The sequence below is a fragment of the Peromyscus maniculatus genome, chromosome 6 (assembly GCF_049852395.1).
Source record: "Peromyscus maniculatus bairdii isolate BWxNUB_F1_BW_parent chromosome 6, HU_Pman_BW_mat_3.1, whole genome shotgun sequence".
Taxonomy (NCBI): Eukaryota; Metazoa; Chordata; class Mammalia; order Rodentia; family Cricetidae; genus Peromyscus; species Peromyscus maniculatus.
This window is the reverse complement of record NC_134857.1, coordinates 86,698,382-86,770,470: the sequence shown is the minus strand read 5'-3', so window position 1 is coordinate 86,770,470 and position 72,089 is coordinate 86,698,382. Positions and strand designations below refer to the sequence as shown.

The window sequence follows — 72,089 nt, the reverse complement described above, 5'->3', positions numbered from 1 at the left end:
CAATTGAAGTCGTCTGTGCATTTGGAGAAATAAAAGTAATCATCAGATAAGTATTTTTTCAAGTGCAAAGTCAGACTTTCAAATTTTGTTAGATATTTATTTTATTTTTCTTTGTATTTATTTTACAATACTATTCAGTTCTACATAATAGCCACAGATTCCCTTGTTCTCTCCCTTACTGCCCCCTCCCCTTCTCCCCAACCCACCCCCTATTCCCACCTCCTCCAGATCAAGGTCTCCCCTGAGGACTGGGATCGACCTGATAGACTCAGTCCAGGCAGGTCCAGTTTCCTCCTCCCAGATTGAGCCAAACATCCCTGCATAAGCCCAGGTTTCAAACAGCTAACTCATGCAATGAGCCCAGGACCTGGTACCACTGCCTAGATGCCTCCCAAACAGATCAAGCCATTCGACTGTCTCAACTATTCAGAGGGCCTGATCCAGTTGGGGGCCCTTCAGCCTTTGGTTCATAGTTCATGTGTTTCCATTCATTTGGTTATTTGTCCCTGTGCTTTATCTAACCTTAGTTTCAACAATTCTCACTCATATAGACCCTCCTCTTTTTCACTAATTAGACTCCCAGAGCTCCACCCGGGGCCTAGCCGTGGATGTCTGCATCCAGATTCCTCAGTCCTTGGATGGGGTTTATGGCACAACTATTAGGGTGTTTGGCCATCCCATCACCAGAGTAGGTCAGTTCTGGCTATCTCTCGACCATTGCCAGGAGTCTTTTGTGGGGGTATCTTTGTGGATTTCTGTGGGCCTCTTTAGAACTTTGTTTCTTCCTTTTCTCATGTGGTCTTCACTTACCATGGTCTCATATTCCTTGTTCTCCCTCTCTGTTCTTGATCCAGGTGGGATCTCCTGCTCTCTTTCCCTCGACCCTCGCCATTCATTGCCCCCACTCATGTCCAGACTGTTCATGTAGATCTCTTCCATTTCTCCGTGTCTTTCTTGGGGTCCCGTTTTCCAGGTAGCCTCACTGGTGATGTGAATAGCAGTCCAGTCATCCTTGTTCCATATCTAGCATCTTCCTATGAGTGAGTACATACCATATTTGTCTTTCTGAGTCTGGATTACCTCACTCAGGATCATTTTTTCTAGATCCATCCATTTGTCTGCAAACCTCATGATGTCATTGTTTTTCTCTGCTGAGTAGTACTCCATTGTGTATATGTGCCACAATTTATTTATCCATTCTTCAGTTGAAGGGCATCTGGGTTGTTTCCAGGTTTTGGCTATTACAAACAATGCTGATATGAACATAGCTGAGCAAGTGTTTTTGTGGTATGATTGAGCATTTCTTGGTTATATGTCCAAGAGTGGTATAGCTGGATCTTGGGGGAGATTGATTCCCAGTTTTCTAAGAAAGCACCATATTGATTTCCAAAGTGGTTGTACAAGCTTGCATTCCTACCAGCAGTGAAGGAGAGTTCCCCTAGTTCCATATCCTCTCCAGCATAAAGTGTCTTCAGTGTTTTTGATCTTAGCCATTCTGACAGGCATAAGTGGTATCTCAGAGTTGTTTTGATTTGCATTTCCCTGATGGTTAGGGATGTTGAGCAATTCCTTAAATGTCTTTCAGCCATTTGAGTTTCCTCTGTTGAGAATTCTCTGTTTAGTTCTATAGCTCATTTCTCAATTGGACTGTTGGTCATTTTGATGTCTAATTTTTTGAGTTCCTTATATATTCTGGATATCAGTCCTCTGTCACATGTGGAGTTGGTGAAGATCTTTTCCCATTCTGTAGGCTGTCGCTTTGCCTGGTTGACCATATCCTTTGCTCTGCAAAAGCTTCTCAGTTTCAAGAGGTCCCATTGATTGATTGTTTCCCTCAGTGTCTGTGCTACTGGTGTTATATTTAGGAAGTGATCTCCTATGCCATTGCGTTCAAGACTACTTCCTACTTTCTCTTCTAGCAGGTTCAGAGTAGCTGGATTTATGTTGAGGTTTTGATCCACTTGGACTTAAGTTTTGTGCATGGTGACAGATATGAATCTATTTGCAGCCTTCTACATGTTGATATACAGTTATGCCAGCACCTTGTATCTTCATAGGCATTTCCTTCTTTAAGTTGGGAAAGTTTTCTTCTATAATTTTGTGGAATATATTTTCTGTGCCTTTGAGTTGGTATTCTTCACCTTCTTCTATCCCTATAATTCGTAGGTTTGGTCTTTTCATGGTGTCCCAAATTTCTTGGACATTTTGGTTTATGACTTTGTTGGCTTTAGTGTTTCCTTCGACTGATGAAACTATTTCTTCTTCTGTATCTTCAATGCCAGAAATCCTCTCTTCCATCTCTTGCATTCTGTTGGTTATACTTGCATCTGAAGTTTCCAATCTTTTACTCAGGTTTTCTATTTCCAGCATTCCCTCTGTTTGTGTCTTCTTTATTTTTTCAATTTCCCTTTTCAGTTCTTGGACTGTTTCCTTTGTTTGTTTCATTGCTTTTTCATGATTTTCTTTCAGTGCTTTATTGTTTTCTTCCAGGACTTTATTGTTTTCTTGGAGGGCTTTATTGTTTTCTTCTAATTTGTTTGCCCTTTCCTCTAGTTGTTTACAGTGTTCTTCTAATTTTCTTGTCTTTTCCTCTACTCAAGCCTCTACCTTCTTCATGATGTTACTCATAAGGCTACTTTCTTCTGCTTCTTCCAATTTTTGGTGTTCAGGTCTCGATGTTGGAGGCGGGCTAGGTTCTGGTGATGCTGTATTGCTCTTCATTTTGTTGTATGAACTTCTGCCTTGACGTCTGCCCATCTCCTTGTGGTTCCTTCTTGGTCTTATCAGTTTACTTGTTTCAGAAAGAGCTGACAGATTCAGGAAGACTCTCTCTCTTGTCCAAAAAGGAGTTCTCTTGTCCAACTCTGGTCCAGAGGGGAAGTCGGGGGCAGGCTGGGAGCTGGGGGCCGGTCTCTAAGTCTCAGGAAGTGGCTGGGGTCTCAGGCAGATGGGCGTGGGGGCAGGGTGCGGAGATTGCAGGGGCTGCCGGGGGGCTTGGAAAAGGGGATCCCTCCCGGTGGGGCTAGAAGGGGAGCTGCCCGGTGGCCATAGCCTGGGGCCAAGTTGGGCAGGTCTTCCCGGAGTGGCTGGTGCCCAGGGATGGGGTCCGGGTTGGACCCGGATACTCACCTCTGGTCCAGAAGGGAAGTCGGGGGCAGGATGGGAGCTGGGGGCAGGTCTCTAAGTCTCAGGAAGTGGCTGGGGTCTCCGACAGATGGGCATGGGGGCAGGGCGCAGAGATTGCAGGGGCTGCCGGGGGGCTTGGAAAAGGGGATCCCTCCTGGTGGGGCTAGAAGGGGACCTGCCTGGTGGCCAGAACCTGGGGCCATGTTGGGCAGGTCTTCCTGGAGTGGCTGGTGGCCAGGGATGGGGTCAGGGTTGGACCCGGATACTCACCTCTGGTCCAGAAGGGAAGTTGGGGGCAGGATCAGTTTGTGTCTTCTTTATTGACTCCATTTCAATTTTAAAATCTTGAACTGTTTTCCTCACTTGTTTCATTGCTTTCTCTTGGCTTTCAAGGGATTTACTGATTTCTTCCTCTTTTTTTGTTTGACTTTTCCTCAATTTCTTTAAGGGAATTTTTCATTTCCTCTTTTAAAATCTCTAATATCTTCTTAAAGTCATTTTATGGTAGATATCTTCTGTTTCTTCTGTGTTGGTATGTTCAGGTCTTGCTGATGTAGGTTCTGATGGAGCCATGTTGTTTTTTATGTTGTTGACTGTATTTTTGCACTGGCATCTACCCATGACTTTCTCCACTTGGTGCAAGTGGTGTCTGTGTCTGAGGGGGTCTCTCTTGGTGTGAATGATACTCTTGGTCCAGTGGGAGCTCTTGGTCTAGTTGATACTGATGGATTTTTTGCCTTAGGGAGCTGCTCTTAGTCCAACTGGCACTTGTGAGCTCTGTCTTAAGGAGCAGTTTCAGTCTTACCATGTGGTAGATGGTGGTAGTCTGACCTATCTACAGGATGTCTGCCTGCCAACTGGCCTCTTAGTCCAGTTGGGTGCTGGCAGGCTCTGTCTCAAGGAACAGTTGCAGTTTCAGTGGGTGGGTGGGATTTGGGGGAGGTAGGACTTGGGTTACAGAGTCTGATGGAAGATGGTGGTTGTCTGTCCTGTGTGCAGGAGGTATGCCTGCCAGCTGGCCTGAAACTAGAACTGCAAAGGGTGGTGGTGTAGGGGCAAAGGGTTGTGCCTCTGGGCCCGAAGCCTAGGGGCTGGGGTGTTCGGGTATGAGGATAAAGACTCACCTCCTAGTCCAGTTGGGTGCTTGCAGGCTCTATCTCAGGGAACAGTTGCAGTCTCAGAGGGTGGGTTGGTGGTCCCATTTATAAATTGCCGCTCTCAGTATCTGTGCTACTGGTGTTATATTTATGAAGTGGTCTCCTGTGCCAATGCCTTCCAGACTACGCCTACTTTCTTTTCTATCAAGTTCAGTGTAACTGGATTTATGTTCATTCACAATTGTTTACTAGAAAAACAATAAAGCAAATCTTGGTTCATGTTTAACATGAATATTAGATAGAATTTTCACAAATATATTCACTGTATTACTAGCTTGCTACCATTTAAAAGCTTCATACATACTCAAATAGCCACTAGATGTAGGTTTGGATTTGTTATGCCTTTAATAGTTAGAAGAATGAGGCAAAAGCAAAACAAATAAATTGTAAAGTTAAACTCAGAAGTAGAGCTGTGATTCATGCAGACAGAGCCTGGATCTGAGGTCTTGTTTCTTACAACATAATGTTTTCTTCTTGATAACCTGTTGCATTGTGAATCACAACTGACCCCACAGTCCATTGCGATTGAACTCTTGGTCCCACCTGAAAAAAATATTCTCAGAGGTAATAGAACTTTGTAAATTGTAGGAAAAGATGAGAGTATGTCACTATTATTGGTGCTTGAGGCTCTGTCTACCTCCAGTTCTGTAATAGCTTGTAGTTTCTTTGACTGTAGAGTATGAGAAGTGTCTATTCCACACCTCAATCACCAACAAAAGAGTAGAACTTGCTAACATGCCTTTTCTTTTTGGGGGCACATAACAAAACTCTGTTTATTTATTGAATATAGAATGTTATATAAAAACACCAAAAGCTATAAATTACCCAAATAAGACCCACCCCCAAATTTCAAAGCTTTTTGTCTCTAGTAGGTCAGATCACCAAGTGAGAAGGCAAACTGGAAACAAATTTGTTTTAGTCAGAACATTGGAGAACCAGAGAAAGACTATCATGGCTTTTCATCCATGATGGGCCAAAATATTCCTAAATCACTCATCATAATTAAATAGGGCTTTTCTTCTTAAAATAATGCTTTTGTGGTTTCCTGTAACTGTGATGTGAAAACTTTTAATAAAAAATTTGATGCCTTATGATTTGGTGACATTTTTGCATGAGATGAGAGGCATATGTTCTAGTATCTCAAAGTAGTTGTCTGGCAAGAAAGAAGACAATGAGCAGGATAATAGAACAAGAAAGAGGGCAATGAATAATCCTATAGGGTGGACTTTTCTCAACTCCAGAGAAATAACAGGTTCTGACTTTCAAGTCTTCTCTTGGATGTTTGCAAAGGAAATGTGCATCAGAAATAAAGGACAGTTTACTCTTATTTTCCTCTTATAGGTGACAAAATGGAGCCCAGAGAAAGTCAATATGTACTTATGTACTTAAAAGTCACACAGCCCAAGTTAGTTACTCGTCACTGACTGACCCTTTATAAATTGTGTCACAACATGAGGTCTGAGACATTATGGGCAGTGAGAAGAACTTATATCAAGAGAAAATATTGTGTAGTCTCAGTATGTGAGCTATGAGATAAGATAATGGAAAAAAAATATGATGTTTCCAAGGGTATACTTGAAAAAAAAAAGATCCTGTCAACCTCTGCACAGTATAGGCACTCCCTAAGTATCCACTGTACAGATATTCCCAAGATGCCTATACTGCAGGTAATAGAGGAGCTAGGAACTTCAGAGGAAATTGTGGAATGTACTGAACTTATTTTCCTCAGCAAGCCAAGCAGAGCTACCAGTCCTACAATCTTCAAGTCACCACACCTTTAGTCAGAGAGTATCCACTAGGTTACGCATTTTTCCTCTGAATGCTCATCCTACTCCATTTGCCAAAATTTTATAAATTTCCTTCTTCAGTGTCCACTGTCATGCAGACAGAAAAGACTATAGGAGGGCTAACTGTAACAGTTCCTCAGAGCCTCTATTCTGTCTCTCTGGCATTTGACATGTAGAGAATTTTGCCTAAAGACTAAAATTTTAAAAAATCCCAGATTGACATCTAATTGTATTTTGGAGATGCCAGTGCAATGAGATGACCACAAAGAAGAGCAGCAACAGTGGAGAGGAAGCAGCAGAACCTACAAGAGAATCTGTGTGTGCTGCAGAGGGCAGAGCCAGAAAAAGTGACACAAGCATTTTAGAGGAGCTTGGGAAATTGTGATTGGATCCCAGGCATTAGACACTGTGTCATATACGTTGCTGGGATATTGGTTTTGCTTTAATGTGATTGTGACTGTGTAGCAGGAATCTTAAAGTCTTTACTAATAAAACAAACTTGGAGCCAAGTATTGGGGTGAACACTGGAAAATCAGAGAGACAGAACAAGCCACAGCTAACCTCACCTGGCCAACTTCTCTGCTGATCTTGTTTCCTTAGACTGGAAGCCTCTGTGTCCTCATATCCAAATGGCTCTCAGCTGAATTGTGCTGCTCAAAACCTAAAAGCTTAACCAGGCAAATGCTTCTAGTTTCTGGTCCTCACACCTTCTATATCTTTCTGCTTTCTGCCTCACTCCCTGGGATTGAAGGCTTGCTTTCTGGGATTAAAGGCATGTGTCACCACGCCTGGCCATTTCCAATGTGGCCTTGAACTCACAGAGATCCAGAGGGATTTCTACCTCTGGAGTGCTAGGGTTAAAGGTGTGAGTGCCACCATTTTTTAGGCTTTGTATCTAGTGACTGTTCTGTCTCTGACCTCAGATAAGTCTATTAGGGTGCATAATATTTTGGGGAACACAATACCACCACATGACTGGTTATTCCCCTTTGAAGTAAGAAAATGTTTAGCTAAATTTTGATATTTTTCAGGGGCCCACAATCCAGAAATTTCAAGGTTTTAAACAAGAGTTTGTATATTTTATAGGGATTGAACTTTCAATGTGTTAAAAGTTTCAAACACCGTGGGAATTTTAAAGTTATTTGTGTTTATAATATGAGTTCTTGGGGGTAAATGAGAAAGGAAAATTGTGGCTTAGTGTTAATGAATTTGTTGTCAAGATGATAAGGGATCAAATTTTCTGGTTAGGTTTGTATCTACTTTACACAAGCTGAAATCATCTGAGAGCAGGGAACCTCCTTTAATAAAATGCCTATATAAGTTTTGGCTGTAGGCAAAACCATAGAGCATTTTCTTAATTAATGATTGATGAGGGAGGGCCTCTCTGAATAGGGGTGTAGTCATCCCTGTGCTGCTGATGAGTCTAGTTTCTACAAGAAAGCAGACTGAGCAAGGCATGAGGAACAAGCATCCTTCCATGGCCTCTGCATCAGCACCTAGTTCCAGGTTCTTGGCCCCATTTGATTTCCTGTCCTGCTTCCTTTGACAATGAATAATAATATCAAAATATAAACCAATCCCTTTTGTCCTCAAGTTGCTTTGGTCATGGTATTTCATCAAAGCAATAGGAACTCTAACTAAGACAATTGGTGTTCTTCTGGCAGTGATTCTAAGAAATGCTAGAAGACATTCTTCTGTTCCTCAGTGGGTACTGTCACACAGTGCTCTGATCCAGAATTATTGTCACTGCATCTACTCCCAACTCCAATGAGAGCAGGTGCTCACTTGAAGTCCTGAATGGATATCTCACAATCTGTAAAGAGCCTCAGGAAGTGGCAGGTTTCCACAAATGTAAAGCACTATGATTGTGCTTCCCTGAGGGGGCCATCAGAAGAGAAGTCCATGCATAAGATATTTAAAAAATTAATTGTATCTAACCATCCTGACTTTCAAATCAAAATATGTATTTTTGTCATTAGAATCCATTCAGGAATTTAGTGATCAATATCGTATGCCTGATATAACATAGAACCTGGGTGTAAATACAGTCCAGCACTAGGAACAACTGTGGGTGTTGCAGCATTGTGTGAACCTTGTTTAGAGGTGTGGGATTTCTCTCATGTGAATCTTGTTGAACCTCACTGTGAAAACTGAAGTATATTCTGAAGAAAACTACCATATAACGGCAGATTTTTTTATACTAGGTGTGAGCATGCTACTTCCATCAGATGAAATCTCATTCTGTGTGCAAAACAACCAAAGTAGACCTGGTTTTCCATTGTAGTATAAAAGCCCTGGCACAGAATTGGAGGACTGGGAAAAAAGTTTTGCCCTCTTGACAGGCCAGTGTAAGTATGATGAAATGGAAGAGTTCCTTTGAGTAATGGTGTAGCATGAATCTTAAAAGTTCTTATTAATAAAATCAAACCTGTGGCCAGTTATTGTGGTGAAATGCTGGATGGTCAGAGAGACAGACCAAGCCACAGCTAACCTCACATGGCCAACTTTTCAGCTGATCTTGTTTCCTCAGACTGGAAGCCTCAGTGTCCTCATATCCAAATGGTTCTCAGCTGAACTGTGCTGCTCAAAACCTAAAAGCTTAACCAGACAAATGCTTAATCAGGCCAAATGCTTAACCAGGCCAAATGCTTCTAGTTTCTGGTCCTCATGCCTTATATACCTTTCTGCTGTCTACCATCACTCCCTTGGATTAAAGGCTCGCTTTCTGGGACTAAAGGTGTGAGTCACCATGCTTGGCGGTATCCTTGAACAGATGGATTTCTGCCTCTGTAATGCTAGGATTAAAGGCACATGCTACCACTGCCTATTCTAAATATCTAGTGACTTTTCTGTTCTCTGACCCCCGATAAGTTTATTAGGGTACTCAATATTTTGGGGAACACAATACCACCACATAATGGAGCTAAAAATTAGAAGAGAAATATATGTACGACTTTTGGCTACATTTGTGTCCAAAAAGTGACCTCCACATACACTTGGCTTTCCCAGGCAGAACTTAAGTTATATAAGCTGTAGCTTCAGAGAAAGAGAATGGGATTTCTGCTGCTGATAGAAAAATCTGGAGAAATCATCCATTTTGATTGTCTATATCACGGCTTCTGCACAGATATTCTACTTACTTACTGATTTAAAGAAAATGACAATTCAGAATCATTTGATTCCTGTAACACAAAGCTGGAGTTGTGACTCTAAGGGATCAACCACTTGATGATGCCTCAACTTACCCACTTTTACCCTGATAGGCTCAGGGCACATCCTGAATGAAACCCAAGACTGGATGGCTCCATGATTTGTGAAATTGCATATATCTGAAAAGTGAAGACATTCAAACACCTTGAATAATAATACAAAGAGATATGCAATTCTAATCAAACATCAATATTTTGGAGAACATTGCAGTGTATTATACAACAGGCTTCAAAACAAAGATCTACTTGCTTCTGCACCTGAAGGTTGTGTTTATGAGTGTGAAGCATAGAATCTGTAAAAGGATTCTTGACATACGCTGGACATTGTCACATCTTATTGCTTACTGTCATGATGCAGATTAAACTCAGAGCCTTGGCCATAGTCAAATGGTACTAAGGTTCAAATCTAACTATTTTTATTTTTATCAATATTCATATCATGACCATATTATTAGTTTTGTACTTTCAGAAAACAATGTAGAAAGAGGGTTACACTTATTCTTATAGTCATCATGACCAAAAGAATGTATATGTTGATTAAAGGAAGTTGATGTATTTTTTATTTTTATTTGTTTGTTTGTTTGTTTGTTTGTTTGTTTGTTTGTTTGTTTTTTGAGACAGGGTTTCTCTGTGTAGCTTTGTGCCTTTCCTAGAACTCACTTTGTAGACCAGGCTGGCCTCGAGCTCTCAGAGATCTGCCTGGCTCTGCCTCCCAAGTGCAGAGATTAAAGGTGTGCACCACCACTGCCTGGCTATTTTTTCATTTTATTTGAAGTAGAGACATACATGATAAAATTTAAGTCTCTAAAGTAACACTGGCCCATCCTGCTCCGGACTTTCCTTCTGGACAAGAGGTGAGTGCCTGGGCTCAGCCTAGATCCCATCCTTGGGCACCAGCCACTCCAGGGAAGACCTGCCCAACTTGGCCCCAGGTTCTAGCCATCAGGCAGGATCCCTTCTACCTCCACTGGGAAGGCTCCCCTTCTCCATGACACCCAGCAGACCCTGCAATCTTTACGCCCTGTCCCCACTCCCACCTGTCCAAGACTTCAGCCACTTCCTGAGACTTAGAGACCAGCCCCCAGCTCCCATCCTGCCCTGGACTTCCCTTTTGGACAAAAGGACAAGAGATCCCATCCTGCCCTGGACTTCCAGTCTGGACAAGAACTCCCATCCTGCCCCAGACTTCCCATCTAGACAAGACAGAGAGACTTCCTGAATCTGTCAGCTCTGTCGGAACCACAAGGAGATGGGCAGACGTCAAGGCAGAAGTACATACAACAAAATGAAGAGCAATACAGCATCACCAGAATCTAGCCCTCCTCCAAAATCTAGACCTGAACATCAAAAATTAGAAGAAGCAGAAGGAAACAGCCTTATGAATAACATAATGAAGAAGGTAGAGGCTTATATAGAGGAAAAGGCAAACAAAAAATGGGAAGAACACTATAAAAAAACTAGAGGAAAGGACAAATAAAGTAGAAGAAAACAATTAAGCCCTGGAAGAAAACAATAAAGCCCTGAAAGAAAATTATGAAAAAGCAATGAAACAGATGAAGGAAACAGTCCACGACCTGAAAGGGGAAATAGTAACAAATGAAGAAGACACAAACAGAGGGAATGCTGGAAATAGAAAATCTGAGTAAACAAACAGGAACTTCTGATGCAAGTATAACCAACAGAGTGCAAGAGATGGAAGAGAGGATCTCTGGCGTTGAAGATATGGTAGAAGAAATAGATTCATCAGTCAAAGAAAACACTAAAGCCAAAAAAGTCATGACCTAAAATGTCTAAGAAACTTTGGACACCATGAAAAGACCAAACCTAAGAATAATATGGATAGAGGAAGGAGAAGAATACCAACTCAAAGCACAGAAAATATAACCAACAAGATCATAGAAGAAAATTTCCCTAACTTAAAGAAGGAAATGCCTATGAAGATACAAGAAGCCTATAGAACACCAAACAGACTAGACCCCTCAAAAAAGTCCCATTGCCACATAATAATTAAACAACTAAACCTACAGATAAAAGAAAGAATATTAAGAGCAGCAAAGGCCAAAAGCCAGGTGATGTTTAATGGCAAACCCATCAGAATAACACCCAATTTCTCAATGGAGACTTTAAAGCCAGAAGAACCTGGACAGATGTAATGCATCTAAGAGACCATAGATGTCAACCTAGACAAATATATCCAGAAAAACTTTCAATCATCATGGACAGAGAGAACAAGAATTCCAAGACAAACCAGATTTAAACAATACTTATCCACATACCCAGCCCTACAGAAATCACTAGAAGAAAAATTCCAACCTAAAGAAGTCAGATACACCCTAGAAAACACAGGCAATAGATAAAGCCACAGCAGTAAACCCCAAAGAAGAGAAGTACACACACACTACCACCAAAATATAACAAGAATGAACAATCACTGGTCATTAATATCCCTTAATATCAATGGACTTAATTCACCTATAAAAAGACACAGGCTTACAGAATGGATACAAAAGCAAGATCCATCTTTCTGCTGCATGCAAGAAACACACCTCAAATTCAAAGATAGACACTACTTAAGAATAAAAGGCTGGGAAAAGACTTTCCAATCAAATGGTCTTAAGAAACAAGCCGGTGTAGCCATCCTGATATCCAGCAAAATAGACTTCAAACTAAAATCAATCAAAAGAGATCAAGAAGGGCATTACATACTCATCACAGGAAAGATTCACCAAGATGAAGTTTCAATTCTCAACATTTATACCCCAAATACAAGGGCACCCACATATGTAAAAGAAACATTACTAAAGCTTAAACCACATATAAAACCTCACACATTAATGGTGGGAGACTTCAACACCTCACTTTCACCACTGGACAGATCTCCCAAATTGAAACTTAACAGAGAAATAAAGGACTTCACTGATGTTATGACTCAAATGGACTTAATCGATATCTACAGAACATTTCATCCTAACAAAATAGAATATAACTTCTTCTCAGCACCCAATGGAACCTTCTTTACAGTCAACCACATACTTGTTTGGCCACAAAGCAAATCTGAACAGATACAAAACAATTGGAATAACCTCCTGTATTCTATCAGACCACCATGGCTTAAAGTTAGATTTCAACAACAACAAAAACTACAGAAAACCTACAATCTCATGGAAACTGAATAATGCGCAGCTGAATCACCAATGGGTTAAGAAAGATATAAAGAGAGAAATTAAAGACTTCCTAGAGATCAACAAAATGAAGACACCACATACCCAAACTTATGGGACACTATGAAAGCAGTGCTAAGAGGAAAATTCATAGCACTAAATGCCCACATAAAGAAGTTGGAGAAATCTCACACTAGTGACTTAACAGAAAACCTGAAAGCTCTAGAACACGAAGAAGCAAAATCTCCCAGGAAGAACAGATGCCAGAAAATTATCAAAGTGAGAGCTGAAATTAATAAAATAGAAACAAAGAGAACAATACAAAAGATTAATGAAACCAAGACTTGGTTCCTTGAGAAAATCAACAAGATAGACAAGCCCTTATCCAAACTAACCAAAAGACAGAGAGAGAGCATCCAAATTAACAAAATCAGAAATGAAAAGGGGGATATAACAACAGACAATGAGGAAATCCAGAGAATCATCAGGTCATAATTCAAAAACCTCTTATCCTCAACACTGGAAAATCTAAAAGAAATGGATAATTTTCTGGATAAGTATCACATACCTAAGTTAAATCAAGACCAGGTAAACTATTTAAATAGTTCAATAACCCCTAAGGAAATAGAATCAGTCATTAAGAGTCTCCCAACCAAAATAAGCCCAGGACCAGATGGTTTCAGCTCAGAATTCTACCAGATCTTCAAAGAAGAGTTAATACAAATACTCTTTAAATTGTTCCACACGAGACTTGGTTTTGAAGAAGAGCTGGTTCCAGCAGTCTTGTGTGGTGTGCTGTGACTCCTGCTTCAGTGAGCGAGGGCATGGACTGTTGGAGACCGACTCTGGACAGCGGTGTCTTGAACCTTGTGTTACCTGCCACGATTTATCAAGCCTCGTGTAAATAGGAGGCTTTTAGTCTAACCTAGAAATGTAGGATTAAATAAACCTCTTTAAATCAGCTAGCTGCAGGGGCCTGGGACCAAAGCGACCTCCTGCTGACCCTCCTTAGGAATTTTCTTTGTCCTCTCCTCACTCCTGCTCCCCCTCCCTACCTGAAGCCCTGTTTATAAGCTCTAACACCCAGTCAATAAACTGAGGCCTTGACGCAACTCAGACTGCTTTGTCTTTCTTCACGCGCTTGGTCTCCTTTCCCTCTCGCCCCCCATTGATTCACAGGTGGTCCCTCCTCCAGACCCTCGAATAACCTGGCCTGCTGGACGGGTCAAGTGGCGCCTGAACGTGGGGCTCGAGGCACGGCGACTCACTACTGGACTGCAAAGAGAAAACGGGGTCTGGCCAGACTCACTAGGGTAGAGGTGCCCCAACAGCATCACTCGTGCGCCGTGGGCAGCCTTGAGGTAAGTGCCGTTCATCAATCAATGGGTAAAGTACTCTCTAAAGAGGCTTTCTTCATTAAGGAAATGAAGATTTCAGGGAGAGGGGAATAAGAGTCAAAAAGAAAGAAAAAAAAAAGATTTAATTAAGTTTTTCTATTTTGTGGAAGAAAAATGTCCCTGGCTGGTTATTAATGGCCCGGGCATCCACCCTTTGACGTGGGAATAAAGTTGGAAAGGATATCAGTAACTTACTTAAGGACTGAGAGAACATCCTCGATGCATTTTTTAGTTTCTATGGAGTAATCAGAGATGTTTTAAAGAATTCAGAAAAAAATAGTAGGGTGTCACATCTTCTGGCACTTGCTGAGGACCTATTAAACGATGTGTCCGTCCCAGAAAACGGTAAGAGTGAGGTTGCCACAAATCACATTGAACAAAAGACCAAAAGACCCCACCGTGACCCTCAAGGGTCTAGAGGTTTATTGACATCTACCGGTAAGAGCGCTCTCTGTCTTGTCTCTGTCTCTGTCTTGTCTCGTTAAGTTTTGTGCCAGTCGACTGATTTGTACTTTGCAGGCTCTCACTGGGACAGACGTGTCCGGACAGTGATCCTGGGAGGGAAAGAGAGACGTCTCATTCCCTGATTTGGGCAAGGGACCCCCTAGTCCCAAGCCATTTGGGGCCACCTCAGAGGTGACCATTTGATTTTAGGAGTCTCCTCCAGGGAGTGCTTAGGAGAGGAGCATCTTTGGGTACCTTTCCCCATGGTGGGAGGAAGTGCTACTTTGTATTTTGTCCCGGGAAATTGTTAGAGACATTTTGTGGGGTTTTTTTGTATGTTTTATTGTGGTCATTGTTACTTTACACTCTGTTTCTCTTCCAAGAAATAAGGTACATGTCTGACTGACAGGGATGTGAAAGCCCCCTGATGTCTGTTTGATCTGGATTGTTTTTGGTGTGATTGAGCCTGGAGGGTCACTCTCCACAGAGCACATCAGGCTGTCATTGTTCTTGGAGCTTTGTTGGTTGTCTCGTTGGGGCAAAGTTTTTCTTTCGTGTGCCCTTGGTCTTGTGTGTAGTGTGTTAACTGTTCTCATTGTTGACTTGACTGTGACGGACGCTATGGGACAGTCCCCTTCTTCTCCACTAGACCTTTGCCTAGCCCACTGGAGGGATGTGCGAGCCACAATCGAGGGGCTTGCTTGCTGTGAGTGAGGCCATCATCATCTCAGTGCTGATGTGCCGGTACTTGGATTGTCTGTGTAAATGACATCTGTTTCTGCTACTCACCTCCCTTATTTTTCTGGGGAGAAGGAAAGAGAGGCACAGCAAGGGCCACCTCCCTCCCTCCCTAGCTCTCTTGCTATCAGGACTGCAGGCAGCTGGCTGCTCCCACGAGGGTTGGGGTGCGTGCTCTCAGTACAGGCAGGCTAAGATTCTCATGTCTTGCTCTGGACAGGACAATGGCTGCCTGCAACTGACAAAACTGTGTGAACACTGAACAGAGAATCTGACTTTAGTCAGAGGAGTTAACAAAAACTTTTTTTTTCAGGAACACTGGCAGCCAAGGACATAATTTATGACCACTGCTCCCCCTCCCTTCCTTTACTATGATAACTTCAAAGTCTCTTCTGCCAGCCAGGAATTTCTCTTGTTAACCCTTCTCTGTCCTGATTGCGAAACCTCGGTAACCACCCCCCCCCCAACTTCATCCCCTACAGACAAAGAGAAGCTAAAACCAGGATTCTTAAATGTAGATAAGAACTTAGACGCCTTTTTCCAGGTGGCTTTATCAACTACAGAAACTTAAGAAAACACAGAGTTAGGATATACGACCATCTGGCAGAGACTAAGTGGTCATAAAACATCCCAAACTCCCCAAACTCCCCAAACCCAGGAGACAGCTCATAAAACTCCTAAACACGGTCGCTAAACAAACGAGAAATAAAGATAATATAATAAACTACTGATATGAACCTAAAAGAGGGATGTGGGCGGTGGGAGATGAATTATGTGGTCTGTGCTAGCCTCACAAAGAAAGGTGCAAGCTCCTTCCAACCTCCCTGCTCTCTGTGAGAGGTTTGGAATGAGCTCCCCCTGCCTAGGCTTGTAAACTTCATTTGTATAAACCTTGCTTTTGCATTCTGTACCTGAGGTCTCCAGTGGCTTCTTTGGGGATGCGATCTGGGCATAACACTGATATTGCTTGATAAAGAAATGTTAAATTACCAGTTCAAGATACTAGGAAAATTATGCTTTTGTTTCTACAGGAAAAGTAAAAATTTACATGGGTTTTGGTCATTTGAGTTCAATGTGTTACAAATACTTGCCATCATTTAAGAAAATTGGTTTCAAATTATTGTTGGTTAAAATAAAAGTTTAAATAAATGATTTTTTGACTTGAGGAAACAGTTTAAGATATAAAAATTTAAAGGCTTAAACATGTCGTGAGGGTTTAAAAAAATTATAATAAAACTTTAAGGTCTAACTTTAAAGTTTAAGTAAACATGTTTCAGATTTCTTTTTCTTGCTATTCTGCTGTTACATGGAGACTCCAAAGGGTCATAGTTTTAAAAATGTCTGTCTATTCTACAGGTATAAATGAAAATGTGGCCACATGTATGTTTGGTTTTGAATGTCTGAGTTTGCATGCATGTCCTTCTGTGTTAAGGAATACAAGTTAATACTAGTCATCTGGCTATCCAGATACTAGTTTAAAGCATAAACAGTTCTATTTAAATAAAAACAAACTGAGAGGTATATTTGACTAATATATCTATAGGAGAACAAATTAGCCTGGTCATTATTACCAAACTTAGAGATATTTTCAAGATTAGGCCTAGATTTGTTTGGCTCAGATACATTTAATAGATAATGGTCCTCAATCCTGTCAATGATCTGATGAATATGACATTTAAATTATTTGATTAAAAACTTACTATCAGAAACAGAGACTCCTAGCTCCCCAGTTCCTAGCAATGACTCCCAAGGTCTCCAAAGAAGATATGGAATGACAAAAAGATGCCACCTGAATTGTGAACGACACTGACCACAGGGCAAGATGCCCCAGTGCAACGCCTGCCTCCAGGACCCAGCCCAGATTATGGACAAGTAGTAGGACACTGTCAGTCTTCCGTGTCCCTATTCCACAGAAAAGGTACTCTGCCTTATGGGCTTGATGGTGGTAGATGATTGATGTTGTTCTGACTGGTACCTCCAACGCTATAGAGACCTGGGTAGGGATTGATCACTGTAATTTATAGGATTGGAAGCTTCTTGGTCTGCACTCAGATATAGTTTATCCTTCTCAGATTTCTGACAGTACTGATGGCTAGGCTAGCTCTAACTTTGTCAGCATGGCAGCATCAACCAGATCTTTCTGGAAGGCCATAGCTAGCTTGTAAGCTCACTTTTAAAAAAATGTTCTAATGTAAAAATTTAAATAAATCATAAAGGTTCGGGTATGAGTCTAAAATAAGATATGTTTCAGATTACTCTCCTGTTCTATGGTTCAGAGCTTAACATTTAGGAGTCCTGATGAGCTGGTAGAGCAATGACCACTTACTGTTCAGTCACAAGCTCAACATTTTGGATTTGTTTTAGATGTCATATAGATATGTCTAATGTAAGCCTAAAAGTGCTTTTCACCAGGCTTAAAATCTCTGTCCAACTTACACCTGGCTTTCTGGACAGAAGTAAAATGCCCAAATCTGTAGTTCTTGTTGGGACTCAAAGGTATAAGTCTACTTCTGCTGTTTTACAGATACCCATTATCTGCTTTGTCTACAATATGGATTTCAGTACAGACTGGTAATACTAATGTATCTAAAACTTTTATGTCATTCTGCAAAAAGGCCTCAAAGGATCAAAAGAGTCGTAAAAACATAGACCCACTCCACAGAGGTCGAAAGAACCCCAGATAAGTATTCCTAAAGATGGTATTTTTCCTCTCTCCTGGTCTTGGGATTACTGCTTTTTACTAAGGGTATGGACCTAAGGTTTCAAATAAGTTCATAAATTTTAACCTCTGTTTCTAGTTTAAATCTGTCTCAACAGATTTCTACTTGGCTGGCAGACACCTCCAAGTTTCAGTTGCTGACTCCACTGCTCCAGATGACTGTGGACTCCGGACGTGCTAAAGGCTAACGTGGACCAGCCCAGCTAACATGATTCTTCTCTGTCCCTATGGGGTCAGGCAGCTACATGCTACTGACAAATGCCCCCTGCCCAGTCTCTGACCAGCTTTTCAGCCTTTTGGGGGAGGGGCCCTAATAACGACGCCCCAATGCCAGCTTGAAGCAGTTCCAGAAGAGAATACATCGTCCCATTTTCCTTGTTCAGAAAAGGCTAAAATGCTGGGTCAAAAGAAAACTCCCTGACATAGAGACAAGATGGCTAATTGTACATGAACTATGCATGGCCATTACAGGCCATGAGTTACTAAAATAGGCCATAAGGTACCTAATGCAATACCATAATTTTAAGATTAAAATTTGCCAAATAAAAAATGGGGGAGTGAAAGCCCTTCAGGCTTACACCCCCAAGCCTCAGGAAAAGAGAAAACTTCAAGCACCAGGAAATGAGAAACTAAAAATCTAGTTCCAAGAGCAACCTGACTTAGCCATTGTTCAATCTCCCCTGCAACCATATAACAATGTAAAGAGATTTCTGTTAAGAGATGTGCTCGACTGTGACTGGGATAGTTGCAGGTGTTCCAGGAAGGACCACTGTGACCTTTGTGTAAACTCCACTCCCACCTTGATACCCCCCCCCCTTGAGGTTTCAGGAAAAATGTACCTGTTGATGCAAATTAACCGTCTGTGATCACTCTGTACCCAGACCATGATCTTGTGAAACGAAATTGTGTGGGAATTGTAATCTTGTGTGTTTTTCCTTTATTATCCTTTATGGGGCTTCAGTAAGATGCGGCTCTTGCTCTTAGGAGCAGGGTTTGCCCTCCTATATAAAAGCTTTAAAGAATCCCCTTGGCTTTCTACCCTGATCCCCACCCTCCTGGACCCCTGATTATTTTCCTTCTCCTTCTCATTACCTTTGGTCCCTGGGCCTTTCAGCGGTTGACTTGGTTTATCAAAAATCAGATTGATTCGGCTTTACCACAACACGTCTCGATTCATTATCACAGAGTAGATTCCTAGGAGGCCAGCCAGGAGCCCCATCAAGGACTCAGATTCAGTGTCCTAAAGCCCTAACGTCCCCATGGTCTTGCTAGAGAGTACTCAATGACGGGAATAGTACAGGGCCCACGCAGGAGACAACAGTGTACAGAGGTCGTTGAGACCGGCTCAACATGGCACCTGCCATGCGTGGGAGTCCCCCTGTATAGCCTAAGACAGAGGCTCTCTCGGACCTCCGCAACCCTGATCACATGGACGTGGTCCATTTTTGAGAAAAGAGGGGGAACTGTTGGAGACCGACTCTGGACAGCGGTGTCTTGAACCTTGTGTTACCTGCCACGATTTATCAAGCCTCGTGTAAATAGGAGGCTTTTAGTCTAACCTAGAAATGTAGGATTAAATAAACCTCTTTAAATCAGCTAGCTGCAGGGGCCTGGGACCAAAGCGACCTCCTGCTGACCCTCCTTAGGAATTTTCTTTGTCCTCTCCTCACTCCTGCTCCCCCTCCCTACCTGAAGCCCTGTTTATAAGCTCTAACACCCAGTCAATAAACTGAGGCCTTGACGCAACTCAGACTGCTTTGTCTTTCTTCACGCGCTTGGTCTCCTTTCCCTCTCGCCCCCCATTGATTCACAGGTGGTCCCTCCTCCAGACCCTCGAATAACCTGGCCTGCTGGACGGGTCAATGGACAAGCTGGGAAAACTTGACTCGACAAGGTTTCTCTGTGTAGCCTTGGTAGTCATGAAAGGGCATCTGTACACCAGGCTGACCACTAACGCAGACATTCCCCTATCTCTGGTTCTCAAGTCCTGGGATTAAAGTGACCTACGATGATGTGCATATTGGTTTCACTTGGGAAGAGTCGACTTTGCTGGATCCTTCACAGAAGAATCTCTGGAAAGATGTGATGCTGGAGACCTACAGGAACATCACTGCTATAGGATACAGTTGGAAAGACCATAATATTGAAGAATTTTGTCAAAGCTCTAGAAAACATGAAAGGTATGAAAGAAGACAAACTGGAGAGAAACTTTCTGTATATACTCAGTATGGTAAAGACTCTGCATATGATATTCAGCATCAAAAGCATAAAAGATCACATCCTGGAGAGAAACCTTATGAATGTAATCAGTGTGGTAAAGCCTATGCACATCACAGTACACTTCAAATTCATAAAAGAACACATACTGGAGAAAAACCCTATGGTTGTAATCAGTGTTGTGAAGCCTTTGCTTATCAAGGTGCTCTTCAATTACATAAAAGAACACATACTGTAGAGAAACCTCATGAATGAAATGAATGTGGTAAAGCCTTTCATTATCACAGTCATCTTCAAGTACATAAAAGAACACATACTGGAGAGAAACCCTATGAATGCAATGAATGTGGTAAAGACTTTGGTTATCACAGTGTTCTACAGTTACATATAAGAAAACATACTGGAGAGAAACCCTATGAATGTAGTGAATGTGGTAAAGCCTTTGGTCATCCCAGTGCCTTTTAGGTACATAAAAGAACACATACTGGAGAGAAACCATATGAATGTAGTGAATGTGGTAAAGCTTTTGATTATCACAGTAGTCTTCAAGTACATAAAAGAACACATGCTGGAGAGAAACCATATGAATGTAACCAATGTGGTAAAGCCTTTGAACAACATGGTGTTCTTCAATTGCATAAAAGAACACATACTGGAGAAAAACCCTATGGTTGTAATCAGTGTTGTGAAGCCTTTGCTTTTCAAGGTGCTCTTCAATTACATAAAAGAACACATAATGTAGAGCAACCTCATGAATGTAATGAATGTGGTAAAGCCTTTCATTATCACAGTAATCTTCAAGTTCATAAAAGAACACATACTAGAGAGAAACCCTATGAATGTAATCAATGTGGTGAAGCCTTTGCACAACAGGGTGCTCTTCAAGTGCATAAACGAACACATACTAGAAAGAAACCCTATGAATGGAATCAGTGTTGTAGAACCTTTGCATATCATAGTAGTTTTCAATGGCATAAAAGAACACACACTGCCAAGAAACCCTATTAATGTAATCAATGTGGTAAAGCCTTTGCTTGTCACAATGCTTTTCAAGTGCATAAAAGAATATATACTGGAAAGAAACTCTATGAATGTAATCATTGTGGTAAAGCCTTGGTATGTCACATTGCTCTTCAAAGACATAAAAGAACACATGCTGGAGAAAAACCATATGAATGTATTTAGTGTGGTAAAGCCTTTGTACAACACAGTTATCTTCAAGGACATAAAAGAACACATACTGGAGAGAAAATTTATGAATGTAAATAGTGTAGCAAACCCTTTGCATGTCATAGTAATGTTCAAGTACATAAAAGAAGTCATACTGGAGAAAAACCCTATGAATGTAACAATGTGGCAAAACCTTTGTATAACAGAGCATACTCTTCAAGTACATAAAAGAACACCTACTAGAAAGAAATCCTATGAATGTTATTAATATCTTAAAGCCTAGCCACAATACATGGTAACCTTATAACTGTACAATGTCTAGTGTGTAATTGGTCTCTTAATGCCTTTGAATATAACAGTAGACTTAGGAGATATGAAAGATCTCATAGTAAAATGAATCTAAATATATATGAATTGGTATGATCTTTAGTCAACATAAGGCTTGAGGTTGGATGTGGCTTGTTCTGTTTCTATCATCTTTCAATATTTACTCCAAATACTGGTGCCGTGTTTGTTTTTATTAATAAGACATTTTGAAATTTGTCTATATCTGGTGCCCAACTTATGTACAAATTCAAGTAAAAGCTACTTTCCTATGGCCTTGCAGGCCCCAGTGAAATCCTGAGGTGCATGGGGCTGGTTGTGGTGGTGCATGCTGGTAGGATTTGCTGACAGAGGCAGAAGCAGGGAGATCTCAAGTTCAAGGCCAGCCAGTGAGGCTTGTTGTGGAGAAGCTGTGGCTGGGCCAGGCTACAAATGGTACTGGTGGGACCATGGAGGTGGTGGCTTCTGCTTCAAGTTGCCAGCTGCTTCTCATCATGTTGGTGGTGATGGCAACACTGCTACTGGAGACAAAGTCTTTACTGCTGCTTGTTCAGAGAACAATCGCCACGACCATCTTGTTACAAGAAAGCATTAACAAAGGTCAGTTTGGAGAAATTTGGTGAGGCAAGTCGAGGGGAGAAATTGCTGTGAAGATATTCTCTTCTAAGGAAAAACATTTGTGTTTCAGAGAGACAGACATTTATCAGACTATGATTGCTCCAAACCACAGAGGAGGCAAAAAAAAAAATTTTGCCGGGATCCATGACCATGCCTAAAAGCAACTTTGAAATCTTCAAAAGGATGACGGAATCCAACAATGATGATTACAAATGGAATATAATAAAGCCAATAAGCTTATTATCACCACCTAATGATATGCTTTGGACTACAAACTTCTCAGTACAATTTTGAGATGGCTATCTGAGATGATTCAGCTTCACAGACTACTCAAATTCCCATTATGCAGAGACTGGAAAAATAATACAGGACTTGACAATTAACCCAAATATTTTCATTTCAGAAATCTGTAAAGATATCTTCACCACTAGACAGCAGGAAGTATTTTTAAGAATACAACACCCACATTCCCAAGAAGTGGGGTGGGTGGTTTTTTGGTCATTTAAAGACTTATGGGTATGGTCATTTTCTGTGATGATTGGTTACAAAATGTTGATCCATTGTCAAAACAAAAAATTAAAAAAAGGAGATTAGATACAGGGTTCTTGTTTAAAAAAAAAAACTAAAGAAAAAGAACAAAGGATAGAGAAAAGGGTAGATTGTTGAATCTACTCTGAAAAGAAAAAAAGTGAAGATATAGAAATCATAAGATAAAAGGTTGATTTTTGAATCTACTCAAAAAAGAAAAAAGAAAGAATATGGATCTTATATAATAAAAAGTTTATTAAATATACTTTTAAAAAGGAAATACTTGTTTTAAATAGGTTAATCTGAGGAAGTGTTGTCAAAAAGCTGAATAGCATATAAGGCATACACACCAGGAACTAGAATGTTTTTAAGCTTATAGGCTTTTGAGCAACCAGTTCAGCTGAGATCCATTTGAGTAAGGACTCAGAGGCTTCCATTTGGAGGAAACAAGATCAGCTGAGAAGTTGACAATGTGATGCTGGATGTGGCTTGTTTTGTTTCTCTGATCTTTCAGCATTCACCCCAATACCTGGCTCTGGGTTTGTCTTTATTAATAAGACCTTTGGGAATTTATATAAAAAGGTTATTTATTCTGGAGACAAAAATTGACACATGTCAATAATCTGTTCAAGATTTATGGTATCAATAATTATGATGTCCTTTATTTTGTTTACACCTGGACAATTAAATGGACAAAAGGCTTATAAATTTAAATGATAAGGTAACCCTCTTTGATTTCATGCATCTCTTCAATTACATGAGATAATGAATCCAGATACAAAATCCAGTTCATAGATATGTACCATTTCCTTGTCTGCTTCTTTGATGAAACATCATGTCTAAGTGAACTAAAAAAAGTATTTAATTTGGCTCTTGGTTCCAGAGCAATACATGAACCCTGTGAAAGTGGTATGGAAACAAGTATCAGACATGGCAGCTAAAGTTGGAGGCTAAGAATTCACATCTTTTACCTGCAACATAAGAAGAAAGTGTAAATTGGAAATGCTGTGCAGATGAAGATTCTCAGGCCAACCCCAGTGGCATATTTCATCCAGCAAGGAAGCATTTCCTAAATCTTCCAAAATGGTATCAAAGACTGAAAAGGATTGATTTCTCTGACTTCAATGCTTGCTTTTTGTTACATGAACCAATTCATGATGGAGAAAATCTCTGTAACTTTTTAGATGCATGAACACTCTTGTGACAGGAATTACATAGTAAAACATTCATGAATGAATATGAGTTTAAAGATTTGTTTTCATTTTAATTATGCAATGTCTGTGTGTCTTTGTGTGTGTATGTGTAGGTGCATTCTGGTTTCCAAGAAGGTAACACCCTTGGAGCTTTTGTAGCAGTAATTACTGGAAGTCACCTGGACCACCAGACCTTGGTCCAGGGAATGAACTTGTATTAGAGGCTTTGCCATGTCTCTATCCCTGTCAATATTATAAAGCTCTTTCATATCATCTTGATTAAGACTTTAGACAACAGTTGTTTTCAGTTTCAAGGAAAAAAATATTTCAAGTCCTTTTAATTGTAGCCTTGAAGTAAGTAAATTATTAACCAAATTCACTAAAGACTGACATGAAGACCACATTGTATCTTCTATTTTGCCACATTTGTGGTAGATATTGAAGTGTGGGATATGTGTGACAATCCAATTAATGACATTGATTTTGTGTACCTTATATTCCTTCTATGGCTTTTTTTCATTTTTTTTGCCTTCAGTTAGTGAGAATTACCTGCTGCAATGTATAGACTAGGATGGCTATCACCTAAGTGTTCCATTTTTCTTTAAATGTCACACAGTATGTGATAATACTTTTCAAGTAAGGGTGTCTGGGAAAGGATGGCAGATTTTAATTCCTGGTTTTATTTTTCATAATTTTTCACAAATTCCCTTGAAATGTTTGTTATCCAGCCTGGCTTGAATGTCAGTATTTTGTCATGAATACATTAGAAATTGTGACAATTCTTGTGTGTCAGTCTCCTGAGTACAACTCTAAGTAGCACTGTGAAATGCTCTTTATGCTCTGAATGTGTTGCTCAGATTGGTTAATAAATAAAGTGCTGATCGGACAATGGCCAGGTAGCAAGAATAGACAGGATAAAGAGAGAGGAAAATTCTGGGAAGAGGAAGGCTGAGAGAGAGATGCCAGCCTGCCATACAGGGAATAGCATGTAAAGGCAACAAGTGAAGCCATGGAACATGTGGTGACTTACAGATTAATCAAAATGGGTTAATTTAATATATTAGAAATGGATAACAAGGAGCCTGCCATGGCCATACAGTTTATAAGTAATATAAGCATCTGAGTGATTATTTTATAAGTGAGCTGCAGGACTGTAGGGGCTAGGTGGGACCCGGAAAAATACAATGTTCGAGCTCACTGTGAGGCTCGAACCCATAACCCTGGGATTAAAGGGTAGATGATGTGCTCCCAAATATTATTGTTTTGACAAAATATTTTAAATATGTTAATGGTAAAATTCTTAATACAGAATATAAGAAACATTAAATATTTCATGTATGTATTGAAAGAAACCTTTTCATCAATCTGAAAAGGATATTAATTTAAGTTAATCAGTAATCAACTGTATATTTCACAATATAATTTGATACCATATATATTTGTAGTTCCATGTATCTTCATGTCCTCATCTGTTATCCATTTGGCACAGCAACATCTAAAGGAATTATCCAGTGATGCCACATAATGTAGTAATAGTGAGATTTACTTTATATTTTTTCTTAGTGTGTGTGTGTGTGTGTGTGTGTGTGTGTGTGTGTGTGTGTGTGTGTGTGATTTAGGCCAGTCACAACTGTATAGAATAGAGGACAACTTTATGGGGTCTACTTTTGTCCATCTTCATATGGTGATCCCAATAAGGTCAAAGCTTTGCACAACACAGACAATAATAACAGAGCTGTCTCATTGGTGCTCAGATCAGATTAGTTGAAACATTAAATCTTTAAAATATTGTTTTGGGGGTAGTAAACATGTTTTCATTGATATATAATGGAAAATAAGGGAAATTGAACAATAAATCTTATTTGGGAATGAAAAACAATTGTTCTACACAATAGAAACAAAAAGATCATTACCAAACTTCTTTTATGAGATTACAATTACCCTGGTTCCTAAGCCAAACAAGGAAACAACAAAGAAAGAGAATTACAGACCGATCTCCCTCATGAACACTGATGCAAAAATACTCAATAAAATACTGGCAAACAGACTCCAAGAACTCATCAGAACAATTATCCACCATGATCAAGTAGGCTTCATACCAGGGATGCAAGGGTGGTTCAACATAGGAAAGTCCATCAATGTAATACACTATATAAACCTACTCAAAGAAAAAAAAACACATGATCATCTCACTAGATGTAGAAAAGGCACTTGAAAAATCCAACACCCCTTCATGATATAGGTCTTGGAGTGATCAGGAATACAGGGAACATACCTACACATAATAAAGGCAATTTACAGCAAGCCAACAGCCAACATCAAATTAAATGGAGAGAAACTCAAAGTGATTCCACTAAAATCAGGAATGAGGCAAGGCTGTCCGCTCTCCCCATACTTATTCAATATAGTACTTGATGTTCTAGCCAGAGCAATAAGACAACATAAGGAGATTATGGGGATACAAATTGGAAAGGAAGAAGTTAAGCTTTCCCTATTTGAAGATGACATGATAGTATACTTGAGTGACCCCAAAGATTCAACCAAGGAACTGATACAGCTTTTAAACACCTTCAGCAACATAGCAGGATACAAGATTAATTCAAGAAAATCAGTAGCCCTTCTATATAAAATTGACAAATAGGCTGAAAAGGAAATCAGAGATACACCACCCTATACAATAGCCAAAAATGATACAAAATACCTTGGGGGTAACTCTAACTAAGCAAGTGAAGGACCTATATGACAAGAACTTTAAGTCCCTGAAAAAAGAAATTGAAGAAGATGTCAGAAAATGGAAAGATCTCCCATGCTCATAATGAGGCAGGATTAACATAGTAAAAATGGCAATCTTACAAAAAGCAATCTACAGATTCAATGCAATCCCCATCAAAATACCAACACAATTCTTCACAGACCTGGAAAGAATAATATTCAACTTCATATGGAAAAACAAAAATCTCAGGATAGCCAAAAGATTCCTGTACAATAAAACAACCTCTGGAGGCATCAAGATCCCTGACCTCAAGCTCTACTATAGAGCTACAGTAATAAAAACAGCTTGGTACTGGCATAAAAACCGACATGTGGACCAATGGAATCGAATTGAAGACCCTGACATTAATCCACACACCTATGGACATATAATTTTTGACAAAGAAGCCAAAAGTGTACAATGGAAAAAAAAAAGCATTTTCAACAAATGGTGCAGGCAAAACTGGATGTCAATGTTTAGAAGGCTGCAAATAGATCCATATCTGTTACTGTGCACAAAACCAAAGTCCAAGTGGATCAAAGACCACAACACAAATCCAGCTACTCTGAACCTGCTAGAAGAGAAAGTAGGAAGTAGTCTTGAACACATTGGCATAGGAGATCACTTCCTAAATATAACACCAGTAGCGCAGACACTGAGAGAAACAATCAATCAATGGGACCTCTTGAAACTGAGAAGCTTTTGTAGAGCAAAGGACATGGTCAACAAGGCAAAGCGACAGCCTACAGAATGGGAAAAGATCTTCACCAACCCCACATGTGACAGAGGACTGATATCCAGAATATATAAGGAACACAAGAAATTAGACATCAAAACGACCAAGAGTCCAATTGAGAAATGGGCTATAGAACTCAACAGAGAATTTTCAACAGAGGAAACTCAAATGGCTGAAAGACATTTAAGGAATTGTTCAACATCCCTAATCATCAGGGAAATGCAAATCAAAACAACTCTGAGATACCACCTGATGCCTGTCAGAATGGCTAAGATCAAAAACACTGAAGACACTTTATGCCGGAGAGGATGTGGAACTAGGGGAACTCTCCTCCACTGTTGGTGGGAATGCAAGCTTGTACAACCACTTTGGAAATCAATATGGCGCTTTCTTAGAAAATTGGGAATCAATCTCCTCCAAGATCCAGCTATACCACTCTTGGGCATATACCCAAGAAATGCTCAATCATACCACAAGAGCACTTGCTCAGCTATGTTTATATCAGCATTGTTTGTAATAGCCAAAACCTAGAAAAAACCCAGATGCCCTTCAACTGAAGAATGGATAAATAAATTGTGGCACATATACACAATGGAATACTACTCAGCAGAGAAAAACAATGACATCATGAGGTTTGCAGGCAAATGGATGGATCTAGAAAAAAATCATCCTGAGTGAAGTAACCCAGACTCAGAAAGACAAATATGGTATGTACTCACTTATAGGAGGATACTAGATGTGGAACAAGGATGACTGGATTGCTACTCACATCACCAGGGAGGCTACTAGGAAAACAGGACCCCAAGAATGACACGGAGATCACCCAATGACAGAAAAATGGATGAGATCTACATGAACAGCCTGGATATGAGTGGGAGCAATGAATGGCGAGGTTCGAGGGAAAGAGAGCAGGAGATCCCAGCTGGATCAAGAACAGAGAGGGAGAGCAAGGAATAGGAGACCATGGTAAATGAAGACCATATGAGAACAGGAAGAAACAAAGTGCTAAAGAGGCCCACAGAAATTCACAAAGATACCCCTGTGGTGGTATTCTAATTGTACTGAAATGTGATTTTGATTGTATGTTAATAAATAACGTTGCCCGGGGGTCAGAGCTATTAGAGCCATAGCAAGAGTGTGGCGGTGGTGGCACAAGCCTTTAATCCCATAGATCTCTGTGTGTTCAGGGATACAGCCAGCATTGGAGACATATGCCTTTAAGACCTAGGGGGCTGTACATTCAGACAGTGATGAGGCAGTCATTTGTTTGGGTTTACAACCAATGAGAAGGCAGAACAACATACTATAAAAGAAACGAACAGACAGGATATAGCTCTCTTTTTCGGGAAGCTGGGACACTGCAGGCGGAAGGGTGAGATTTTAGCTCTGAGCTCTGACTTCTCGGCTTTCTCTTTTACATTGTTTCTGTGTTTCTTATTTAATAAGATGGTTGGTTACATCATTATCTGGCACCCAACGTGACAAGAATCCATTAAAAACCGCTTGGCTTGGCGGCAGGTCCACTTTCCCTCAAGGGCAGCAGGCGGCGGCAGGCGGCAGTCGGCTTTCTAGTCCGAACTCCGGCTTCTTAGCCCGGGCCTAGGTCTGTGAGCAGCTTGCTTAAAGCCGGGGCTACAAACAACTCAGACCTGCCCTGCCGAACAGGGCCCTGCCTGTAAGCCAACGCACGTGGTCGGAGCTTAAGGAAGCCAGACCCAAGCCTTGACTCAGCACAAGAGGGAACACGTGGCTGGATTTAAGCTTTAGCCGGCTATGCTTTCTTGTGCATTCTCTCTCTCTCTCTCTTTTCTCTCTCTCTCTCTCTCTGGATTTACACCTGGGACACTAGGTGGCTGCTTTGAAAATCCCCTTGGATTTCTACTGTTCTATGCAGATTTGGTAAGTCATAACATATCAGATATTTTAAAGGAAACTATCTAAAAGAGAATTTTTTTCCACATTAAAAAACAAATGGGTTTTATGTGTACATTGGAAAAAAAATGGTTTTTGTTCGAAATTTTAGGCAGTCTGACAATGGAACAACTATATAATATTAGTATTGGTGGAATTATGCAGCTTATCACTATGCTAATCCACATTTTAATATTTAAAAAGATAGTCAATTTAAGTGCCAGGATAACAGCTTTAGAAGAACTTGTTAAACATGTAAAAATTCAGACAGAAGAAATTAACAGTGAAGTTGTTTCAAGTCGGGATGATAAGCTTGCAGAAAGAAAGCCTGTTTTCACACAGTTACCCTTAATTTATCCTGTAACCATACAGCAGATGCCTGATCAAATGGCTACACAAAATATTTGGGCTCCAATTGAAATGTTGGATTTAAAAAGGTTTAAGGAGGCAATAGTATCTTATGGTATGAATTCCCCATATGTAAAGTAAATGTTAAACTCTTGGTCAACATATAATAGGATAGTACCACAGGACTGGCGGGACCTTGCACAAGGTGTTCTGGAACCAAGCCAGAGACTTCAATTTCTGACCTGGTTTAAGGAGGAGGCTAAAAACATAGAAAAACAATGGAGGGATAAAGGAATACAAGTTTACCAGGATCAGCTTATTGGAGAAGGCCAATATGCTTCAGTACAAACACAATGTTTATATGATGTCCAAACCCTAATTTTATGTCTAACGGCAGCCTTGAATGCATGGGACAGAGTTGAGGAACCAGGAAAAAAATCTGAGTCATTTACAAAGGTGATGCAAAGCCCAAAAGACTCTTTTACAGATTTTTTACAAAGACTGGCTTCAGCAGTAAAGAGAATGGTCTCGGATTCAGAAGCTGGTAAGGCAATAATTGAATCTTTGGCCTTTGAGAATGCGAATGCAGCATGCAAAAGAATAATCAGGCTGTTAAGGGCAAGATCTGCACCTATGGAAGATTGGATTAGAGAAACAATGTTGAAGCTGATGAGCATGATGATACATGGGTAGCAGAAGTAATTTCAAAAGGTTTGAGGAGTGTTTGATGTTTTGGATGTGGAAAGCAAGGACATTTGAAAAGGGACTGTAGACAGGTCATTCCCAGAAACAATGTTTCTTCAAGGAACAATGGCAACAGAATGCCCCTTCCTTCTGGAGTATGCAGAAGGTGTGGTAAGGGAAAACACTGGACCAACGAATGTAGATCAACAAAGGACAAACAGGGTAATCCTTTGCCTCAGTCTTCAGGAAACTCCCAGAGGGGCCTCACGCAGGCCCCCAGTGCAAATCCAGTTCAAACCTTTCCTGCAGCCATAGAGGAAATCCCTGCTCTGAGCGATTAAATAACCAAATGCCTATTGGAATAAATCATGCTAGTCAGGATGATGAAACAGAGAGAATAGAAAATTCAGGAGAAAACATAAAGAAAAATTTTTGGCAAACTTCTATTAATGAACAAAGACCAAAATTAACGATAAAAATAAATGGTGTTTTGTTGTCTGGTCTGGTAGACACAGGTGCGGACGTTACCATAATTGCACCAGAATTTTGGCATCCAACTTGGCCTCTTCAGGAGGTAAACGTTCAACTGTTAGGAATTGGGACATTATCTCAGTTGAAAGAGAGTGCAAGATGGCTCGAATATATAGGTCCAGAAGGACAGAGAGGAAAATTAAAACCATATGTGGCTAACATAACTATGAACCTGTGGGGTCGAGACTTGTTGCAACAATGGAATACTCAGATTAACATCCCTCCAATCTCAGAAACAAATCATAAACTAGCACATGTTAGTGAGAGAAATATTAGAAGATATTGTTCTAATGAGTGGTCACCAGCCATCCATATTATACAAGAACAGGGCACAATAACTGATGATCTTCCAAAGACACCAACAGCTCTACCTTTAAAATGGTTAACAGACAAGCCTGTATGGGTCCAGCAATGGCCTTTAACAACAGAGAAACTCCAGGCTTTAGAAGAGCTGGTAGAAGAACAATTAAATGCTCAGCATATTGAAGAATCAACCAGCCCTTGGAATTCTCCTGTATTTGTTATTAAAAAGAAATCTGGTAAATGGAGAATGGTAACAGACCTTAGAGGAATTAACAAAGTAATTCAGCCAATGGGCTCTCTACAATCTGGGATGCCTTTGCCTACTCTGTTAACAAAAGGACGGCCTCTCATAGTTATTGATTTAAAAGACTGTTTCTTTTCAATACCCTTACAAGAAAAAGACAAAGGAAGATTTGCTTTTACAGTGCCTACTTATAATAATTCTCAACTGGTTAAAAGATTTCAATGGAGGGTCCTCCCTCAGGGAATGTTGAATAGCCCAACTCTGTGCCAATACTTTGTACAACAGCCATTGGAAGTGATACATAAAAAATTTCCTAAGTCTATAATTTATCATTATATGGATGATATTTGACTAGCTGACTCAAATGCAGATACTTTAGAAATAATGTTTGAAGAAGTAAAGAAAATTTTGCCTTGCTGGGGATTACAAATTGCTCCTGAAAAGATACAAAGAGGAGATTCTATTAATTATTTAGGATATAAAATAGAGCTACAAGCTGGGTGGTGGTGGCGCACGCCTTTAATCCCAGCACTTGGGAGGCAGAGGCAGGCGGATCTCTGTGAGTTCGAGGCCAGCCTGGGCTACCAAGTGAGTTCCAGGAAAGGCGCAAAGCTACATAGAGAAACCCTGTCTCAAAAAACCAAAAAAAAAAAAAAATAGAGCTACAAAAAATTAGACCCCAAAAGGTGCAAATTCAGAGAGATAGACTACAGACTCTTAATGACTTTCAAAGATTATTTGCAGATATTTCTCATCTACGAACTATTGTTGGGGTAAAAAATGATGAACTGACTAATTTGTTCAAAACCTTAGAAGGTGACAAGGACTTAAATAGTCCAAGAGAATTATCACCTGAAGCTGAGAAAGAATTAGCCTTGGTAGAAAAGAAAGTGCATGAAGGACACGTGGATCGTATTGATCCAAAGCTGGATTGCATTTTGGTTATTTTACCTTCTAGGCAGTCTCCTACTGGAATATTAATGCAGAGGGAAGATATTATATTGGAATGGATATTTTTTACCAAATAAACCAAATAAAAAATTAAAAATTTATGTGGAAAAAATCTCTGACTTGATTTACAAAGGAAAATTGAGACTTCGTCAATTAGCAGGCATAGACCCAGCAGAAATTGTCGTACCATTAACTAAGGAGGACATTGAAAAATTATGGACAGAAAGTGAACCTTGGCAAAGAGCTTGCAGTAATTTTTTGGGAGAAATTAACAGCAAATATCCCAAAAGCAATAGAATTGATCTTATAAAGAGAGCTGATTGGATCTTGCCTCGAACTGTACGGCAAAACCCAATATCTGGAGTTCGTACATTTTATACAGATGCCAACAAACAAGGAAAGGCAGGTTACAAATCAGAAAATTTAAGTAAAGTGGTTCAAAGTCCATATAATTCAGTTCAAAAATCAGAACTGTATGCTATTTTGTTGGTATTAATGGATTTTTCAGAACCTCTCAACATAGTAACTGACTCTCAGTATGCTGAAAGAGTGCTGTTACATATTGAGACTGCAGATTTTATCCCTGATGCTTCAGAATTAACTTCACTATTTATTCAATTACAAGATACAATCAGGAAAAGGAATCATCCTTTATATATAACTCACATTCGATCCCATACTGGTCTGCCAGGCCCTCTAGCACAAGGCAATTATGAGATTGATAAATTATTGATAGGAAATGTGCTGGAGGACTCAGAATTTCATAAAAAAACATCACGTCAATAGTAAAGGTTTAAAAAAGGATTTTTCCATAACCTGGCAACAAGCCAAAATATAGTAAAGAAATGTCCTACTTGTTCCTTCTACAATCAAACGCCATTACCACCAGGATGTAACCCAAAGGGTACTCAGAGAAATGAAATCTGGCAGATGGACGTGTTTCACTTTGCAGAATTTGGAAAACTGAAATATGTACACCACACTATCGATACTTATTCAGGATTTCAATGGGCAACTGCTTTGAGTTCTGAAAAAGCTGATTCTGTAATCACTCATTTGCTAGAAGTTATGGCCATCATGGGTATGGTATACCTGCACAAATCAAAACTGACAATGCTCCATCATATGTCTCTGTTAAAATGAAACAGTTTTTTGCTTATTACAATATGAAGCATATTACAGGTATACCACATAATCCTACAGGTCAAGCAGTTATAGAAAGATAAAACAGAACTCTAAAGGATATGCTAAATAAACAGAAATGGGTAACAAAAACCCCCAGAAATAGACTGCATAATGCTCTTCTAACATTGAATTTTCTGAATGCCAATTAGAAAGGAACAATAGCTGCAGAGAGACATTAGATAATAGAAAAAACTACAGGATTAAATCAGCCTATATACTTTAAGGATGTGCTGACCTCAGAATGGAAACTGGGGACAAGGTTTTGCTTTTGTTTCTACAGGAGAAGATAAGCTGTGGGTACCATCAAAATTGATAAAGGTTCGATTAGAACAAGAGAGACCTCTTAATTAGAGGAGGTGATAGTTCATCAACCAGCATGAACATCCAGTTTAAACTAACTTGTACCAGTAACACATGCCTTTTCATTTAATCAGATAATAACTTGCCAAAAGGAAACATCCCCAAAATTAGTCTTGGGGAAAGGTTTTTGTTTTTGTCTTTTAGGAGAATGAAAGTTAAGGAATCTGAAGAACACTGGACAAATGAGACAACTGAAGAAAAGCGACAAATCATCTATCCCAAGAAACAGAATGAAACAGTGTATGGGTATATATTATCTAAAAAATTTTATGTCTTCCTAAATGTTTGTTTCTGCTTTTCTCTAAAGATTTAACACTATTGGTCTTCTAATAGTCCCAGTTCAATTAAAATTTAAAGCTGACTTTGGAGTTGGAGAATGGCTCTCTCCTTCTTTAAACTCAAGCATGTTGTTAAAAGGAAAATGCAAACTCCCTGTATCATGCCAGAATAAAAGAGCCATCTTCTGCTATGGTACAGGACAAAGGCAAAATTAATTAAGGGACTATTCTATTACTAATCTCAACTCTTTTGATTCTATTCTGATTCTTCAAACTTTTCTTAAAGTATAAATTTTATATCAAAATTTACAAGATTAATATATATATACATTTTAAACTTTGTTAAGATATGAATGGTCATATAGAGTACTAACTAATTCTAGAAAAAAGGCTAGCTGCATATATATGTTTTTGTGTTCGAGTCTCTTATCAGTTTTCTGCAGGAAATCACGGCCAGGCCTAACATCAACTGAAGTCTCCAGAAAGAAGATGGGGCCCCACAACAACAACAATTCCATGTGGACAATAGTAATATCATTAAGCTGACAAACATCATTCACAGTTCAGCTTTGAACTACAAGGTGCTCAGAGCAATTTTGAGATGACTAGCTGAGATGATCCAGTCTCAAAGACTACTTGAATAAGGACTTGAGATAAACCCTGAACTTTGGCATTATACACAGACTGGATAATGAAGGATATAGTTACCTTTCCTAGAATTTGACAATTAACCTAAAATTTTTCTTTCAGGATAAAGAAAACTTCGCCCATACCCAGCAGGAAGCAATTTTAAGAATACGACGCCCACATTCCCAAAGAGGTGGTGTGGGGCGGGTGGTTTTTTTGGTCTTTTTAATGGATTTGGGGTCTGGGATAATTTTCAGTATTTAGGGGGGTTGGTTACAAGTTGTTGTCAAGGGTTAGGAAAAAGGCTAAGTAAAGGAGATTAGATTTAAGGTTCTTATTTTTAAAAAAGGAAGGAAAAGAAAGAAATAAAAGAAAAAGACAATTACTAGTTTTAAATACTTTACATTGGATTGGATTGTTTTATATTGTATACAAATTTGAAACTGATATTGTTAGAAAATGCTATATGTATATTTCTAATTGTATTTATACCATTCATTTAACAATGTAATGCAAATTTCTGATCCTTGAATGTTATTATTACCAACTATTAGGATATAAAGAAATGAAAGTTAGTAGTTAGACATTACAATAGAACTTGTAGTCAGATTAGATATATTTTAAAAATTGAGCAGAGATGTTTTAGACAGATCATCTTCAAACCCTTCAGAGATCTACAGAATATAGCATTTAAAATGTTTTAATAACTTAGAAAATTTTTCTTTTTTGAGACATGTCGGCTCCTGTCAGTACCAATCTACTTCAGAGAAAATATGGGCATTGAAGAAACTGCATATGGAGTCAACTTTCGTTGTAGCAAAAGTTAGCCACTGGACAAAAAAGTATCCTCTAATCAACAGGACAAAATGGACAGACAGATCACGAAACAAGGGACTACTGATTCTTGCCAAAACAAAGTGTGGTTATGGCTTTATCAAAAGGAATCTTCTGAGGCCAGGACAATATGGCCCCATCCCTGAGGTGGCCTTCGCATCCGGAAAAGGTACGGTGCCCTTTTCTTTGAAGGCAGCTTAACAGGCAGAGGGCCGATGGCTTCTGTTGTGCAATGGAACAGCAGCTAAAAGCTCATACCTCTTGAAAGTAGACTGGCATTTAATAGAGGGATGTGGAGAAGAAGTGGATGCTGAGATGAAGCCATATATACACAGCCAAGAAGAATGAACAGCTGAATTAAAAAACTGTCAACAATTTCCAGAATTTAAAATCCTCAATCATGACAGGACACTAGTGGAATTCAGGTGTTTCTGGTACGTGGACTGCTCTCACCCAATGTGAGGTTGAACTGTTGACCTTGTGTACATCCTACATCACAAATGAGTCTGTCAGATACACTAAGCCTATAGGCTGAAGATGATGCCCCAACACTGCGGAGAAACCTCAGGTGACTGCTCAGGCAGCTGGCTGTTTCTGTCAACTCACAAATTTTTTGGAAGTTGCTTGCATGCGCTTCCTGTTTTTATTTTTATTAGCTAATATTATTCCCTTCTTGGGTCTCTGAGGGAGTTGAAGATTAGTTAGTTATGGTTGAAGATTAGTTAGTTATAGTTGAAAATTAATTAGGATAGAAAGTGCATTAGATACATCTTGGATTTACCAAAATAGGATAGATAATGGAATTATTTTCTCTGATTCGTCAAATACCTGTTTAGGTATTTATTACTTGTATATATTGTATATAGTTATTGTACTTTTGTATATAGTTTTTCTTTTTTTCTTTTTTTTTTTTTAAAGTTGAACCTTTTTTTTTTTTTTAAAAAAAGCACAAAACCCCTACATACTAAAATTATACACATCAAGTATTGATCCAATCTTACATCAATCTATTGACAATTACCAGCACCATGTTTTTTTCTCACCTAGGTTAAACACTCCTGGAGGATCGTTATTCAAAGTATATGTTCCTTTAAAATAAAAAATTGTTTTTTTGTTTGTTTGGTTTTTCGAGACAGGGTTTCTCTCTGTGTGTAGTTTTGGTGCCTGTCCTGGATCTCGCTCTGTAGCCCAGGCTGGCCTCGAATTCACAGAGATCCACCTGGCTCTGCCTCCCAAGTGCTGGGACTAAAGGCATGTGCCACCACCACCGCCTGGCTAAAATAAAAAACTCTTAAGAGAGGTCAACCCTCAAGAAACAAACAAGACCTTTTACCAAACATAGATTATTGGTGACACCATCAAATTTCCTTTAGAAAAATAATAGGTTTAAACACTTTTCCAGTTGATGGACTGGAAATATTGTTGCTCAGTGTGGCAAATGAATCAACCCTCTAGATGGTAGGCCAAAGCACTGAGATGCCCTGGAGCCTCCACACAGAAATGTGAGCACCTTCCTTGTTGCTAAAGCTGTGCGCTTCACTTGAATTTAGACTCAAATCACCATTAAGTCTAAATTAGGTGTAGTCACAAACTTTAAAATGATGAACAGAATTAGGAAAGTGGTTAAAAGTTCTCAGGAACATAAGTTACAATTACAGATATATTTAAACAGGCTATAGGAAATTTAAAGCCACTTTAAACATTACATTTTAAACTACTTAGCAGTTTCATTTTGCCACTAAAATTATGGGGTTTTATATCAAATAGGTGTTGAAGGTTTGGTTTTTCCCTACCGAGAAGAGCATAGAGCCCTCTACTGTTCACAGATCACAGACTCTCAAGATACTGTGTGGCAGATTAGCCCCCTTCTCACGTAATCTATTTTGGAGAACAGGGTCTCGCTATGCAGCTCCAGCTGGCCTAGAACTAGCTTTGTATTCCAGACTGGTCTCAAATTCTAAGATCTGCCTACTTCTGCTCCCAAGGCCTGGGATTAAATGCATGCATTACCATGCCTGGCAGAATCAGCTTTTAAGAGGCTCCAAATTAAATACAACCCTTGGCAGCTTTCTCCAGCCTTCTCCAGAGGAGGTAAGGCTGGCCTCACTGTGTTCCAGTCCTTCAACCTCATGTGCAGATGGTGGTGGACTCATCTCTCTGTGGGAAGGTCTAGGAGGAATACTGCCACCCACAATGACTAAAGTCAGAGTAAAGTGAAATGCACTCAGGTCTACAGCTAGGGGCCACCATTTGTTCTTTCTCACCAGCACTGTTTAAGTGACACCAGTAAACCTTCACACTTTACATTTTTGAGTTGGAGTTTTCTCCAAGGTTGAGAATAGGCACAGTTTTCCCAGGAACAGGCAGAGAAGGTTAAACTTACATCCCCTGCAAGGTGGGGAAGAGAGGATTGCTTTGTATTCTGAGTGGCAGCAGCTGTACTCCATGTCCATGTTGCCTGGCCCAGAAATAGCTAGATGGGGTCAGTCAGCTCCACAAACAGCCACCGAGGGCAGCGGGACTCGTGAAGGCAGTACATAGTAGCTGGCCGTCTGGGTACCACAGACATTTTAAAACAAACTGCAGCAAGACAACTTCTCAACTGAGAACGAGGACTCTGACTACTCACTATATTACTGTCTAGTGTTCCAGAGGGTGCCTGCTGCCAGTGTGCTGGACGGCAGCAGAATTGAATGAATGTGAATTAGGAGCACGACTTGGGGGAGGGGAGAACACTGACAACTCCCAGTCTCCACTGCTTCCTGGTGGAGTAGGAATACAAACCCAGAGAAAAACAAACCCTCTTTAGGTTCCACTAACGGGGAAAAAAAAAAAAAAAAAGTTTTGTAACCGTTATGATAGTTCTGGAAATAGAATTTGACATATACATTTTAAAAATTCTATATCCAAAAGGTGCTTGGTGCTGTTCTTGATGGGTCTCGTGTCTGTTTACACTCCAAATCATTTAAATACAGCCATTACATAGTCGATAAATGTTTTAAAATAAATGGTTATCTATTTCTTAACTACCTCTCAAATTAGAAATTGTAATTAAGAGTCCCAGAGGCTGGCTCTGTGTGTTTTATTATTTTTGTTGGTCTCCATCACAGATGGAATTTTTCACTGGTAATTCCTCAGAACTAAATCCATTCATAGGGAATTCCGAGCAGTGAAAATAAATTTCACGTCATAGAGTAGGAAATGGTAATAAAAAGGAGCCAAGGGATCTGGGAAGCAGGCAAGCCCAGCTCAGTTTTCCACTGGTGTTGGGTTTTGCACAGGCTGGCTCACAATAACCTGCACCACATAGTCCTTTGGGATCTTCAGCTCCTCCAGCTTCATCTTATCAGTGAGAGGCCTGCCGGAGAAGAACCACCGCTGGCTGCCTGGCTCCACCCCTTCTGTGGCATGTAAGCGCCTCTTCATGTGGAACACCGTGTCTGTGCTGCGCACCACAAGCTTGAGGTCTTTGCCTGTGGAGAAGCGCAGACGGAGCTGAGATTCATGTCCAGAATTGGGAGGTGGCTCAGGGATGTCCAAAGTCTCTATGTCACTCTTTTCCTCTATCATGTTGATGGGTGGCGCCAAGCAGTAGACTGGCAGCTGGTACCGGTTCCCCAGCTCATCGTAGCACTCCGTCAGTGCACCGTGTGGTAGTGTTATGTTTGCACCATCAATGATTGCCTGTGCCAGTTCATGATCATTGCTTTCAAAAGCATGTGCAGCAGCCTTCAAGGCATCCCAGATTTCTTTCCGACCTTCAAAAGCTGGTGCAGTGTCCCAAAATTCATCCCTCTTGCTGCTCAGTTGTCCATCTGTCATGGGATAATCACTTTTCCATTTTGGTTTCTCCTTTTTCAAAGGCTGGTTACGACCTAGAGCAACTCCAGTGCCGTCCGAGTTCTCGTTGAGGCTGCCCGAGGAGTCGTGCTGGGTGCCCACGCACCCGCCCATGGGGCCGCGGCCGCCACCTCAGGGCGCTCGTCCCCTATAGTTTTTCTTTTGTTAGTTATAACCTTTTGCTTTTTTTTTCTTTTTATTAAAATAGAAAAGGGGAAATGTGGTGGTATTCTAATTGTACTGAAATGTGATTTTGATTGTATGTTAATAAATAAAGTTGCCCAGGGATCAGAGCTATTAGAGCCATAGCAAGAGTGTGGCGGTGGTGGCACACGCCTTTAATCCCATAGATCTCTGTGTGTTCAGGGATACAGCCAGCATTGGAGACATATGCCTTTAAGACCTAGGGGACTGTACATTCAGACAGTGACTAGGCAGTCATGTGTTTGGGTTTACAACCAATGAGAAGGCAGAACAACATACTATGAAAGAAACGAACAGACAGGATATAGCTCTCTTTCGGGAAGCTGGGACACCGCAGGCGGAAGGGTGAGATTTTAGCTCTGAGCTCTGACCTCTCGGCTTTCTCTTTTACATTGTTTCTGTGTTTCTTATTTAATAAGACGGTTGGTTACATCAATATACCCCCACAAAAGACTGCTGGCAATGGCTGAGAGACAGCTGGGACTGACCTACTCTGGTGATGGGATGGCCAAACACCCTAATAGTTGTGCCAGAAACCCCATCCAAGGACTGAGGAATCTGGAGGCAGACAGCCACGGCTAGGGCCCTGGTGGAGTGCTGGGAGTCTAATTAGTGAGAAAGAGGAGGGTTTATATGAGAGAGAATTGTTGAAACCAAGGTTGGATAAAGCACAGGGACTAATAGCCAAATGAATGGAAACACATGAAGTATGAACCAAAGGCTGAGGGACCCCCAACTGGATCAGGCCCTCTGAATAGGTGAGACAGTTGATTGGCTTGATCTGTTTGGGAGGCATCTAGGCAGTGGTACCAGGTCCTGGGCTCATTGCATGAGTTAGCTGTTTGAAACCTGGGGCTTATGCAGGGATGCTTGGCTCAATCTGGGAGGAGGGGACTGGACCTGCCTGGACTGAGTCTATCAGGTGGATCTCAGTCCTCGGGGGAGGCCTTGATCTGGAGGTGGTGGGAATGGGGGGTTGGCTGGGGTTAAGGGGAGGGGGCAGGAAGGGAGAGAACAAGGGGATCTGTAGCTGTCATGTAGAACTGAATAGTATTGCAAAATAAAAATAAGATAGATTATGTTGTGTGTGTCCTACAGACATTTGAAAGACGCTATAGAATTTAGGATATGACAAGTGACGAAACATGGCAACATATAAAATCGTACATTTATTTTGTGTCTGAAATTCATGACTTTCATGATTCTTGTTTGCAGTCCTGTCTGTACTCTACCTAGGTTTGAGTTAGGCACTGTTGACTTTCTAAGGTGAAGATTCATAAGAGTTAGTTTTATTTAGAGCAGGCACACCCTGCACAAGTAATAGTTAGAATGAGCCAAAGTACCTTGATGAAGGAGAATGAACTCAAACCATTTTTATCTTAAATGAATTATTATTATTCATTTGATATGTGCGCATGTGTTTCTTTGCATGTATATCTATAAGCTTGGCTCAAGAAGGCCCAGAAAAGTTATCATATCTCATGAAACTGGAGTTACAGACAAATGTTAGACGCTATGTCAGTGCTGAGGATCAGGTCATGGTACTCTGGAATAGCTACAAGTGTTCTTAACTATTGACATCATTTCAGATGGTCATTTACTACTCCAGCACAAGCCGTAGATACTTTTCCAAAGTCTCCAAACAAAGTTATAAAGCAGCATCCCAAAGATGAGTGTCCTCTATTTACAAGCATGCAAGGTTTCCAGAATGGGACAAATCTCTCATTGGGGTGGCTGTGGACCTTGTTGTCAATCAAGATATTGAAGAGTGAAGCAGACACTGAGGTGGTTACATCAGCCTGGGTTTGTTGTTCTCATTTACCTCCTGCTCAACAGCCTTATCCTTTTACTATAGAAAGTTAGAGGAGGGCAATAGGAAGTGCATTTCTCATCCTTAATAATGAAGAAAATTCAACTTATTCAAAGTTCTTTAACATACTTTGTGTTACTTACTGTGGCAATATTTTGGCAAAGTCTATGTGATGGATAGCAGTGAAATTTACAAAACTCTAGCCTGCATGTAGTTACAAAGTTTCAGTAAATTCTACAGAAAAGTTGTAGTAGTAGTAGTAGCTTTTCATGACCAATATATGTGTTTCAGATTCATATTCAGAGCTCAGTCATCTTCTCCACAATCTAAATCTACACTTGTGATAGTAGCCTCCATCTATCCCTCAATGGTGGGGAAAATTGATACCATTTGCAATTTACAAGGATTATGACAGGAGATTGACAATCCATCTAGTGAAATGCCTACTTGGACCATAGCTATGGGCTCATGAGGCATTAATTTTTTTGAGCTATTTGTAGTTACAGTGCCATGATACTTGTTTGATGAACTGAGTTTAATTCACAAAAGGGCACTATTTGAGTATACTGGGCACATTTGCACCAGATGCCTCTGATATTTTTGACCATAAAATATGCATACAATTGGATAACATCAGGGTTTGTCTTAGGACTGAGATCAAGCCTCACTAACCAAGAAATATGCTTCTAGTCTAACTAAGTGTCATATAGTCATGTATCAACCACACTGGGCTGCTTTTGCACACTGTAGGCATCTCCTTGCCATTTTTAAAAACAGGCTGCAATAGTTCAATATGTTTCATTCTTTCCTTTCTACTTCAGGATGATCCTAATACAAAAAATTGCTTTATACCCATTTTAAATTACATTTAAAGTCTAGCACAGTGTCTGTGTTTTTCATTAACAACAGATAGTTAAGTGTTTCTGTTAACATCAGTAGACTTTGTAGCTAGGAAGCATTGTCAGTTATGACACTTAACTCATGAATATACTCAATAGGTATACTGAGAGAGTTACTTATATCATTTCTGTACCTTATTTAATCCTTTATAAAATGCACAGTGTAATATATGAATATACTCAATAGGTATACTGAGAGAGTTACTTATATCATTTCTGTACCTTATTTTATCCTTTATAAAATGCACAGTGTAATATATATGGTATCCTATGATGTAGTAACATATGAAGATGAATTTTACTGTGATTCTGTTAAGATACATACATTTCTATGCATTCTGTAAGGACTCATAAATTCCAATATTTTTAATTAATAAATAAATATTTTTAAATATGAAATTATATTCACAAATTATATTGTCAAGCCTACAATTTAATTTGAGCATATACATTTCCAACTACTCTACTGGACAGGTCAAAAAACCATCTTCTCATAACCCTATAGCTTCTTGAAATAGAGCCCTCTTCTTACTGTGTTTCACTGACTCGATTTTGCACTGCTCATGCACTCAGGAAAGAGGAGTGCTCCTATGGAGCAAAAGGTACAGTAATTCTTCTTCTAGGGATGTACTCAAAAGAACCTGAAATTCACCCTGAAGAGTGAATTTGTAACTTTGTGTCCCTAGTAACATTATGGACAATAGAAAAAATGTGTAATGATGGATATTATCTGTATAAAACTACAAACATACTGTAGTATACTGACAAATGATAAAAAATTAAAAAACATTAGAGAAATTATGCTAAGTGACAATACCAATAGACAAAATGAAAAACTGCATGTTTTAAGAATCCATGAACCAGGCAGTGGTGGCACACTCCTTTTATCCCATTATCCATGAGGCAGAGGCAGACAGATCTCTGTACAAGGCCAGCCTGGTCTACAAAGCAATTTCCAGGACAGCAGGCAACAAAGATACACAGAAAAACCCTGTCTCAAAAAATTAATCAAATATGACATCCTTAAAACAATCAAAATCACAAAACAAAAAACTGAATGGTGCTGAACAGTGCTACTATATGAAAGTTGAAGACTCACCTAGTGTTAGAAAAAATTTTGAGTTCTGTCATATAGAACTGCTTATGAAATTGTATGATAGTGCTTCTTGAAAAACATGAATATTTCTGATGTTTCTAAACCACATTCAAAGATTTTTTAACATAGTAGTGTCTATATCCACTTGACTAGAGCAAAATATATGAAAAACCAACAGTATTTGACAAGTGAATGACAGATAACAGTCATTCCATGGGATTAAGAAAGAGCATATGGCCTCCAACATTGATTTCATTAAATAAGGCTGCTTAGGAAGGATCTCCTTCAGCCTCAGTAATGGGAAGGCACCTCATGAAAAGTCCTTGAATAGCCTCCAAATCTGCCAAACCAATAGGTACTCGAAATGTTTTGGGTCCCCTGAAGGCCTGTATAAATGTCCTAGAAAACATTACTGGAAAAACAAGAGAGCAGTGTGTATCAACGGGAATCCTAGAGTCACTATGGCTGCTTGTGGAGTATGGTCAACATGGCATAGACACTTCTTCCTGCATTCTAAATTTTATGAAACACTAAATATTGCCTTCTCCCACAGCTTCCACATTCCTACAGAACCATGTTTGCAGATAGAAGATAGAAAGCAAATTAGATCCCACCAATACTCTCACAGTCTCTTTCACCACTACCACCCATGAGCAGATGACATCTCACATCAACAAAAAATTTGCTACAAATCACCCACAAAACACAAGATTTGAACATGAATTTTATTTTTAAAAGCTAGGCAGGAAATAGGAGGCTTTAAAAGAAGCATGGAGGTATGTTCAGAGCTTGGACAAAGGTAAAAGCTGAAGACCTTGTCTGGTTGCATCACAGATGGTGATGTGCATCACATACAGTTGTACTGGTGTGTGATTCAATTCAGGCAGGACCAGAATCTACTTCTGTTATTTTCTAAGGGAGGCTGACAGAGAACCCACTGCCCCAGAGCTGCTGATCTTGTATTTATTCTCATGGTTTGAGGACCAATTACAGGCTAAAGCTCCTCACGATAAGATGCCTTACAACCTGAAACATAAAGCACAAAGACAAAGTTGTGATCCTGGATAGAAGACAGACTATTCCTGCAAATAATTAGAAGTATTAACTAGACAGCATGAACTGGAGATGCAATTAACTTCATAGTCTCTCAAGGTAGATCAGAAGATAAATCTAGACTTGGCTCTTAGGGAAAGTTACCACATAAATCTAGTTTTTAAATTACATTTCTAGGTCATCATTACTTACATCATTAATTGCCATGCTGAACTGGCAATTAAATTTACTTCTTTTACATTAACAATATTTCAAGAATACCCAGCAAGTAACTGAGTTTGATTTAAAAAATATCTCAATATATACTGTTCATCAGAGAGAAAATGGATACAGGAATGCATTGGAGCACTGTTGAAGTCTTGCTGATAAAGTTATCCAAAGGGGCAGGCATACCCTCTAATGAAGATACTTAAAGAGTGGAAGATTTGAAAACTGAATGTGACTAAATTTTCTGTGGACTCTTATGCCTTGAAGACTGATTAGACCTGGAACAGCACACCCCACACCCAAGGAAGGCCTGTTTTTTTATGTGTGTAATATTGATTATTAGAATGAAGGTGTTTGGAAAGGTCAGACACTGTCTCTCATCAAGAAAAGTCCAACAGATAAAAAGCAAACATTCTGGGAACTAGTTGTGCTATTGTCAAGACTACCTTTGGTTTGTGAAGGGCTTTACACCAATGGAATGCTGCTGCCACTTACTAGGAATCTGGATATTGAGAGCTTTCTTTAAGGTACGGGTCAGAGGGAACTTTCCCTGTTTACATACAGAATCAGTGACATCATCCATGTCCAGGGGCCAGATAGTGGCACCACCTAAGTTGTTGTTCTTGAGCCACTGAGCCTGTTCAAACAGAGGATATGAGTTACTTGGTTTCTGTGAGTCAGAAATGAGATCTCTGCACAAAAAATGAACTGAACTTACCTTCATCTGGAAGCTCTGGACATTATCATAACCAACCCATTCTGTGTCCTTAAAAGCATAGGGTACTTCCTGCAGGGCATTCCATATCTCAGTGGCTCCATTTTTCAGGAAGATGCAAATCTTTAAACATTCAACAGATTCAAATATTTAAATATCAATACAAAGAAAGAAAAATAGCATGTACTTTGTTCTTATTCCTTTCTATTTTCTTGTGGGGTTTAACCTCATTTTCTTGTAAGTTTTATTTGTCTCAAAGAAAATCAAGACAATGTTAACTTTTACTTCTGCTAGGCCTTATATACTTACAGATCTTTGCCCAGACTATGTAAATTATTTACAATGAAGGTGGTTCTCCATCTCATATTATGTATTTTCACATTCTGATAGAAACTCAATTTGTACCTAAGACAGCCTTCAAACTGTTAATTCTCCTGTTCCATATTTCTGCAAGTTGAAATTCTAAGTTTGAGCAATCAGGGATCACAGTGATAGTCACAGTGTATACTTATAGTATGTGATTCCATTTTTATATATACTACTAAAACTGAACCCAAGAGTAAGCTTATCAAACAAAGCTAGACCACAAAGGAATTGTAAAGGTACAGATATTTTTATATAAAGATATATTGGTAATATTTTTGCAGTGCAATTTCAATATCCACCAAATTTCTACATGGTATGATAGGTAATAATCTGTCATACATCTATAGATTTATTTTTAGACTTAGAGTGTTATTTAGGTTCTCAACATGTGACTTAAGACCCATTGGTCACATATCAGATATCTTGCATATCAGATATTTACATTATGATTCATAACAGTAACAAAATTACAGTTATTAAATTGCAACAAAGTAAATTTTTGGTTGTGGTTTACCACAACATAAGGAACTACATTAAAAGAAAATAGCATTAGAAAGATTAAGTACCACTGATCTATCATATGAAGGAATCTTGTATATCCTAAATTACTCTCTATAAATTATTAATTAAGAAATATAATAAAAATAAAGAATGTGAAATGGTCATTCAGCTTAGGTCATGAAGGCACTGCACATAAGGAACATTCATTTTCAGCAGATTTTAGTGGCCAGATTAAAAAAACTGGGCCTGCAGTTCACTGACCACTCTCCAACAATCTACTGACCTCATAGTAGCTCCATAGTCCTGCTTCATTTGTGTACTTCCCTGGTTGTCCAGCACTAATGGTATGGGCATGAATTCCATGCTCAGAGGGGTCACTCAGGGTGAAGGTTTGTCCGTATGTGGGGAATCCAACAAGGAGCTTGTTGGGATCAGCTCCATGGTTCTTCCAGTAGGTCATGATACAGTCCTGTGGTAGCAGAAGGTTAGTTGTAGGGTCAAGCAGCTGGTGATCTGTGCTAACTTAGGTTAGTTTCCCAATCTGACAGCTCATATTGTGTGTCCTTAATAAAAAATCGATTAGATCTGTTTTTCTTTTTTTCAAGAAGTAAGAATATGTGAATTTTATTAATCAAATACATATATTAAAGAGAGAAAGGATATGACATAGACATATTCTCAGTAAATGTACAGAGATAAGAGTGAATTTTATTGTCTTCACATTAAGTGTGCATTTATTTGTTAAATGGAGAAAGAATTCTGGACAATAAGGTCTCATTGATTAGTTTGTGCTAGAGTAAGGAGGGTCTTGTAGCCAGCCAATTAAGTTTGGACTTGATATGACAACATTTACTGAAAAAATTAGAGTACTGTTGGATCCTGAAGCTTTCTGAGAATGAAATACATGGTGTGCAATTGCTATGTAATGTTTATTTAAAAATGGGTATTATAGTTGCTCTACAAAATGTCATGCAAACAAATGCATGACTTTTAAATTTTTTATTGTGTTTCTATCAGGATATACTTACAGGATACAGAGGATCCTATACAGGATATAGCTGATAGCATAAAGAAGTCTTTGTTTTTTAAATATATTGCTTACTTATTTTTTTCAGATTGACAAAAAAGCTTAAGAAGACTGCACAAGCTCAGCTAGTGTTGTTTTGTGCTTGAATCTCCCAAGATATTAGACACTTCTCATTCCATTTGAATGTCCAGGGTCTTACCACATTAAGGCAGCCACTCTCATGTGGACCTTTGAAGAGGGGACTATTTTCTCCTGTGTAGCCATCATTGTAGCTATGGAGATCATATGTCATGACCTGAATGTAATCAAGGGACCTGGAAAAAAAGAGAGTCCTAAGAATCATTCTTTTGGGGGGTCAAATTTCTGAAATCCCTTCAGTGTACCACTCCCCACTCCATCAAAATTTTAACCTGCCTGCATCATCTACTCTCCTTTTCTAATTTCATTTTATCTATAATGAAAGTTCCTAGAAAATACTATATTGAAAGTTACAATCTTCTACTAAAGTAAAAATTAATCCAGGGGAAGTAAAGAAAGGCACAGAGGAATTGAAAGAGTTTTGGTTTGTACGTATTTTTATGACAGAATAGAGATTTTGGGGAGGAGAGTGTGGAGAGTGGCTTAGAAAAAATAAAGATTATAGAAAGAATACATGTGTCAACCTGCAAACTTATAAACTAACTGAAAATAAAATACACAAAAAGGAGTTTGAGCAGAAACAAACAGAATAGATAGAAAATATGCTTCAAGGATCCCTAGTTTATTAAATGAATAAATCTGTGTCAGGAATGGGAGACCTCCCTACTTGTTTTTGACCATGCAGGCATCAGAGACACCTAAAGCAACTCATCATGATACAATTTGTCTTTGATGCTCACTGGAACAGAATGCTAAGATCTGATTGTTGACTAGAACACACATTAATTTGAGACATAGAGGAATAAACCTGACAATGAAAATGAAGACTTTGTTGTTGGCAAGCCTACATCATGTCACAAAGTGTTATGCAATCTTGTGGGGAAGAAAATACAATAATTTTATTGAGTGCAAGACCCTGAATGTTAGAAAATTGCCCTGTGTGGCATGTTGTGCATTAAAGACATGATGATTATGGATATAATAACTTCTACTGATTGTGTAAGATGCCTGGTAATGGGATGGATCCCATGCCTGCTACTGTAAATTTGGACGTAAGTACAAACCCAGTGAACTCACCTAACCAAGAGGGAGTCAAAATTTTTGTATTGCTTCAGGGTCATGCTGTCAAACTCTATTTTAAACATTCAGGTTTATATCCATGGTGTTCTCAAAGTGTTTCAGAGAATGAAACACTTTTTTTAAAGCAGGTAGTGGTTAATGCAGACACTCATTATTGTTTAAAGTACAGTTCCAAGTAACCGTGAATCCTCAGCTGTGAAACGGATGTGTATCAGGACCCCTCAACTTGACAGCTCCGTGAATACAATAGATGAGCCAGTGCAAAGACATTATATGCTGGTGGTTACTAGGGAAGAAGACTGTGAAATGCTGACTTCTAGACGAGATTTGGCTGTGGCACATATTAACTCTCAGTGGCTGTGGTTACCTGCACAAGACCTATCAAAATCAAGTCAGCCAAAATTAAAACAGTGCCTCTTCCATGAAACAAACCTGGGGAAGAAACTGCTGATGATTAAAGGCTGCTGAGGGAAACAAATTCAAACTCCCTTGGGAATATTTCCACAATTATGCGTGTGTGAAACTATGGATAACTCCACAACCATGCACATAGGGGCAAAACTGATTGGATTAGGGTATTATTAAGAATATAAAAAAACTCAAAATAAAAAATATGGAAGTCAGTGGGATAAAGTAAGGCATGAGGAGAATTTGGAGAGAGGCATTGGTGAATAAATTTATTCAAAATACATTATATAAACATATATAATATTTAAAGATTAAATGAAAACTTTATTTAAATTCAGTTCATTCTGAGTGCTGTTTTTCTTGCCAATGTAGGAAAAAAAAAACCTTTATATGGCCTTTAGTCGGAGTCCTAGAGCAGCATTAAGTAACAGAAATGAGTAAGTTCTGTGTAAACACATGCAAAATTGTTAATATGGATCTCCACTTACTGTGACAGTTCAGGGATGTTATAGCCAGACTTAATGATGGAGGTGATACCAGCACCTGTGGAAGTGAGTAACAGCCTGGTCTCGTGTTCATCTAAAGTTTCATTCTGAAACGCTTCATGCATTTCCTGTAAAAAATGTTTTGTGCTGTTATTTCAAGTGTATTTCAGTTCTTTTCACAAGAAATGTATATAGACTTAAATTTATTTCAATACACATTTTTGTATTTTATATTAATTTATTATCCATTATTACCTCAACAAATTCAGGAGATTAGATGCTATGATATCACTAAGTATATGGCTTCCTAAAATATGCATAGACATTTAAAAATATCAACATGTTCAACATCTAGTAACTTGTAGTGGTCAGTATTAAGGCTCCAAAGTTTGGTCAGAGCTGCTCTTGTATTTCTCTGGAAATGTCTTTCAGCAGTTCCCTGCATCCCTTTGCAGTGCTGTGGAGAGAGCTGCCATTGCTGACTGGATGAATTAGCTTATAGAATGCACATCCTGTCTAATGTTATGCTGAACTGATGAACTGGAAAGTTGGTAAGAACTGTGTAAAAAGTCAAATTCTTGCCTGTTGTAATCTGCCTAGATCCTATGTGACTCTATTCTCATCTCCAATACTCGAGTTATCTCTCATCACTGCTTTGGGGTGTTCTAGAATCTGTTTCTAAAGTACTTTTCCAGAATTTACATTGTGGAAAAAGGGTCAAATGATAAGGTCACTTTACTGGTGAAAGAAGCACAAGAAGAGAAGTGTTTTAGCTGTCTCCAAATATTAAGTGCATAAAATGAAGCATGACTGCTTTAATTTTGTCCTGCTGGAAGAAATCACCTAGAAACAATGGCTGGAAATTTTAAATTTTGCACAGAAATTTGTTTCATATCATTATTCATGTCATAGCTATCCAATAGAAGCTACCTGTCATTTAGTTGGTACAGAATATTGAAACTCTTCAGAGGATGGGGAAATATCTAATGGTAAGAGTGTTATTGTAAAGAATCTGTTGTTGAGTGTATCTGTGTATATCAGTGGTAGACCATTCTGTCAAAAATTAAATACACAAATAAAGTTCTTTTCTTTTTTTATACAAGTATTATAGAAATGACTACATTTTAAAAACCTTCTCCGATCTTTGGTTATTAGTTGTCTGGTTTTTGTTGGATGATCACCACCCTTCCTTTTCAGAACAGTACTGAAAGTCATGTTCTAGATCATGAATTCTATTATCAGCATTATTTCAGTGCATGTTTTCATCTCTATACTTCACATTCACTATGTTCATAGGTAAAAGAGTAAGTTCCTCTCACTAAATCAACTGTTATTGGATTTTACTCTCAACAAAGAAATGTATTCTGATATCATCCTCTATGTCTGAAGAGTTACACACACATTTGAGTTTCTTTTGTGCCCTATTGACTCCTCTTATGCCCATTACCACAATGCACTTCAGTTGTTTCCCAGGTTACAGTGTTATACCTCAGATGAGAACAATTTCAAGCAAAAGTTTCTGCTTTATTTTCATCTTTAGTCTGTACTCATTAACCATCATCAAGTATACCATATTCAGGCACAGTAGATATTCTGATGTAATTGTTATGAGGTTTGAACTTTGTAGGGAAACAAAACTCGCAGACATGATACTGTTATCTGAGTGACTCTGACTAATTTACTAAAACCCTGTCTGTATATTAGTTATTTGTCTGTATCATAAAGATCATAATGACTCTGTAACTCACATCATAGACAACATATGAAGATACATTATCATTCTACTCCTGTGTGTGGTGTAGTGTCCCACCTGCTTGTTGAATCAATGAATGATATTTCAGGTCCTATGCAATGCTAAAAATCTATAATTATAAATTCTAGTTTGGTTTACTCTAAAAGAACCATTCTCCTTGGAAAGGAGAGACTTTGAATCTTGTAGGACTAAAGGCATCTCCTGATTTCCCCACCTTCACCAGGAGAGTAAAGAGATACATGTCCTTAGATGGGCTTCTACCAGACCCAGGGTACTGCCAGTCCAGGTTCAGCCCATCAAAATTGTGATTGCGCAGGAATGTCATGACTGACGTAATGAAAGTGTGACGGTTCTCAGAAGTAGACACCATGATACTGAACCTAAGGGAGACCAAAGGAAGATGAATGAAGATTTGTGTGAAATTTCCACATTGGAATGAGACAGTTCGACCCCTGGGCACCAGCCATTCCAGGGAAGACCTGCCCAACTTGGCCCCAGGTCCTGGCCATAGGGCAGGACCCCCCCCCCACACACACACAACCCCACTGGGAAGGTTCCCCTTCTCCAAGTCCCCAGGCAGACCCTGCAATCTGGCCGCCCTGCCCACACATCCATCCTCCGGAGACCCCAGCCAGTTCCTGAGACTTAGAGACCAGCCCCCAACTCCCATCCCACCCAGGAACTCCCAACTGGACAAGAGGTGAGTGCCTGGGGTCATACCCAGAGACGCCTGCCCCTAGGTTCCATCCCTGGGCACAAGCCACTTCAGGGAAGACCTGCCCAACTTGGCCCCAGGTTCTGGCCATAGGGCTGGACCCCCCACCCAACTGGGAAGGTACCCCTTCTCTAAGAACTGGGCAGACACTGCAGTCTCCACACCCTGCCCCAACACCCATCTATCGGAGACACCAGCCACTTCCTGGGACTTAGAGACCAGCCCCCAGCTTCCATCCTGCCCCAGATCTCCCAGCTGGACAAGAGGTGAGTACATACAACAAAATGAAGAACAATGCAGCATCAGCAAAAACTAGCCCTCCTCCAACAGCTACACCTGAGCATCACAAAATGGAAGAAGCAGAAAAAAGCAACCTTATAAATAACATCATGAAGAGGCTAGAGCCTTATATAGAAGAAATAAAAAATGAAATTGAGAAAAAGACAAACAAAAAATGGGAAGAACGCTATAGAAACTAGAGGAAAGGACAAATAAAGCAGAAGAAAACAATAATTCTCTGAAAGAAAATCATGAACAAGCAATGAAACAGATGAAGGAAACAGTCCAAGACCTGAAACAAATGAAGAAGACACAAACAGAGGGAATGCTGGAAATAGAAAATCTGAGTAAATGAACAGGAACTACAGATGCAAGTATAACCAAGAGAATGGAAGAAAGGATCTCTGGCGTTGAAGATATGGTAGAGGAAATAGATTCATCAGTCAAAGAAAACAATAAAGCCAAAAAAGTCATGACCTAAAATGTCTAAGAAATTTTGGACACCATGAAAAGACCAAACCTAAGAAAAATATGGATAGAGGAAGGAGAAGAATACCAAATCAAAGGCACAGAAAATATATTCAACAAGATCATAGAAGAAAACCTTCCCAACTTAAAGAAGGAAATGCCTATGAAGATACAAGAAGCCTATAGAACACCAAACAGACTAGACCCCCCAAAAAAGTCCCCTTGCCACATAATAATTAAACAACTAAACCTGCAGAATAAAGAAAGAATACTAAGAGCAGCAAAGGCCAAAGGCCAAGTGACATATAAAGGCAAACCCATCAGAATAACACTTGATTTCTCAATGGAGACTTTGAAAACCAAAAGGACCTGGACAGATGTAATGCAGACACTAAGGACCTTGGATGCCAACCTAGACTAATATACCTAGCAAAACTCAGTCATCATAGACAGAGTGAACAAGACATTCCAAGACAAACCAGATTTAAACAATACTTATCCATAAACCCAGCCCTAAAGAAAGCACTAGAAGGAAAATTCCAACCTAAGGAAGTCAGATACACCCTGGAAAACATAGGCAATAGATAATGCCACAGCAGTAAACCCCAAGGAAGAGAAGTACACTCACACTACCACCAAAATATAACATGAATGAACAATCACTGGTCATTAATATCCCTTAATATCAATGGACTTAATTCACCTATAAAAAGACACAGGCTTCGGGCTGGAGAGATGGCTCAGCCGTTAGAAGCTAGGCTCACAAACAAAAAGACACAGACTTACAGAATGGATATAAAAGCAGGACCCATCTTTCTCCTGCATTCAAGAAACACAACTCAAATTCAAAGATAGATACTACCTAAGAATAAAAGGCTGGGAAAAGACTTTCCAATCAAATGGTCTTAAGAAGCAAGCTGGTGTAGCCATCCTAATATCCAGCAAAATAGACTTCAAACTAAAATCAATCAAAAGAGATCAAGAAGGGCATTTTGCTGGGTGGTGGTGGCGCACACCTTTAATCCCAGCACTCGGGAGGCAGAGGCAGGTGGATCTCTGTGAGTTCGAGGCCAGCCTGGGCTACCAAGTGAGCTCCAGGAAAGGCGCAAAACTACGCAGAGAAACCCTGTCTCGAAAAACCAAAAAAAAAAAAAAAAAAAAAAAAAAAAAAAAAAAAAAGAAGGACATTTCATACTCATCACAGGAAAGATCCACCAAGATGAAGTTTCAATTCTCAACATTTATGCCCCAAACATAAGGGCACCCACATATATAAAAGAAACATTACTAAAGCTTAAACCACATATAAAACCCCACACATTAAAAGTGGGAGATCTCAACACCCCACTTTCACCACTGGACAGATCTCCCAAATCGAAACAGAGAAATAAAGGACTTAACTGGTGTCATTACCCAAATGGACCTAATTGATATCTACAGAATATTCCATCCTAACAAAAAAGAATATACCTTCTCAGCACCCCATGGAACTTTCTAAAATCAACCACATACTTGGCCACAAAGCAAATCTCAACAGATACAAAACAATTGGAATAACCTCCTGTGTTCTATCAGACCACCATGGTTTAAAGTTAGATTTCAACAACAACAAAAACTACAGAAAACCTACAATCTCATGGAAACTGAATAATGCCCAACTGAATCACCAATGGGTTAAGGAAAAAATAAAGAAAGAAATGAAAGCCTTCCTAGAGATCAACAAAATGAAGACACGACATACCCAAACTTACGGGACACTATGAAAGCAATGCTAAGAGGAAAATTCATAGCACTAAATGCCCACATAAAGAAGTTGGAGAAATCTCACACTAGTGACTTAACAGCACACCTGAAAGCTCTAGAACAAGAAGAAGCAAAGTCTCCCAGGAAGAATAGATGCCAGGAAATTATCAAAGTGATAGCTGAAATCAATAATATAGAAACAAAGAGAACAATACAAAAAATCAATGAAACAAAAACTTGGTTCTTTGAGAAAATCAACAGGATACACAAGCCCCTATCCAAACTAACCAAAAGACAGAGAGACAGCATCCAAATTAACAAAATCAGAAATGAAAAGGGGGACATAACAACAGACAATGAGGAAATCCAGAGAATCATCAGGTTGTATTTCAAAAACCTCTACTCCACAAAACTGGAAAATCTAAAAGAAATAGATAATTTCTGGATAGGAACCACATACCTAAGTTAAATTAAGACCAGATAAACTATTTAAATAGTCCAATAACCCCTAAGAAAATAGAATCAGTCATTAAGAGTCTCCCAACCAAAATAAGCCCAGGACCAGATGGTTTCAGTGCAGAATTCTACCAGATCTTCAAAGAATAGTTAAAACCAATACTGTTTAAATTGTTCCACACAACAGAAACAGAAGGATCATTACCAAACTCCTTCTATGAGGCTACAATTACCCTGATTCCTAAACCAAACAAGAATGCAACAAAGAAAGAGAACTACAGACCGATCTACCTCATGAACATTAATGCAAAAATACTCAATAAAATACTGGCAAACAGACTCCAAGAATACATCAAGACAATTATCCACCATGATCAAGTAGGCTTCATCCCAGGGAAAAAAGAAAAAAGCCCACATGATCATCTCACTAGATGGAGAAAAGGCATTTGACAAAATCCAACACCCCTTCATGATAAAGGTCTTGGAGTGATCAGGAATACAGGGAACATACCTAAACATAATAAAGACAATTTACAGCAAGCCAACAGCCAACATCAAATTAAATGGAGAGAAACTCAAAGCGATTCCACTAAAATCAGGAACGAGACAAGGCTGTCCATTCTCCCCATACTTATTCAATATAGTACCTGAAGTTCTAGCCAGAGCAATAAGACAACTTAAAAAGATTAAGGTGATATAGTTTGGAAAGGAAGAAGTCAAGCTTTCCCTATTTGCAGATGACATGATAGTATGCTTGAATGACCCCAAAGATTCAACCAAGGCACTGATACAACTTATAAACACCTTCAGCAACATAACAGGATACAAGATTAACTCAAAAAAACCAGTAGCCCTCCTATATTCAATTGACAAACAGGCTGAGAAGGAGATCAGAGATACACCACCCTTTACAATAGCCAAAAATGATATAAAATACCTTGGTGGTAACTTTAACTAAGCAAGTGAAGGACCTATATGGAATGAGACAGTACAAAGCTAATTTCAGAATCTGTGTTGTTCTCCAAGGCTCCCTGGTCTTGCCTTGCAAGCTACCTGTTAGCAATGCTGCTTCAGCAGTCTCTTTGTTTTGTTAATCCCACCATAAATACTGTTACATTACCATTTCATTTTTTTTTTAATTTATTTTAAATTTAAACCATTCAGTTCAACATAATAGCCACAGATTCCCCTGTTCTCCCCCTCTCGCCCCCCTCCCCCTTCCCCCAGCCCACCCCCCATTCCCACCTCCTCCAGATCAAGGTCTCCCCCGAGGACCGGGGTCAACCTGGTAGACTCAGTCCAGGCAGGTCCAGTCCCCCCCCCAGACCGAGCCAAGCGTCCCTGCATAAGTCCCAGGATTCAAACAGCCAACTCATGCAATGAGCCCAGGACCCGGCACCAACGCACAGCTGCCTCCCAAACAGATCATTCCATTCTAACTAATCAATCATATGCTGCCCGCAGATGATGTCTGGTTCATATTACATATCCTTTGTATAAGAGCCCTCAATTCAGTTCCTAAAAAGGTGGAAAGAAGCAGTACATGGCACTCCTCTCCTCTGGATGACTTTAACCACTTAAAGAACCAGCTCTTTGTAGTAGGTAACTCAGAGGTTGGTATTCCAGAACAACCAAAATGAATTTGAACTTGTGAAAGCTACATGTGCACTTGCAAAGAGTGCATTCTGTTTAATTAGAGCTTCTAGTGAAATAGAACTTAACCTATTTACCCAATGGATATTCTTAATACCTTTCTGAAAATGAGAAGTAATGGGATGAGATTGTGTTGTCACACTAGCAAAGAGCAATAAACTGTGAGTACAGAACTTACCCACTAGGCGGGAACTTCTTGCCTCCAATGGCCAGGAGAGTTTTCAGGTCCGTGTTCCTTAAAAACAGCAGTAAAAGAGAAATACAAAAAGTCTTGGCTTCCTTTATATATAATAGCAGTGTGATTTGTTCATTTCTCATATTATTTAGTACTGTGATGTCATGAAAAAGAACCCACCCCAGTATAGTTTTCCATTACTTATGAAAATTTTGTACTAAAAATCTTTGTTACAATTTTAGTGCAAGTTCTTTAAAGTAACGTTGTCTACACAAGTTTTCTATGTAACCTAAACCTAACCCTAAACACTAAGCCTAACATAACACTAACCTTAACTTTAAGCATAACTCTAGCTGCACTGTGATACTTACTAACTGCATTTCTATGTCAATAACTTAGAACCAAAGTTATGTCACAGTTAACTCACATTATTCCTGATCACATGAAGTGACAGATTATTTTAGCTTTGCTAACTTCTCAACCTCCATAAATGAATACAAATCATTCCTTGGGGAAGTTTAGATCTTCATGGGGATAGTTGTTTTGAGGCATTAGCTTCCAAAATGTTATGATTGACAGTTGTTTGAAAACATTAGAGTTATAGGCTTCCTATCTCTTGCTCAGAGATTCAGAGTTTGTAATCTGGCATCGGAACAGGAATTGCTTTCAGTGTCTGGTTTAGTTTGATGCAGGAAAACAAAAGGAAGAAAGTCAAGGAAATTCCTTTAGATGAACTTATTTTCAGTTGAGAATTATAGCTTAGATTATTCCTAAGGAAAGTGTCATTACCGAAAATAAAAGTGAACTGAGTTTTCCTCATCTTAGTTATGGCTAAAGCCAAAAGTGCGATTGTAAAACATGAGCACTTGGCTTATTAAAGAAAGGAAAACTGTAATAGAACAAATCAAAATTTATGATTCTGGGAATCAGTTCTATCTAAATTAAAATATCCTTTAGGTCCTACTTTCTGAAGTAGAAAGCTAAGATCTCTTCTTCCCCTTTTAAAAAATACCTATAGTGCAAAAGCAATCCTCAAGACAAAGAAAGTCAGTCATCCCCATAGGAAGTCATAGTGATCACATCAGGATTTGTAAAAGACTGTGTGCTTCCTTGCAGTTGGCAAGTGGATTCCAAGCCATAAGTGGCAGCATCCTGCAGTAAGAGGTTGAAAATCAGTCTTCTCTATATGCCACTCAAGAAGCTGTTTCCCAGTCTCACACCATAGATACAAATCAAATTACAGTGGAACAGGGATATAATGATAAGGTCTCAATCTATCAGTGCTTTAAGAAAATGATAAAATATTCATTGGAGTCATTTGTGCAGTGAGATTGTTTGAAAATATTCCTAAACATATAGACTACTATTAAAAAGTGAAAAAAAGTGGTTTCTTCTATGAATCAGGGGAAAAAGAAAAATCAACTGCATAAAGAGATTTACATTAGACTGGGTGAGAATATATACTTTATTTATTTATGTATTTTTGGTTTTTCGAGACAGGGTTTTTCTGTGTAGCTTTGCGCCTTTCCTGGAACTCGCTTTGTAGACCAGGCTAGTCTCGAACTCACAAAGATCCGCCTGCCTCTGCCTCCCAAGTGCTGGGATTAAAGGCATGCACCATCACTGCCCGGTGAGAATACATACTTTAAATTATACAATGTTAAGGAATTAATTTGAATACATATACTAGGAATGGAAGAAAATACAGATCAAGAAATAAATCATCCTTGAGAAAGTGGGCAAAGCCCGGGGGTAGACATTTCACAAAAGATGAAACCTAACAGGTGAATGAAAATCACCCTAGCACATTTCTAAGAGAGATATTTAAATTACAATCACATTGAGATGATGTCTCATGTCTATCACAATGAGTATAGTAAAGATGAAAATATTCAATTTTCTTGGGGTATGAATAAAAAAAACACTTTTACACCATTGGTGGAAATATAGCTGATTACAGTCACATAAGAAAGCACAGTGAGGATCCTTCAGAAAGATAAAATTGTCACATGACCCAGCAACCACACTGCTTAGTTTATATCTAAAGTACATTGAACCATTTTCTTCCTAAAGGATGAGAATACTTGACTGGAACTGTAGCATTACTTACAAAACACAATGTGGTATCACAGAAAATATCTGGCACTGGATGAATGGACAAATGATGTACTATACATAAACCCCACAAAACTCTTTGACCACAAAAAGATGAAGGTTGCTTTTTGCAACTCAGTTTGTGAATCAGGTGGACATTGTATTATGGGAAAAGGTGATGGATAGACAAATAGAATATGGTCTGATTACAAATGCTAACTAAAATATTCGGACACATAGAAGTGAAAGTAGAATGGTCATTCTTAGCAAATGGGAGGAAGAAACAGAAGGGAAAAACAGTCAAAAATTAATGAAATATGAAGAATATGCACAAGGACATTGAATAAGAAGAACGTTTATCATGTTAGGTAGAAGTAGGTGAGATAACATATACACTAATGGGGTCATGAGCCATTTTGTACTAGGCAGAAATCAAAGGTTGTATACAATAAAAACAATCAGTCTGTCTCAGTTTAAAATTCAAGAAAAATACATTGGCAGATTATCCTCTCACGTACTTTGATTCAGAGTTACATTTAAAGAAGCATTAAGATGTGCCAACTATCGACACACATGTACCAAAAGAGATATCTCTTACCTTGTCCTTCTCTTACCTGGTTTTCAGATTGTTTATGGCATCATAGTCACTCAAGTCCTCCATGCTTATCGGAGTGATCTCATTGTTCCGCATCGTAGCATAGGCATAGATGACGTGAGTACACAGGCAGGGGTCTATATCATCAGGTTTGAATTTCGCAGGGTAATCCCGGTTCTTGGCCTCCCTGGTATAATAGCACATGAGCTGGTAGGCAGAACCTGTGGGAAGTTATCAGAAGAGCAATGTTCTCATGTAGTTTCCAGTGAACTTGCTAAAAAATTTGCCTTTCCCCATCTCCTTGCTACTATCCGTATACAGGTACATAGAATTATTCCAGTCAATAACTGTACATTTATTTATGAAGTGTAGAGATTCAGTCAAATTATGGCTAACCTTTGGAGCCTCTGGAGCAAACACACCCTTCCTGTGAAACCCAGAATTTACCTGTTTCAAACTCTTAACTCATCTCCCTAGAGAGAACAGTGAAAGCTATGAGTCTACTATCCACAAGGCTAACCCTATTCTTTCCCCTATGTAGATTATCTTATAACATCCTCTGCCAATAAACCAATGTGAGAAAGTAATACTAAAATGAATCATAGCAGGCAGAAGCTTGCATTAGGAATAATTAATAAGTTATAGAGACTTATATTAAAGTAATATAATATAACTCACCCAACAGAGCATTCAGCACAATGGCCAAACCTAGAGAGAGAGAGAAAACACATTTTTCTCTGAATCAGCTGCTAGAATCATAAGGATCAAATTCTCAGTTCATGTGGCCTGTGTTACTAACTCTATATATCATTACATCCCCAAAGAAACATTACAGTTTTACAAGGTGTGGACCTTGGGGTTATGCTTTTCAAAATCATCTACACTTATCAGTAAAACCTGGTAGCGTCCTTCGGTTCCACCTTGTGTGTCCCAATTGTTATGGAATTTGAAATCTACTACCTCTGCCAGTGATACTGAATGAAATGACTCACAAGAATTTCTACTTAGTGAGCACACACATTGCATTCCCCAGAGCTGTAATATGTCAAGGCTTCCTCCAGCCAAGACACATCTCAAGTACATCATTCAATATCTTCTGGAGCCTTGGCCATTATTTGGAAGCATCTGTTAAGAGCCCTTGCTGGAGAAAATAAGATGTTTTGCTCCATATGACATTTTTAGATACAAAGAAACAATTTAGGTTTAAGGATGTTTCCTCTTTGTTTGTGCTGTTTTGATCAATGAGTCAGGTTCTCACAGTAGGTAGCCCTGGCTGGCCTTCTACTTCACAGTGTTCTGACTGTGCTTCTTGAGTGCTGATATTTTGGGATTCAATCATTATCATGTAACTAGAGCATCTCTACTGTGAATCTGTTACACATTGGGCTTGTCTTCACTTGAATAAGGTTCTGAAGCTGAGAAAAGTGTATACAGAAACAGATTTAGTGCAATTGCTAAATTGTGAACAACTTGGGTTAAAATGCCTAAATCAAACTCCCAAATGATTGAATGTCTCTCCCTATGACAATTTAAATCAGCAATTAAATAGGACAATGGAGGACAGATGTGAAATAATTCCGAAAAAAAAGAAGAGCAAAGAAAACTTGGAGAACTCTATCTCAGAGTCAACTGATATCCATCTATCAAAAAATTGTTCCACAACACCTACATGAAAATAAACAGATAGTGAATTTCAGAATGGTGATATGACAAGAGGTCAGGAAAATGAATGACTGTTGAAAAAAGAGCAAAAGGAGCATTGAATGAAGGGGAGACATCAGTGTCTTGCCTGTGGTATCAGTGAAGGCAAAAGTATTCTCTCAACTACCGACTTATGAGAGCCAGGAAAGTCTGAATAAGGAAAGAAAATTTTCAGTGACAAATAAAGAATGGTAAAGCCTAGAGTTGTAGTGTCAAAATTGTTTCCTTGTAAGATCCTGTGAGGAAAGAATCAGGCAAGACTGAGGGTCTAGGTCTGATTATCAACTCACCTGTAGCAAGAATGAGCTTGGCCATTGTGTCTTCGGGATTGTTCCAACAGAGCTTCTGCTGACTTTTTATACACTCTGAGACCATGGTTTTCAAAAGATTTTGCAAGTAGAAAGTTTTTTCCAGGAAGTCTTTGTGGGTAATCTTTTAATCCATGGCTCCCTACTGCTGACTCAGCTTTAATATATCACCAGCACTTTTTAATCACCTGTTCGGTCAAAATTGCTATGTCTCCAAGAAGTGGATGTATACTACCGCCTAGGCATCACTCACCCAGCTAAGATCATCTTGTCAAGTCTCAGAGACTCAGCATTTCTTTGAATATTGGAATTAATACTATGGGGAATATTTCATACCTAAGCAAATCTCAATCTTCTTGGAAAGTAAACAATATGATTGATTCCTTGAAATCCCTTGTACTTCCTTCAGTCATTTCTTTGGGTCTTGAGATCATTGCCTATGGGAGATTCTCTGGTTAGGGGCCACTTTCTGAACATTGTGCCAACTGTTTTCTACAGGAGGACCTTCAAGTAAGATTATAATATAACCTTACCTAAGAAGGTATGAGCCCAGTCATGTTCCAGCTCATTTTCTCATTTCCAGCTAATTTTCTCAGGTACTCTCCAGTCTTCCATTCTGTCTCCTGACATACAGAGCGATGAAAGCAATTCCCACTTACTTCTACATAAAGATGTTAAAGCCACAATTTTATAACACTATGAAGCCACATAAATATTTTGAAAATTCTTTGTTTGGAATTCATTTTAATCACCATTTCCAAGCACTGTGTGTTACTAGCATGTTTCATTAAATTTTGATTTCTGAAAAGTTATTTACTTACTACCTTCAAAAAAAAAAGCCTTGCATGTCACTCTCCAAGCTCTCACATCAGCCTTTTGTGTCTTCCCAGATCCCAGTAGTATCTGTTCTTCAAAGTCAAGATGGGGGCCTCTCTTAAGCACTCACTGATATCTTCTTCCTCACAATTTCTGAAATCATTCTAGCACATATTAGATGTCCTGTTTGTATGGGGTGACTTGTGATGAGACACCCCACTCAGGTCATAGAAAACGTGTGTTTATCATAGGACATTGGAATCTCCTCTGAATTCGTGGACAACCACATGGTTTTCTCTATTTAAACCATTTTGAAATTTAAATGTATCTAGTTAATCTAGAATGATTGTGACCACACAACTTGGTTCCTATTCACAGGAGTACAAAAATTTCGCATAAATCCAATCTAGAATGATTCTGTTCTAAAATTATCATGAATATGGGCAAATAAACAATCCAAAGAAATAATGGGGTGCATATCTAAACAGATAATTTCAACAGAAACACCTCAAGTGGTGGAGAAACCTTTAAAGAGATGTTCAACATCCCTCGCCACCAGGGAAATGCAGATCAAAATGACATTGAGATTCTATCTAACACTAGTACTAATAGCTAACATAAGAAAAACACAAGCTACAGCTCATGTTGCAGAGCATGTGGAGCAAGGGGAATACTCCTGCATTGTTGGTGGGAGTGCAAACTTGTACAGCTACTTTGGAAGTCAGTGTGATGGTTCTCAGAAAATTGGCAATCAACCTACCACAAAACCCAACTATAATACTTGTGGGCATATACTCAAAGGACACTCAATCATTCCACAAGGACACTTGCTCAACTATGTTCATAGCAGCTTTATTTGTAATAACCAGAACTTGAAAGCAACCTAGAAGTCTCTCTACCAAAGAATGGATAAAGAAAATGTGATATATTATACAGTGAAGTATTAATCAGCTGTTGAAAACAAGGGCACCAGGAAATTTGAAGCAAGTGGATGGAAACTGAAAAAAAATCATCCTGAGTGAGGTCACACTCAGACAGATAAAGAAAAACATGATATCTATTCACTCATAAGTGGAAATTACTTGTAAAAAAATGATAATTATATAATAATCTGTAGACCCAGAGAGACAGGGTAACAAAGAGAGTTCATGGGTGGACACCAAGATCTCCCTGGGAAGGAGAAATAGAAGTGATTTCAAATAAAAGAATGATGTATATTCACTTACAAGTGGATATTACTTGTAAAAAAAAATATAATTATGTCACAATCCACAGACCCAGAGAGACGGGGTAACAAAGATACTTCATGGGTGGACACCCAGATCTCCTTTGGGAAGAGAAACAGAAAAGATTTCATGAATGAACTGAAGGCTGGTGGGATGAGAACTTGGGCAATGAGATTGAGGGGGTACAGAGGGGGAGAGTGTTGAGGGGGATTTCTGTTTGGGGGCCTTTTCGGGGTCTGTTCGAAGTCTGGCACAGGGAAATCTTTCAGGAGTCTATGGGGAGGACCCCAGTGTAGACCCTAAAGCAATAGTGAGTAAATAGCCTGAACTGGCTGTCTCTTGTGACCAGATTGGTGCCTGGCCCAGTTGACATCTGAGAGGAGTCATCCAGCAACTGATGGAGTAAGTTGCAGAGACCCACAGTCAGACATTAGGCAGCATTCAGGAGTCCTGCTGAGGAGAAGGCAGAGGAGGAGGAGGAGGAGGAGGAGGAGGAGAAGGAGATGAAGAAGAAGAAGAAGAAGAGGAAGAAGAAGAAGAAGAAGAAGAAGAAGAAGAAGAAGAAGAAGAAGAAGAAGAAGAAGAAGAAGAAGAAGAAGAAGAAGAAGAAGAAGAAGAAGAAGAGCCTGTGTTCATAGCGTCTTGCAGAGACCAAACCAGGAACCAGGGAGCCTGCATGAGACTGACCTAGGAACTCTGCATATATGTTACAGTAATGTAGCCTGGTCCTCTTATGGGACTCCTAAAAAAGGGAACAGGGGCGGCCTCTGACTTTTTTAGTGCCTTTTGGGTCTCTACTCCTCATACTTCATTGCCTTGCCCAGCATGAACACATTAGGGGTGCTTAGTCTTACTGCAACTTGATATGCCATGTTTTTTTTTTTTTTTTTTTTTTTTTGGTTTTTCGAGACAGGGTTTCTCTGTGTAGCTTTGCGCCTTTCCTGGAACTCACTTGGTAGCCCAGGCTGGTCTCGAACTCACAGAGATCCGCCTGGCCCTGCCTCCCGAGTGCTGGGATTAAAGGCGTGCGCCACCACCGCCCGGCCATATGCCATGTTTTATTGATACTCATAGAAGACCTGCCCTTTTGTGGCTGGAGAAGGAAGAAAAAGGGATTGTGGGATGGGAGGGGAAATGGGGGAGAGGGACTGGAGAGGAGGATGGTGTAAGGAGGCTGCAGCCAGGATGTAAAATAAATAAATAACTGGCATGAATATAAAATCTAAAAGCACGCATACCATATTAGAGTAAATATGAGGAATTTACGTCACTGACCTTGTATTATTTCTACTCTTCTGATTAAATACTATGAAAAAATGCTACAGAAGGCAGGACAGGTTTTTAAGGTTTAAAATTGCAGGCTACATGCCATTAATTTGGAGAACCTAGGAAGGACCATAAAGCACCATATCTACAGTCAATATCTTAGAGAGAATAAACACATGGCTCCTCACTTGTTCTTGTCTAACTATCTCCTGCCACTTCTTATTCAGGAAACTCTGCCTAGATAAATGTTCCCCCATAATATGCAGAACATTCCTCCTTCAACTAACACAAGAGACACCCACATGAATATTTCCACATGCCAAAGAGTTCTGGATAACCCTTAGATGAGATACACTTCACAGGTGATTACAGGCTGTGTGAGCATCAAAAGCAAATCTGAGAAGCCAATGTCTATTCATCTAGATATTAACTATAATCACAGGCATACTATTAAGAATGTATAGGTTGAGTCATTGTATTTATGTACTGAGGAATATATATATATATAATGTATATTATGTATTTAGTATACACATATATACATACTTAATGAAACAACAAGAAAATAAAAAGAAACCAAGTCTGAGCAACACCTCAAAAGAGGGCTTCACATACTTCATTGTGTGGGCTTTAATAATTGGTCTTTGGGTGTTGTAGGCAACAAGTCAGTACAGATATGAAAATACTATTAAAGTGTATACATAAATTTACACACTGATTTAAAGTCTATTGGTTTTTTTAAGGTACGTAGTTAGCATTATATTTGCTTGTGATTTTTCAGACATCCTTATTGTTCTTTTACCTTTGCTCCTCATTGTTCTGTCTTTCTCTCCCTCCACCCATCATATGTAGGGTCCTCCTTTCCCTTATATCCACAGTTACATAACTTGTACACAGCTCATCATCCTCTATGTTTTCTCAGTCCTCCATAAGAAGGCAATGCCCCCAATGTAGTTCCCTGCTTTCTGCAGTCACTCCAGGATGTGTAATCCCATCATAAGGTATGGAAGGAGGAGCCTCGGGTGAAAAATCCTTTTGAAAAAATTGATGTAGTTTTAGATAGAAAAAAAGTCCCCAAAGTAAACCTGATGAACTAAATAATTTAAACTGAATGCTCTGGCAACATAGAAGAAATTTTTTAAAAAACTGCCATAGCTAAAAAGAAAAAAAAAACATATTCCCAGGACCACTGCTAAATCACCAAAAGTTCAAATAAGAAACAATACTAATTGCATACATAATAATCTTTAAAATATAAAGACTGCGGGGCTAGAGAGATGGCTGAAAGGTTAGGAGCACTGACTGCTCTTCCAGAGGTCCTGAGTTCAATTCCCAGTACCCACATGGTGGCTCACAACCATCTGTAATGAGATCTGGAACCCTCTTCTGTATACATAACAAATAAATAAATCTTTAAAAAAAAATAAAGACTGCTCACAACTATTTGTTATAAAAATAGTGTAATACCGAGTCCAAAATCTGTCATACCAAGAAAAGGAAAATATGTGTAGCTATCTGAAATTTATATACTTATCAGGTGCATTTCATTCCCTGGGACATTATAATGTTAACCATGTACTATAGTAAAAACATTGTGGCTGTCTGGCTGCATTATATGGCTATCATAATGATGGCAAAAAAGAAGCTATTGTAGCTGTTATGAAAAATTAAAAATCCTGAACTGTAGTTCCTCCATCACCTGTGATTTTAAGTCCACTCTATGTGTTGAGTCACCTCTGTTTATGACATGGGAAAAGAGCAGTGTCAACTAGATTGAAGATCTAGTCTTAGAAATAGTATAATAGGCGTTAGGCAGAGCCTATTCCACAGAAGACAGTGAGCAAATCTAACAAAGAAAGTGCTGCTTCCGTCATTGTGTTCTTAGGAAGCTCAGGTTTCCAAAGAACTTGCCAAAGCATAGGTTAGTTCCTGCTCTGACAGCTCATATAGTGTGATAATCATGGCCAATTAATATGACCCGTTTTACAACACATATTGCTCAATGATAGTTTTTAAGGTATGCTACATGCTTAAACTCATCTAATGTTTGTTTTGTGCATGAATATGCCAAGATACAAGCAATTTCTCTTTGCCATTTGAATCCATGGTGACTCTTACCACATAAAGGAACGCATTAATGCCAGGGTCAGGTCAAAATTTTTAGAGGGGTCTATTTTCTCCAGTGTGGCATTCCTGGGATCCATGGAGATTATATGTAGTGAACTCAATGTAGTCAAGAGACCCATGAACAGGGGAGGTCTTAAAACTATTCTTCATTTTGATTAAAATTCTGCAAGCCCCTCGTGCCATTCCCCTCCCTGTATCTCAATCCTTGTACCAGTCTGTCTTCCCCATGTACTCTGATTCATCTACTTTCATTTTATGTATAATGAAGGGTGTTATGATAAGCTATATGAATACTTAGGTTCTTCCATACAACAAAAACATTTAAATTCAAGCAGATAAGAGAACACCAGTAACATGAATAAGTTAGGGATTATATGGCTAATGGATTGATGTTGGCATAAAGATTTTGGGAGAACAGAGAGCAGAGCATGGCTTAGTTGCTGATGACCATGTCAGCAGGTGGCAATTAAGGTTCAGATAGGCTGGGCTCCCAAGATCACAGACAACCAGAATGCCTCTTGTTTCTGCTGTGACCTTTACATATTTGGGGTTGCTATCTCTCTCTTTGATAGCTGGCATGGTTGAACTGGGTGTGAGGAAAGCCCCACTCCCTGTAAGGTAGTATGTTTATCTCATGGAAACATCCCCTTCTACTGGGCATTTTTATCCTTGGATTAATATGAAGATGAATTTCTCCCTATGCTGTACCATCTAATTGATAATAATGTTAGCTTATACAGAGCTTTGATGAATAAAAATATATACAAGGATATGTTTCACGGGTAAGGCCAATAATTATGCCCTGAAGCTGTTTTTGATCACTGATCAGGGTAATGATTAGGTAAAACAATTGAATTCTCTGGGAGCCAGACTGGCCCTAATTCTCTTAATGCTTAAAAGATATTAACAGCTTGCATCCAATTCTGCCCTCATTTTCCTGACATGAGAAACTAGTGAAAAATGAGTTTACACCCTAAATACATAAAGTACAGCTGACAGTTTGTCTTTTATGTACAAAAGTTTAGGTTTGTTATTCCTTTAGGATTCCTTGTAAGGTGAACTTCCTAGATAGAGAGTAGAATGATTAATTCTTTCTTGGTAGCTAATGTGTGCAGTCTGCCAGCAAGGGAGTTGGCTATAAAGAGATGCTTTCTGTCTACTCATGTTCTATTAATCTGCAATACATTATTTAGACATAAGTTTATATGTGATATTGGATGACTATATTTTAATTATGTAAGGGAAATGGAAAACATGTTATTTGTACTCTGTAGGGATTTGGCAAAATCACTGTATAGGATAGAGATTAGAATGAACAGATTTTTTTGGTTCAATAAAAAGCTGAATGGCCAATAGCTAGGCAGGAACGGTCAGGCGAGACTCCCAGGAGGACTCAGGAAGATGTGAAGCAAGTTGGACATATGGTACAGAAGTGAGGTAAAGAGCCACATGGCAAAACATAGGTTAATAGAAACGGGTTAAAGTTGTTGCTTGGTCTTTAGTCTTTGGTGGGGGCTAGCTTCACAACTGATGATTTTTACAAGTACTTTGACCTTGACGAATTCCGTTTGGAAAATAATAATTGTCCTGATAAAGAGACCTTGTGGCCTACCATGACTTTATTCACAAGACACCTCAGACACACCGAGGGCTCTTGTATTATTGTGTATTGCTCACAACGCATAATGAAGGACTAGAGTCATGGAGACATGTGATGCTCCTCTTTAGTAAGACGTGTGAATTAAGGATGGGGATCTTGCCATGAAGAAATATGTTATGTAACAATATATAGATATGCTTTGTAAGCTGTTTGGGGGGAAGCCAAGCTACCTGAGTTGTGCTATGTCAGTTCATGCGAATTAAAAAGAAAAACATTGAAAGAGTGTGTGTTCCTTAAACCCCTCAGAAAGAAAAAGCCTCGCTTATGCTGACTCTTTGGATTTCTCTCGAAGCCTAGTGCTGCTGGAGGCTATTCCCCTAGAGAGTAGCACTTACAGAAACATAAATGGATATGAGAGAAAGCCTTTCTCAATCCAATAGCAAATAAGGTAAATAAAAATACAATCTTTATAAAAAAAGTATTTGTCCAGAAGGGCTCTGCATAGACACAAAATCTCGCTTGAGAAGACATAGATTCTTAAATGAAAATGTCAGTTTCAGGTATGGGAAGCCTCCCTATCGTTGGTGATCATACAGGCATCATCAGTTCCCAACATCATCCATCATATTCACATGCTCACTGTAAATTTTTACTAAGACCTTACATTTGAACACAACACACATTAGTTCTAGACATAGAGAAAGAAACTGAAACCTATCTTGTAAACATTCTTTCTTCCTGTTTATCTGTTTACTTATTTATTTATTTTACATACCAACCACAGATTCTCCTCAATCCTCTTCTTCTGTTCCCTCTCTGTTCCTCCCTTCTGTACGCTGCCCCTCCAATCCACTCCTCTGTCTCTATTTAGAAGGGTTAAGGACTCCCATGGGAGTCAACAAAGCATGGCATATCAAGTTAAGGTAGACAAAGCTCCTCCCCCTTGCATCTAGACTGATCAAGGCATCCCACCATAGGGAATAGGTTTCAAAGAGCCAGCTCATTTGTCAGTAACAGTTCCTAGTTCCACTGCTAGGGGCCCTACAAAAGACCAAGATACACAACTGTCACACACATGCAGAGACCTAGGTCAGTCCCATGCCAACTACCTAGCTGTCTGTGCAGAGTCCATGAGCTCCCACAAGCTCAGGTCAGCTATCTCTGTGAATTTCCCAATCATGATCTTGATCCTCCTTCCTCATATAATCCCTCCTCTCTCTCTTCTGCTGGACTTCCAGAGCTTAGCCCAGTGCTTGGCTGTGGATTTATGCATCTGCTTCAGTCAGTTACTGGATGAAGGCTCTGTGATGCCAATTAGGGTAGTCACCAATCTGATACAGGGGAAGGCCATTTTGAGCGTTTTCTCCACTATTGCTAGAAGTCTTAGCTGGGGTCATGCTTGTGGATTCCTGGGAGTTTCCCTGGTATCAGGTTTTTCCCTAACCCCATAATTGCACCCTCAATCAAGATCTTTCTTTCATTATTTTCACCCTCTGTCCTGCCCCCAACTCAACCATCCAGTTAGCTTATGTTCCCATTTCTCCATGCCTGCCTCTATAACCCTCCTGCCCCAAGGTAACCCAGTTCATCTCATCTACTTCCTTTTCCCAGGGAGATCCATGTGTTCCTCTTAGGATCCTCCTTTTTACCTAGCTTCTCTGGGGCTGTGGATTGTAGCCTGATTATCCTTTGCTTTACATCTAATATCCACTTATGAGTGAGTACATACTGTGTTTGTCTTTATGGATCTGGGTTACCTCACTCAGGATGATTGTTTCTAGTTCCATCCATTTGCCAGCAAATTTCATGAAGTCATGTTTTACAGCTGAGTAATACTCCATTGTGTGAATGCACATTTTCCTTATCCATACTTCAGTTGAGGGAAACCTAGGTTGTTTCTAGGTCCTGGCTATTATGAATAATGCTGCTATGAACATAGTTGAGCAAGTATCCTTGTAGTATAATTGAGCAATCTGTTGGGCAGTGGTGGCGCACGCCTTTAATCCCAGCACTCGGGACGTAGAGGCAGGTGGATCTCTGTGAGTTCAAGGCCAGCCTGGACTACCAAGTGAGTTCCAGGAAAAGGCATAAAGCTACACAGAGAAACCCTGTCTCAAAAAACCAAAATAATAATAATAATAATTGAGCAATCTTTGGGTATATGCCCAAGAGTGGTATCTTTAGGTCTTGAGGTAGATTGATTCCAAATTTTCTCAGAAACCACCATACAGATCTCCAAAGTGACTGTACAAGTTTGCACTCACACCAGCAGTGGAGGAGTGTTCCCCTTACTCCACACCGTCTCCAACATAGGCTGTCATTAGTGCTATTGATCTTAGCCATTATGACAGGTATAAGATGGTGTCTCAGAGGCGTTTTGATTTGCACATCTCTGACAGCTAAGGACATTGAACAATTCTTTAAATGTATCTCGGGCATTTGAGATTCTTCTGTTGAGAATTCTCTGCCTCATTTTTAATGGGAATATTTAGTATTTTGCTGTCTAGTTTCTTGAGTTCTTTATATATTTTGACTATAAGTCCTCTGTCAGAAGTGGGGTTGGCGAAGATCTCTTCACATTCTGTAGGCTGTCATTTTGTCTTATTGGCAGTGTCCTTTACCTTACAGAAGCTTCAGTTTCCAGAGATCCCATTTATTGATTGTCAATCTCAGTGTCTATGTTGCTGGTGTAATATTCAGGAAATGGTCTTCAGTGCCAATGCATTCAAAGCTACTTCCCAGTTTTTCTTCTAGCAGCTTCAGTTTAACTGGATTTTTGTTGAAGTCTTTGTCTTACATGGACTTGAGTTTTGTGCAGGGAGATAGATATGGATCTATTTGCAAACTTCTGCATGCTATCATCCAGTTATGCCAACACCATTTGTTGAAAAAGCTTTTTTTCCATTGTATATTTTTCTTCTTTGTCAAAAATCATGTGTTCATAGGTTTGTAAACATTCTTTCTGTTGTCAAACCTACATTATGTCAAAAAGTATTATGCAGGCTGGTGAATAGTCTTACCCATTGCTATACTCTGAATATTAACATATTGCCATGCCTGTCAAATTTACATGTAAATGCATAATGGCTATGGAGGTAATCAGCAGTTTATTCATTGGTTATGAGGCTCTGTCACAGGAAGATATTATGCTTGCTACTGTAAATCTAGCCAGAGTTCTTGTCTGGAGAAATTCAGGCTCAAGTGGAAACTACATCTTGTTTATTTTTTGCTAGATGGCCATGTTCCTTTATTGACAGTAAATACACATGATTATATGATTATATCCTTAGATATATGTTGCTCTCAACTTCTTTCAGAGAATCTTCTTTGCTAAGCATAGTGGTTTATCCAAAAACCCATTGCTGTTTATAGTAAACAGTCTAAGTAACCATCAGTCCTAATCTATGCTAAAGTCATCTATATGAACATGCCTCATGTTTAAGACTCAAAAACTTATCCTTGAATAGCGAATGAATCCTTTATAACAACAGAAAAGAAAACTGGGAAAATCCTTGGACTTCTTTATTTGAAAGAGCAGTCTGATTTGTAATATTGTTCACATTATTCAGTAATGAGTTGACACAATACCAGTCATCCAAACAAAATTTTTCTTCACTGTTGAAAAACTATAATTTTCATACAAATTCTTTAGCATAAGGGAAATTCTAAAAAGGTTTTTCAAGTACTGTACTGACAACTTTTTTTGTACACAGCTTAGAGGTATCATTAACCTTCTTTCACCCTATCACGTAA

General features: G+C 39.2%; 2 protein-coding genes and 1 pseudogene across 2 annotated transcripts; 1 reads left to right on the top strand and 2 right to left on the bottom strand.

Annotated features, from left to right (window-relative positions):
• Positions 1–19,742: 19,742 nt before the first annotated feature.
• LOC102928894 (uncharacterized) lies at positions 19,743–22,623 on the top strand. Its single transcript, XM_076574775.1, has 2 exons — positions 19,743–20,325; positions 20,662–22,623. The coding sequence occupies exon 1, from the start codon at positions 19,824–19,826 to the stop codon at positions 20,208–20,210; it is 387 nt and encodes a 128-aa protein (XP_076430890.1). The 5' UTR covers positions 19,743–19,823; the 3' UTR covers positions 20,211–20,325; positions 20,662–22,623.
• Positions 22,624–38,583: 15,960 nt separating this feature from the next.
• Positions 38,584–39,514, bottom strand: LOC143266853 (ubiquitin domain-containing protein 2 pseudogene; annotated as a pseudogene).
• A 4,861-nt stretch (positions 39,515–44,375) lies between these two features.
• On the bottom strand, positions 44,376–61,308 carry LOC102922441 (chitinase-like protein 4). Its single transcript, XM_042280323.2, has 11 exons — positions 61,284–61,308; positions 59,971–60,000; positions 59,312–59,513; positions 56,607–56,663; positions 51,329–51,494; positions 49,365–49,489; positions 47,450–47,564; positions 46,507–46,692; positions 45,360–45,479; positions 45,137–45,278; positions 44,376–44,407 (listed from the first exon to the last, which is right to left on the bottom strand). The coding sequence occupies exons 1-11, from the start codon at positions 61,306–61,308 to the stop codon at positions 44,376–44,378; spliced, it is 1,200 nt and encodes a 399-aa protein (XP_042136257.2).
• Between the last annotated feature and the right edge of the window lie 10,781 nt (positions 61,309–72,089).

What these genes read in the sequence shown, in the direction of transcription:
- LOC102928894 (XM_076574775.1), top strand. Translation starts at nt 19,824, where the DNA reads ATGCTGGAGACCTACAGGAACATCACTGCTATAGGATACAGTTGGAAA.
- LOC102922441 (XM_042280323.2), bottom strand. Translation starts at nt 61,308, where the DNA reads ATGGCCAAGCTCATTCTTGCTACAG. An exon ending in AAGAAGTTCCCGCCTAGTGG is followed by an intron (nt 51,495 to 56,606) that starts GTAAGTTCTGTA and finishes GGTCTCCCTTAG; the next exon opens with GTTCAGTATCATGGTGTCTA. An exon ending in GACTATGGAGCTACTATGAG is followed by an intron (nt 45,480 to 46,506) that starts GTCAGTAGATTG and finishes GAATGTTTAAAG; the next exon opens with ATTTGCATCTTCCTGAAAAA.